Genomic DNA, 71,931 nt, shown 5'->3' with positions numbered 1-71,931 from the left:
GTGGTGTTCAGTTAACTACTTGGTTCAATTCTGCAAATGTGATGTTCAATTCTTCAGGGTGCAATATTTCCAAGTTGTTAAGCATGCTTGGTTTCGTTAACTGTCTGATCTTCTATTACGAGTATGTTATATTGTGCAATGTGGTGCTCAGTTAACGTTTGGTTCATTTATTGTGGTGTTTAGTTAACTGCTTGGTTCAATTCTGCAATGTGATGTTCAATTGTTGTGGCTGAATTTTGTTATTGTATACCATGTGAGAAATAAATCGAATTTGGCTGTACTAAATACATGAGAAACAAATACAATTGCTATATTTCCAAGTTGTTAAGCATGCTTGGTTTGGTTAACTGTCTGATCTTCTATTAGGCGTATGTTACATTGTGCAATGTGGTGCTCAGTTAACGTTTGGTTCGTTTGTTGTGGTGTTTAGCTAACTGCTTGGTTCAATTCTACACTGCGATGTCCAATTGTCATGGGTAGAATTTTGTATTGTTGTGCATGTGAGAAATAAATCGAATTTGGCTACACTTAATACATGAGAAACATATAGAAGTGCTATATTTCCTAGTTCTTAATCATGCTTGGTTTGGATAATTGGGTTTTCCATGTGGCTTGAATTAATCTGATGAATCTACAATGTGCTTATTTTTCATCAACATATTCTACTGATGGCATGCGAACCCTTACTTAACCTGATGACTAACTACCTTATATGTGTTGCAGTGAAACAATGGAAAGCACTGAGGTTTACAATCGAGGTTAGCACGTGCATGGTCCGTTGTCTAATAGCACATTATTGTGCAATAGCAGGAACCATTCTAATATTTCGGGTTTTAACAATTTGGTCTTGCACATGTAGGTCCTGCTATCAGAGGTTTTGACCCACTGTTCGACCCTTTTTGCATATGGGGAAATGAGTTGTCCATGAATATCAGTCAAGTCAAGAAACTCAGAAAGATTGTTAGGATAAAGAAATTAGCGACAAAAAACAACAAGATCTTTGTCTGCACAATGAAGAAGACATCAATTCACTATAGGATGGTACTAACTATTATACCTTGCCTTTTTTATTCCTTTGCCCCATTTCCAATATAGAGAAGATATTTATGCACATCCTTGTTTTCAGGCCTTTCCAAAGCAGATCACTGATGATTACCTCTCAAACCAGTTGTATGGAAAGGAGGCGAGGAAGTTATTCATACAACACACACGGTTCAATATTGAAGTGTTCCTGAAGAGGATGAAGGATGGATGGTCAATCATCCACAGGCACTGGCCTAAAGTTACAAAGACCTTCAACATCAATGAAGGCTCAATATCCACCTTCTGCTTCAGCAGTTTTCCAAATGAGATACATCTGTCGATGTACCGTCTATGATGCTAATTTCTAAAGGTTATAGATGTTGCATGTGAAACTTGGTCCTGGTGTAGTTGTGTAATGAGGTAGCTGAGTGCAGAAGCTATATGATGTTGTACTCTGATGTATTTCAATTATGAAAATGAAATATATTGTGTGCCTAATATGAAATGTCAATTAGATTAATAAATGGATTATGAATAATCGGATAATTAGCCTGCTAATGGCGAATTAGCCTGCTAATTAGGTTTTGCTATTGCAAACGGTTGTTGAAAAAATACCGTGGGCGATGACCTCAGGCAACGCACACAGTTTTTAGAAATAAACCGTGTTGGATCAATGAACAATCACACATGACTTTCTCTTGAAAATTGTTTGCGTTAGGCCACCTTGCGCAAATGTTTACCACATAAAACCTGTGTGTGATGGACAGCCTTTGCCACACAGTTTCTTCTACGGACCGTGTATGATACATTCAATAACGTAAATGATTTAACGGAAAAAATTGTGTGTGATGTACCTGCAAATGGAAACGTTTTCCTTGGAGCGACTGTGTGGGATGTACATACGAACGGAAACGTTTAGCGGGGACTGACTGTGTGGGATGTACTTGCGACCGGAAACAATTTCGTCGTATAATTGTATTTTTTTTAACTCTACTGTACGTATTTCCGTATTTGAGCGCTCGCCGGTCGCGCACGACCTCATTTTGCCGAACGTGTGTGCCAGGAGGGCATATCCTCGACGGTTTCTGGGTCGTGTGGGAAGGACCCCCCTATCGCCCACACCCACTTGACGACGGTTCCAAACGCCGTCGCGGAAAGGGGTTAAAAACCGTTTGTTTAGGAGCTCGCTGTACTAGTGTTGGCTCCAATATTATTCCATAAAAATTCCCCATAAAGTTTCAGCTCATTTGGAGTTGTGCAGAATAGGTAGCCTGACGTAGCTTTTTCACGTCCAGAATTCCAGCTGCTAGTATTCTCCCTCTTTGTGTATACCTTGCATATTATGAGAGGAAAGGCATTAGAAATACTCCAAAAAGCATTATTATACATAAAAAATATAAATAACAGTAGGTAAACATGATGAAAAATGGACGTATCAATTCTTCATCAATTTCGTCCATGTTTGTTCCCGCATGGTCATTGGGCAATGAGGAAGGGTTTGGGAGAGGATAATGTTCATCTCGAGCCCTTGGATGACCATGTCAACACAAGAGAAACTGAGAGGCCTTTATGTAAGCACCTCCAATCCTAGGCGTCTCGATCTCCATCATTCATCTACACATAGCCGTCATCCATCTCCATTGCTACTTGATAAGTCTCAAATGAATCTATAATTTTTTATTGTCTCATGCCATTATAGATGTCTCAAATGTATCTATAATTTTTTATTGTCTCAAATGTATCATATATACTTTCTATATTATTTTATATTATTTTTACGAACTAACCTATTAATTTAGTGTCAAAGGCCAGTTAATGTTTTCTGCTTGTTTTTGGTTCACGGGAAATTAATATCTACGGAGGTCAAAATATGTTGTCGATTCAAAACAGATTTTTTTTGGAGACAAGAAACACAAGAAGCTTCGAGAGAGATCGAGACAAGCCATGATGAGCCCACAAAGACAGGTGGCGCAGCCAGGGGTGGTCGCGCCCCTGAACTTGTGGGGGGCCCACTTACCACCTTGACCTGATTCCACCGCCATAATACCCTATAAATACCGAAACCTATTTTATTATCATTTGATCTTCTAGGGTTTCGAGGAGAGGGCGCCGATCTACACTTCTTCCACCAAGAGAAATTTAATTCCCCCCACTAATCCCTTGCAGATCTTGTTACTCCTGGGTGTTTGGGCACCCAAGACGGAAGAGGTCACCTCAGAGCCACATTCCATTGTGGTGAAGCTATGTAGTGGTGTTGGGAGCCTCCAATTAAGTTGGGGAGAGAGCCTCAATCTTGATTGTAAAGGTTTGGTTGCCGCCTTCAAGGGCACCCCTAGTGGATTCACGGCATCTTGCATTGTGCGAGGGTGTGAGGAGAATACGATGGCCCTAGTGGCTTCTTGGGGAGCATTGTGCATCCACACCACTCCAACGGAGATGTACCTCCCCCAAAAGGAAGGAACTTCGATAAAATATCCTCATCTTCATCGTCTCACTTGCGATTACTTCTTACATTTACTTTGTGCAAGCTTATATTGTGTTTGCATCTTATGCTTCCTTGTGAGATTATTGTTGTGCTTGTCATATAGGTCGTCCACCTAGTTGCTTATCTAGACAACCTATTTTATTGTCAAGACTAATTTGATTAAAAGATCTAAAAAATGGTAGTTTCCAATTTATCCCCCCCCATACTAGTCAACCATATCGATCATTTCGCTGGGTTATGCTCAGAGGAGCAGTGCCTATAGATTTTTAATTGTTAAATCCGAGGAACGTGATATGCATGTTGATAATAGTATAATGGAATCTCATGATGCAACATTTGTTGAGCATATGTTTCCTGTGGAAGATATGCATATCCTACTAGAATTTCTACTGAGATATTTCCTGAATCTAGTGCATATGTATAATATTTCAAAAAAGCACATGAGGAAGTCCTTGAGAAGGATAACAATGAAGCACCAGTGAAGGGTAAGAGACATAGGATTGCAAAATCTGTTGGTAGCGATTTCATTGTATACCTTGTGAACGACACTCCCAAGTCTATTGCAGAGGCATATGCATCTCGCGATGTAGATGATCGGAAAGAAGCTATTCATAATGAGATGGACTCAGTTCTTTCTAGTGGGATATTAGAGCTACCTGATCGACCCTATGGTTGTAAACCTGTAGGTTCTACTGAGTCTTAAAAAATAAGCTTCAGCCAGCTGGCACTATTGGAAAGTACAAGGCATGGCTTGTGGCCAAGGGTTGCACTCAGAAAGAAGGCGAAGACTACTTTGACACCTATTCACTAGTCGCTAGACTGACCGTTATTAGATTACAAATTTTCCTAGCTACCTCTTATGGTCTTATTGTTCATCAGATGGACGTGAAGACAACTTTCCTAAATGGAGAGTTAGAAAAGAAAATCTATATGGATCAGCTTGATGGGTTTGTGGTAAAGGGTGGAGAGAGAAATGCATGAAAGTTGTTAAAGTCTTCATATGGCTTGAAACAAGCATCTAAGCAATGCAAGAGAAGTTTGACATAACTCTAACTTCTACAAGCTTTGTCATCAATGATGTTGATAGGTGTGTTTATTATCGTCATGGCGGGGCAAAGGTGTTATATTATGTTTGTATGTGGATGATATACTGATTTTTTTAGTACAAACATTGATGTGACCAATGAGGTCAAGTATTCTCTATCATAAAGCTTTGATATGAAAGATTAGGGAGAAGTTGGTGTGATTCTAAGCATCAATCTGACTAAGAACGGGAGTGGGATTACTTTGACACAATCACACCATGTTGTGAAGGTCTTGAGAAGGTTTGGCTTTATCGACAGCAAAGCCTTCTACAACACCTTATGATCCCCTTGTGACACTTTGAAAGAGCATGAAAGAACTGACAAATCAATTAAGATACTCTCAAATTATCATGCGCGCATGTACTTAGCTAGCGCAACAAGATCAGGTATCACTTTTGTTTTGAGCAAGCTTAGCAGGTTCATGTCAAATCGGGTGATGCTCATTGGCATGCACTTGACAAGGTCTTGCACTATCTAAGTGGTACAATGAGTTATGGAATTCACTATTAAGGGCATACTGCTGTACTCAAATGATATAGTGATTCGAACTAGATTTTTAATGTTGATGTGCCCTATGGCACAAGTGGGTATGTTTTTACACATGAAAGTGTCGTGGTGTCATGAAGGTATTGTACGCAGAGCATTTTAATGAGGTCAACCATTGAAGCAAAACTTACTGCTTTAGTCACAACCACTATTCAGACTGGTTGTGTGAACTCTTCATGGACTTGCCTGGTCGAACAAGCGGTGCCGACTACTCTTATGAATTGTGAAAAATCAACAAATATCGTCAAAGTGAAGAATTCTAAGAATAATGTGAAGTTCTCAAGACACGTGAAGGGACGTTTGAAGTCTGTCGGGAAATTGAGCAACTTCGTGATAATAATTGTTACATATGTTAAAACGGCTAAAAACCTGGCGGACCCCTTTACAAAGAAACTATCACGAAATGTGAAAGATACTGCATCGAGGGAGATGAGTATGAGACACATATGTGTTACACCATAGTACTAACCCAACCTTTTTATTGAAGATACCGTGAATTAGGACTTGGGAAGAACAAGCCGTCGGTTAATATAAGAGAGTAACCTATAACTCTCTCAAGGTGAAGATGCAAAACATTCAAAACTATAATAAAACTGTAAGGCGGGATGACAACGTGCCTTAATGTTTTTCTGTTGACTACATGTAGCAAAGATGTTGCAAAGAAGTTGTTGTACAGAGCATTCTTGAAAGAACACACTTATATGAGACTTGATTGTTAAACGTCTCAGTCTATGAGACGGTGTTCTCTAGTAAGCTTACAAAGAGATAGAGAGTACGATAATAATTATTTGTTATATATGTGTTGAATGGTCTTGTAAATGCTACTCTCTTATGGAAGAGCAAGTGTGTACGACTCGTCAGCTCGCCGAGTTGTATACATCTATTTTACATCTGGCATCTGGCTGCTGTTGAATTTGACGCGGGGTTTGCCCATGCTGAAGTTGAGCACTCTGGACCTCATGTTGTACTTGATCTCCCCGTCATAGAGCAGCTTGCGGATGTAGTGCTCAAGATCAGAGCCGATGAGACGAAGCGTGTACTCTGACAGTGGAGCTCCCTGCAGTGTAACAGCAGCAGAATTGTACCCAGGTCAGCCTGACACTCCTACCAACGCGGCATGACTATGCATAGCCAGCATTTCTCGCTACTATGCTAGAGAATTCTGCTCTATGAAGCTGGTTTCTAAATTTTTGCTAAATGTAGCAGAATCAGATGAACATGAAAACTTTCAGTTCTGCCACGTGGCTAGTACTCACTATGATTTCTCACGGGAGCAGTGTGCACGAATGGGATGGCCAACTTACCTCGTAGTGGTCGACGAGGTCCTGGAACTCGTTGTAGACCATCTGGCATGTCTCGTCGGTCCAGACGAACTCCTCGGTGGGGTCGAGCATGAGCGTGAGCTTGTCCGTCTGCGTCTGGTCGAACGCGTTGGTCTCCGGGTCGATGTACGCGGCGTAGATGCGCACGTGCCGCGTCGTGCAGCTCAGCCACTGGCTGCCGTACTCCCGCCCCATGTTCTTGCTCTCCGCCAGCGGCTGCCGCGGCAGCGACTGCGCGGGGCCCTTCGCCGCCGCCGCCGCCGCCGTCGCCTGCTCCTCCTGCAGCGGCGGCACCGTCGCCGCGGGCTCCTCCTCTTTCACCTCCTGCTGGGCTCGCACCGGGGGGAAGCGGACGCTACGTGGTGCAGTTTTGGCGCTTGGGCACCGGCTCTGGAGCGCGAACTTTGCCGCCGGGGAGAGGAACGACGAGGCCGCCGCGGTCGCCATGCTCTGGTGGTCTCTGTTTCTTGCTTGGCTGGGTAGCGATCTTCTGGTTCCCGATGGCCGGCTGTGTATTTGCCGCTGCCGTGCCCGGGAGCCACAGGAGACAGGACCGTCGCGCTTGTGTGTGGATAAGGGGCTATTTTCGCCACTCGCTGCCGGCCGAGGAGCGAATTGCTTTCTAGGACTGCCTTTGGGCTAGGACAACGGGTCGTACGTTGGGCCTTCGGGGCTTACAAACATATTGAGTCGTGTATATATTTGTAGGATGCCCATTAGGCACGCGTTATCGTGTCATGGATGCTAATTGCCCGCGGCAGCTATATCTCGCATTAAGCGAGATAAAAGGATCTCTCGCACGCAAGAGTGTAGAGTAACGTGTCAGCCCATTAGCTCCCGTTGGAAAGAAATAGAAAAAAAGAGCGCGCATGTGGGGGTTTGATCTCGGGTCTGCTGGTTAATAGAAGGCGTTGTTAGCCACTAGGCTGGGGTCAAGTTCTAGTACAAGGGGGCGATCTACTTGAGACGCAATAAGCCGATTTATCACTGGTTTTCCAGGATTTTAGTTTTCGTTTTTCTCTTATGTTTTTTTAGTGGTTTTTCTTTGTTTTAAATTTTATTTTCCTTTTTATTTTTTATTTTTCTTTTCTTCATTTTACTTTTTCTTTACTTTAATTATTATGGTTTTATTTGTTCTTTCGGTTATAATTATATATATTTTGTATATGTCAACAAATTTTTCTAATACATTTTTACAGTGCAAATTAAACATTTTCTAATCCATTGACAACATTTTCTATATACACATTTTAATATTTTTCAAATACAAAATTAACATTTTTTGAATAGATGGTCAACATGTTTTCCCTATATACTCGCTGAAGGCAAGATATAGGGGTGCGGGAGCCCCTAGCTGACGCTCGCGTGAGTCAAGAAGACGAGCATGGGCCGGCCCGTTTCTTGGCGTTACAGCGAGCCAGTGCCAAAAATCCCAAAAAACAGCGCCGTACGTAGGAATCGAACTCCCAACCCAACGACAGAGAGTTAGCGTTCCTTACCACTCGAGCTCCTGCGTCATTGCAATCAAAATACTGCGTGACTACTTAAGAACTATATGTACTGACTGATCCAAAAATAAAAACTTGACCATTGAACATTTTTTGATATACGTTGAACATTTTCGTAATATACGATGAACATTTATCAAATATCCATTGAACCTTTTTTGTGATATATGCTGAACAATTTGAAAATACATATTTAACATTTTTATGATATAACCGGAACAATTTAAAAATACACATTGAACATTTTTCTTCAGAGGGCAATTTCGTACGATGAACATTTTTTAAAAAATGAATATACGCACTGAACAATTTTCGGATACGCACTGAGCATTTGTGTAATATACAGTGAACAAAATTAAGAAAAATAGTGAACATTTGCTGAAAAAACAAAACCAAAAGAGAAAAACCAAAACCAAAAGAAGAAAACATGACAAAAACCAAAACCCAGCAGGGAAACAGGAGAAAAACCAAACCAGAAGAAACATAAACAAAACTAGAAGAAGAAAACAGAAACAAAACCGGAAGAAAAAAACAAGAGAGAAAACCAAACGTGGAAGAAAAAAAAACTGACGAAAGAAACATCGGTGAACGAAAAAGAAGCACGCGAACCTTGTAGTGGGCCGGCCCAACATAGACGCGAACGAAACAGCTGCGAGCGTTTCCTCGGCAGCTTGCCGCCCGTGCGCGTCAAATAGGAATTGCCTAGGGGTGCCCACCAATGCCGGGCGAATCCTATTTGACACGCACGTGCGTCCAGGAGTCGCGGCTTCGCTGAAGCGCGGGAGCTGCTGCGCGCGACGGGCCGGCCCACTTCGCCAGTTAGAGCAGTGCCAGTCAAAACGGTTTGGGGAAAATTCTATAAGGTTCCCTAAACCGGTTTCTTTCTTTTTTTTCTTTTTGCCTTTTTTTATTTTTCCTGTTTCTTTTCTTCCTTTTTGTTCCTTTTTTTATTTTCTTTCTGTTTCTTTTTCTTTTTTATTCCATTTTTATTTTATCTTTTCTCGTTTTCAAAAAAGTTTGAAATTCCGTATTTCCTTCATTATTTCAGAAAAAAATCACGGTTTTTATTCACAATTCAAAAACAATTCAGCATACATTACAGAAATGTTCAACGTATATTTTCAATTTTGTTCGGCATACACCAAAAGTTTCAGTATGTATTTAAAATTGTTCAGCGTATAATAAAAATGTGTTCAGTATGTATTTAAAATTGTTCAGCGTATAAAAAAATGTGTTCAGTATGTATTTAAAATTGTTCAGAATATAATAAGAAAATGTTCAGTATGTATTTAAAATTGTTCAGCATATAATAAAAAAATGTTCAATGTATATTTCAAATATTGTTCATCTTTTTGGAATTTCAAAAATTTTGTCCAACTGTTCAATAATTGTTCATGTTTGAAAAGTTTGTTGGACTTTCAAAAATTGTTCGTGGTTTTAAAAAGGGTTTTCGTGTTTTTCAAATTTTGTTCTCGATTTTCATGAACTGTTCGAATTTTTTCAAAAGCTATCTGGTAATTTAAGCTCTCGCGCTGCTTGAAAACCAGTAGAACGTACTCCCTCCGTTCCAAATTACTCGTCGTGGTTTTAGTTCAAATTTTTACTAAAACCACGACGAGTAATTTGGAACGGAGGGAGTATCAGCTCGATTGGTTAGTTCTATACTCCCTGAGCGGGGACGTCGCAGGTTCGATCCCTCGCTGGCGCCGTGTAAATTTTGGCGATGTTTTTAACGCGCTCAAACTCCTGACTTCTAAATGGGCCGGCCCATCTGCACCTACCTTCAGCGAAGGCTCCACTTCTTGACGCTAACGAGCGTCAGACAGGAGCTCCCCAATTGCCGTCCGTGAGCGTCAAACTGTCGTGGCTTCGCTGAAGTGAAGCGATTGAGCGACGCGACACGCACCACCCCATTACGAAGCGAGCAAACGGTTTTACCAGCTTATTCCTGTTCTGTTTTCTTTTACCAGTTTTACGGTTCTCTTCATCTTTTTATTATTCGTTTTTATGATCCGTTCTTCTTTTATTTTATTTTTTATATTTTTCATAAATTCAGATTTCCAAAAAAATCAGAATTTCAAAATTTATTTCAATTTTCAAAAATGTTCTAAATTCCAAATTTTGGTCATGATTTCAAAAAATGTTCATGTTTTTTAAAATTTAGCTCATGTTTAAAAAAAATCACTGTATTCCAAAATATGTTCATCATACATTGAAAAAATGTTCACTGCATATACAAATATGTTCATCATGTATAGAAAAATTGTTTGGCATGCATTTCAAAAAAATTACCTTATTTTAGTAAAATCTGTGTGTATTTGAATAATGTTCACCATATACTAAGAAAATGTTCAGTTTGTATTTTAAATTCATTTTTCTGAAAATTGTTCACAGTTCAAAAAATTGTTCGGAATTAAAAAAACACAATTTCAAAAAATGTTCACATTTTTGGAACAATTTTTTCACGTCTTAAAAAATCGAGTTTGGAAAAAAAAATTCATGATTTCAATCATTATTCGCATTTTGAAATAAATGTTTACAAGTTTCCAATAATTTTTCCAGTTTTTCTAGATCTGCTGTTGCAGTTAGTTCTTAAATATTCGCGTGGCCTATTAATCGCTTACGCTCAGCAGCTCAAGTGGCAAGGAACACGTGACTCCAGCACGGGGTTGCGAGTTCGATTCCTAAAGGACTGCATTTGTTTGGGGTTTTAATAGCCACATAGGACATCTCGTTATGGCGCCACTGAATGGGCCGGCCAATTAGGATCGCGCCATGCGCAAAAGCATTGGCATTTGACACACGAAAGCACCAGCTATGGGCTCTTTTATCGTGTCACACGATTTACTCAAAAAAAGGTGTCATGCGGACTAGACCAACACTTGCTATCTAAAAAAGACTAACACTCTTATGACACAACTGGAAGGGCAATCTCGGAATATGCCTTTTCTTCCGCGAATAGGCCAAAGATCATATATCAAGTTGCACAAACTTCTACAAAAGCACATTTACAGAAAGTGAAATATACATCTGAATCTTCAGGGGTGCCGAAGTCTTCTTCCTCATGTATCCATTAATGACGAGCCGTGAGCAAAACTCGTTCACATTTTTGGGCATGTGTCTCAGTGGAGAAAACTTGTTTAAACCCAGGAATTTGTAAAATCGGCAGTTGGAATATCGTCGATGTAGCCCCCCCCCCCCCTTTCAAACACCATGTGAGCTAGTGATGTTAACTTCACATGTGGGGCATAAAATAACAAGTGCCCTTTTTAGCGCAGCAAAAAAAGCGAATACACAACAACTTATCCATTTGTGACGAACGTATCGCGTCACATGGAAGGCGGAGCAAAACTGTCGTTGGGCGTTAAGAGCATGTCCGGGCACATCCCCAGACAGCGCCGGATGGCTCCATGTTTGACCTCCCGGACAATCACACCCCTCATATTCAAACCCTCAAATCCATGCACATCCATCATATAGCACATATTCATGTAAAATTAACAACTCAACAATTTCAACAAAGCAAAATAAAGCACAATTCAACACATGCCAAAATAAATGCGACAACATAAATAGGCGATACAAGAATGAATCATTCGACCCTAGCATTGCGCGTGTTGATCTCCATCTTCTTTGCCTCAAGCCATTCTTTCCTTCCGGATCAAAGAGGGAAGCGTTGTCCAACACGATCCTCGAATCCTCCGTGTCCTGAGCTAGCTGCAACCTCTCTTTCTCAAGCTCAGTTGATCCAAAAGCCTTTGCCTTCTCGACCTCCCATCCTGCATACACATTGTGATTTCCAAGCAATCCTCTTCTTCCGAATCTGCAACTTGTTGTTCATCCTCTCCTTCTCGCAATCCATGCATCAAATATTTTGCTTGTTGTGGCATCATGCGCAACCTTGCCCTTCTCCCACCCTTTTTTCCATCACTTGTTGGTTCATCTTTGGAACGGTGGGTTGTCCCTTCCCCCTCCACCTTCCTCATCTTAATCATCCAATCCAATAGATTGTTGGGGAGCTTGAGCATCATTTCTCTTCAACTTCTTGTTGTAGTTCTTGAGGTCATCGATGTGTTGTTGCCACTTTGGTCTTTCCATTCAATTTCAACCAATAATGGCACATAGTTAATGCCCTCCCTCGGTGCCAACCCCATCTAGCAAACAAGAATCAATCATGAGAATGAAAAAAACAAAGCTAGCAATGCAAATGATAACAAAAGAAAGAAAGGCAACTTACATGACTCTTGATTCCAACACCACTTTGGTTCCAGCAACAATGGAAGAATAGTGTCCGCAAAGCTTGCTCACGCTCTATTGGATGATGGGCCATCTATGTTAGAGAGAGGCCTCACTACGAGTGTCACAGATAGGGTTTGGCTCCACATATATCTTATGCACGTGGTAATGATTGTGGATTTTTTTTCCCGATACTTGTTGTCCTTTTGCTCAGTTTCACACATAGGGTCAATGTTTGTGTCCAACCAAGCTTCACATAGCAAAACATCCTCCTTGGATGAGAATGTCGTACCTCTTGCCTTGGGTATCTTCTTCTTTTTTTGGTAATGAGTGGTTGTTGTTTGCACAACATCATACATAGGGGAGTTGATATCCCCCAAGTCTTAATGCATAGCTCTTGACAATCACTGATCATGTAAGTCATGATAGACTCCTAAAATGATCATGATCACTAATGATGTAAGCAACAAAAAGATCCAATGATGCATCGCTAAATCGATTCATGGCATATGTATTGCTAAATTGATTCAATGTCATACGGAACAAATGCATCCCTAAATTGATTCAATGGCATATGGAACAAACGGACTAGTAAATACAAAGAGGGCAAAAATTGTACCGTGTCCTGCTTTACCATTTCATCGAACAAGACCTGGGCAGACCTGGAGCCAATGGTTCCCGGAGCTGTCCATGCCCGTTGGAGTTGTGGCTGAAGGAAATATGCCCTAGAAGCAATAATAAAGTTGTTATTTATATTTCCATATATGATGATAAATGTTTATTATTCATGCTAGAATTGTATCAACCAGAAACTTGATACATGTGTGGATACATAGACAAAACATAGTGTCCCTAGTAAGCCTCTACTAGACTAGCTCGTTAATCAAAGATGGTTAAGTTTACTAACCATAGACATGAGTTGTCATTTGATGAACGGGATCACATCATTAGGAGAATGATGTGATGGGCAAGACCCATCTGTTAGCTTAGCATAATGATCGTTAAGTTTTATTGCTATTGCTTTCTTCATGTCATATACATATTCATTTGACTATGAGATTATGCAACTCCCGAATACCGGAGGAATACCTTGTGTGCTATCAAACGTCACAACGTAACTGGGTGATTATAAAGATGCTCTACAGGTATCTCCAAAGGTGTTTGTTGGGTTGGCATAGATCGAGATTAGGATTTGTCACTCCGAGTATCGGAGAGGTATCTCTGGGCCCTCTCGGTAATGCACATCATAATAAGCCTTGCAAGCAATGTGACTAATGAGTTAGTTACGGGATGATGCATTACGGAATGAGTAAAGAGACTTGCCAGTAACGAGATTGAACTAGGTATAAAGATACCGACGATCGAATCTCGGGCAAGTAACATACCGATGACAAAGGGAATAACGTATGTTGTCATTACGGTACGACCGATAAAGATCTTTGTAGAATATGTGGGAACCAATATGAGCATCCAGGTTCCGCTGTTGGTTATTGACCGGAGAGGTGTCTCGAGCATCTCTACATAGTTCTCGAACCCGTAGGGTCTGCACGCTTAACGTTCGATGACGATTTTGTATCATATGAGTTATGTGATTTGGTGACCGGATGTTGTTTGGAGTCCCGGATGAGATCACGGACATGACGAGGAGTCTCGAAATGGTCGAGAGGTAAAGATTCATGTATAGGATGATAGTATTTGGACACCGGAAGTGTTCCGGGGGTACCAGGTACGTATCGGGTCACCGGAAGGGGTTCCGGGCTACCAACGGCAAACTATATGGGCCTATTGGGCCAAGAGGGGAAACGCGGCAGCCAGCATGGGCTGTTGTGCCCCCTTGTTTGCCGAATAGGAAGGGGAAAGGAAAAGGGGAAGAGAGAAGGAAGGGGAGGCAATTCGGCCTCCCTCTTCCTTCCCTCCTCTCTCCCCTTTCCTTCCCTCTCCGGAAAAGATGGTAAGGGGGGCCGAATTGGACAAGGCCCCCAAGTAGGATTCCTCCTACTTGGGGCGCCCCATGGCTGTCCTCCTCCCCCTCCCACCTATATATATGTGGGGAGGGGCGCCTAGAACACACAACAAACATTGTTAGCCATGTGCGGCGCCTCCTCCACAGTTTACGCCTCCGGTCATATTCACGTAGTGCTTTGGCGAAGCCCTGCGCGAATCACTTCACCATCACCGTCACCACGCCGTCGTGCTGACGGAACTCTCCCTTGACACTTTGCTGGATCAAGAGTTCGAGGGACGTCATTGAGCTGAACGTGTGCAGAACTTGGAGATGTCGTACGTCCGGTGCTTGATCGGAACGAGAAGAAGTTCGACTACATCAACCGCGTTGTCAAACGCTTCCGCTTTCGGTCTACGAGGGTACGTGGACACACTCTCCCCCTCTCGTTGCTATGCATCTCCTAGATAGATCTTGCGTGAGCGTAGGAATATTTTTGAAATTGCATGCTATGTTCCCCAACAGTGGTATCTGAGCCAGGTCTATGCGTAGATGATATGCACGAGTAGAACACAAAGAGTTGTGGGCGGTGATCATCATACTGCTTACCACCAATGTCTTATTTTGATTCGGCGATATTGTTGGATGAAGCGGCCCAAACCAACCTTACATGACCACGTTCATGAGACTGGTTCCACCGACAGACATGCAACTAGTTTAGCATAAAGGTGGATGGCGGGTGTCTGTTTCTTCAACTTGAGTTGAATCGAATTTGACTGCGGCTGGTCCTTGTTGAAGGTTAAAACAGCAAACTTGATAAATCACCGTTGTGGTTTTGATGCGTAGGTAAGAACGGTTCTTACTAGAAGTCCGTAGCAGCCACGTAAAACTTGCAACAACAAAGTAGAGGACGTCTAACTTGTTTTTGCAGGGCATGTTGTGATGTGATATGGTTAAGACATGATGTTATATACGTTGTTGTATGAGATGATCATATTTTGTAAAAGTTATCGGCAACTGGTAGGAGCCTTATGGTTGTCGCTTTATTGTATGAAATGCAAACGGCGTGTAATTGCTTTACTTTATCACTATGCGTTAGCGATAGTTGTAGAAGCAATAGTTGGCGAGACGACCACGACGCTATGATGGAGATCAAGGTGTCAAGCCGGTGACCATGGAGATCATGACGGTGCTTTGGAGATGGAGATCAAAGGCACAAGATGATGATGGCCATATCATGTCACATATTTTGATTTTGCATGTGATGTTTATCTTTTATGCATCTTATTTTGCTTAGTACGGCGGTAGCATTATAATATGATCCTTTAACTAAATTTCAAGGTATAAGTGTTCTCCCTGAGTATGCACCATTGCGAAAGTTCTTCGTGCTGAGACACCACGTGATGATCGGGTATGATAGGCTCTAAGTTCACATACAATGGGTGCAAGACAGTTTTGCACATGCGGAATAGTCGGGTTAAACTTGACGAGCCTAGCATGTACAAATATGGCCTCAGAACACTGGAGACCGAAAGGTCGAACGTGAATCATATAGTAGGTATGATCAACATAGAGATGTTCACCATTGAAGATTACTCCATCTCACGTGATGATCGGACATGGTTTAGTTGATATGGATCACGTGATCATTTAGATGACTCGAGGGATGTCTATCTAAGGGGGAGTTCTTAAGTAATATGATTAATTGAACTTAATTTATCACGAACTTAGTCCTGATAGTATTTGCAAATTACGTTGTAGATCAATAGCTCGCGATGTAGTTCCCCGTTTATTTTTTGAAATGTTCCTAGAGAAAAATAAGTTGAAAGATGATAGTAGCAATGATGCGGACTGGGTCCGTGATCTGAGGATTATCCTCATTGCTGCACAGAAGAATTATGTCCTTGATGCACCGCTAGGTGACAGACCTATTGCAGGAGCACATGCAGACGTTATGAACATTTGACAAGCTCGGTATGATGACTACTTGATAGTTTAGTGCACCATGCTTTACGGCTTAGAACCGGGACTTCAAAAGAGTTTTGAATGGCATGGAGCATATGAGATGTTCCAAGAGCTGAAATTGGTATTTCAGACTCATGCCAATGTCGTGAGGTGTGAGACCTTTGACAAATAATTTGGCTACAAGATGGAGGAGAATAGCTCACCTAATGAGCATGTGCTCAGAATATCTGGGTACTACAATCACTTGAATCAAGTGGGAGTTAATCTTATAGATAGATAGTGATTGACAGAGTTCTCTAGTCACTATCACCAAGCTACTAGAATTTCGTGATAAACTTAATATGCAATGGATGACGAAAACGATTCCCGGGCTCTTCGCGATGCTGAAATCGGCGAAGGTAGAAATCAAGAAAGAGCATCAAGTGTTGATGGTTGACAAGACCACTAGTTTCAAGTAAAAGGGCAAGGGAAAGAAAGGGAACTTCAAGAAGAATGGCAAGAAAGTTTCCACTCCCATGAAGAAGCCCAAAGCTAGACCCAAGCCTGAAACTGAGTGCTTCTACTGCAAAGGAAATGGTCACTGGAAGCGGAACTGCCCCAAATACTTGGCGGATAAGAAGGATGGCAAAGTGAACAAAGGTATATATCATATACATGTTATTGATGTGTACTTTACTAGTGTTCATAGTAGCCCCTGGGTATTTGATACCGGTTCAGTTGCTAAGATTAGTAACTCGAAACAAGAGTTACAAAATGAAGAGAGACAAGTTGAGGGCGAGGTGATGATGTGTGTTGGAAGTGATTCCAAGGTTGATAAGATCACCATCGCATACTCCCTCTACCTTCGGGATTAGTATTGGACCTAAATAAGTGTTATTTGGTGTTTGCGTTGAGCATGAATATGATTGGATCATGTTTATTGTGATACGGTTATTCATTTAAGTCAGAGAATAATTGTTGTTCTGTTTACATGAATAAAACCTTCTATGGTCTTACATCCAATGTAAATGGTTTACTGAATCTCGATCGCAGTGATACACATATTCATAATATTGATGCCAAAAGATGCAAAGTTAATAATGATAGTGCAACATGTTTGCGGCAGTGCCGTTTAGGTCATATTGGTGTAAAGCGCATGAAGAAGCTCCATTGAGATGGACTTTTGGAATCACTTGATTATGAATCATTTGATACTTGCGAACCATGCCACATGGGCAAGATGACTAAAACTCCGTTCTCCGGAACAATGGAGCGAGCCAATGACTTATTGGAAATAATACATACCGATGTATGCAGTCCAATGAGTGTTGAGGCTCGCGGCGGGTATCGTTATTTTCTGACCTTCACAGATGATTTGAGCAGATATGAGTATATCTACTTAATGAAACAAAAGTCTGAAATGTTTGAAAAGTTCAAAGAATTTCAGAATGAAGTGAAGAATCATCATAACAAAAAAATAAAGTTTCTACGATCTGATCGCGGAGACGAATATTTGAATTACGAGTTTGGCCTTCATCTAAAACAATGTGGAGTAGTTTCACAACTCACGCCACCTGGAACACCACAGCGTAATGGTGTGTCAGAATGTCGTAACCGTACTTTATTAGATATGGTGCGATCTATGATGTCTCTTACTGATTTACCACTATTGTTTTGGGGTTATGCATTAGAGACAGCTACATTCACGTTAAATAGGGCACCATCTAAATCCGTTCAGACGACACCGTATGAACTGTGGTTTGGCAAGAAACCTAAGCTGTCGTTTCTTAAAGTTTGGAGTTGCGATACTTATGTGAAAAAACTTCATCCTGATAAGCTCGAACCCAAATCGGAGAAGTGCGTCTTCATAGGATATCCAAAAGAAACTGTTGGGTACACCTTCTATCACAGATCCGAAGGCAAGATCTTTGTTGCTAAGAATGGATCCTTTCTAGAGAAGGAGTTTCTCTCGAAAGAATTGACAGGGAATAAAGTAGAACTTGATGAGGTAATTGTACCTTCTCTCGGATTGGAAAGTAGCACATCAGTGAAAACCGTTCCTGTGATGCCTACACCAACTAGAGAGGAAGCTAATGATAATGATCATGAAACTTCAGATCAAGTTACTACCAAACCTCATAGGTCAACCAGAGCACATTCCGCACCAGAGTGGTACGGTAATCCTGTCTTGGAAGTCATGTTACTAGACCATGACGAACCTACGAACTATGAGGAAGCGATGACGAGTCCATATTCCGCAAAATGGCTTGAGGCCACGAAATCTGAGATGGGATCCTTGTATGAGAACAATGTTGGGGAATGTAGTAATTTCAAAAAAAATCCTACGCACACACAGGATCATGGTGATGCATAGCAACGAGAGGGGAGAGTGTGTCCACGTACCCTCGTAGACCGAAAGCGGAAGCGTTAGCACAACGCGGTTGATGTAGTCGTACGTCTTCACGATCCGACCAGTCCAAGTACCGAACGTACGGCACCTCCGAGTTCAGCACACATTCAGCTCGATGACGTCCCGCGAACTCCGATCCAGCAGAGCTTCACGGGAGAGTTCCGTCAGCATGACAGCGTGATGACGGTGATGATGTTGCTACCGACGCAGGGCTTCGCCTACACCGCTACGATATGACCGAGGTGGAATATGGTGGAAGGGAGCACCGCACACGGCTGGAATAGATCGATAGATCAACTTGTGTGTCTAGAGGTGCCCCCTGCCCCCGTATATAAAGGAGCAAGGGGGGAGGGTTGGCCGGCCCTCTATGGCGCGCCAGGAGGAGGAGTCCTCCTCCTAGTAGGAGTAGGACTGCCCTCTTTCCTACTCCTACTAGGAGGGGGAAAGGAAGGGGGAGAGGGAGAAGGAAAGGGGGGCGCGCCCCCCCTCTCCTAGTCCAATTCGGACCAGAGGGGGAGGGGCGCGCGTCCTGCCCTAGGCCAGCCCTCTCTCTCTCCACTAAGGCCCATAAGGCCCATTATTTCTCCCGGGGGGTTCCGGTAACCCTCCGGCACTCCGGTTTTCTCCGAAACCACTCGGAACACTTCCGATGTCTGAATATAGTCGTCCAATATATCGATCTTTACGTCTCAAACATTTAGAGACTCCTCGTCATGTCCGTGATCATATCCGAGACTCCGAACTACCTTCGGTACATCAAAACACAAAAACTCATAATACCGATCGTCACCAAACTTTAAGCGTGCGGACCCTACGGGTTCGAGAACTATGTAGACATGACCGAGACATGTCTCCAGTCAATAACCAATAGCGGAACCTGGATGCTCATATTGGCTCCTACATATTCTACGAAGATCTTTATCGGTCAAACCGCATAACAACATACGTTGTTCCCTTTGTCATCGGTATGTTACTTGCCCGAGATTCGATCGTCGGTATCTCAATACCTAGTTCAATCTCATTACCGGCAAGTCTCTTTACTCGTTCTGTAATGCATCATCCCACAACTAACTCATTAATCACATTGCTTGCAAGGCTTATAGTGATGTGCATTACCGAGAGGGCCCAGAGATACCTCTCCGACAATCGGAGTGACAAATCCTAATCTTGAAATACGCCAACTCAACAAGTACCTTCGGAGACACCTGTAGAGCACCTTTATAATCACCCAGTTACATTGTGACGTTTGGTAGCACACAAAGTGTTCCTCCGGTAAACGGGAGTTGCATAATCTCATAGTCATAGGAACATGTATAAGTCATGAAGAAAGCAATAGCAACATACTAAACGATCAAGTGCTAAGCTAACGGAATGGGTCAAGTCAATCACATCATTCTCCTAATGATGTGATCCCGTTAATCAAATGACAACTTATGTCCATGGCTAGGAAACTCAACCATCTTCGATTAACGAGCTAGTCAAGTAGAGGCATACTAGTTACACTATCTTTTATCTATGTATTCACACATGTATTATGTTTCCGGTTAATACAATCCTAGCATGAATAGTAAACATTTATCATGAAATAATGAAATAAATAATAACTTTATTATTGCCTCTAGGGCATATTTCCTTCAGTCTCCCACTTGCACTAGAGTCAATAATCTAGTTCACATCGCCATGTGATTTAACATCAATAGTTCACATCTTTATGTGGTTAACACCCATAGTTCACATCGACATGTGACCAACACCCAAAGGGTTTACTAGAGTCAGTAATCTAGTTCACATCGCTATGTGATTAACACCCAAAGAGTACTAAGGTGTGATCATGTTTTGCTTGTGAGATAATTTTAGTCAACGGGTCTGTCACATTTAGATCCGTAAGTATTTTGCAAATTTCTATGTCTACAATGCTCTACACGGAGCTACTCTAGCTAATAGCTCCCACTTTCAATATGTATCTAGATCGATACTTAGAGTCATCCAGATCGATGTCAAAGCTTGCATCAACGTAACACTTTACGACAAACTCTTTATCACCTTCATAACCAAGAAATATTTCCTTATTCCACTAAGGATAATTTTGACCGCTGTCCAGTGATCTACTCCTAGATCACTACTGTACCCTCTTGCCAAACTCTTGGTGAGGTACACAATAGGTCTGGTACATAGCATAGCATACTTATAGAACCTATGACTGAGGCATAGGGAATGACTTTTCATTCTCTTTATATTTTCTGATGTGGTCGGGTTTTGAGTCTTTACTCAACTTCACACCTTTGTAACACAGGCAAGAACTCCTTCTTTGACTGTTCCATCTTGAACTAATTCAAAATCTTGTCAAGGTACATACTCATTGAAAATCTTCTCAAGCGTCTTGATCTATCTCTATAGATCTTGATGCTCAATACGTAAGCAGCTTCACCGAGATCTTTCTTTGAAGAACTCCTTTCAAATACTCCTTTATGCTTTCCAGAAAATTCTACATCATTTCTGATCAACAATATGTCATTTACATATACTTATCAGAAAGGCTGTAGTGCTCCCACTCACTTTCTTGTAAATACAGGCTTCACCGCAAGTCTGTATAAAACTATATGTTTTAATCAACTCATCAAAGCGTATATTCCAACTCCGAGATGCTTGCACCAGTCCACAGATGGATCGCTGGAGCTTGCACATTTTGTTAGCACCTTTAGGATTGACAAAACCTTCTGGTTGCATCATATACAACTCTTCTTTAATAAATCCATTAAGGATTGCAGTTTTGTTATCCATTTGCCAGATTTCATAAAATGCCGCAATTGCTAACATGATTCGGACAGACTTTAAGCATCGATACGAGTGAGAAAATCTCATCGTAGTCAACACCTTAAACTTTGTCAAAAACCTTTTTCGACAAGTCTAGCTTTGTAGATAGTAACACTACTATCAGCGTCCGTCTTCCTCTTGAAGATCCATTTATTTTCTATGGCTTGCCGATCATCGGGCAAGTCAACCAAAGTCCACACTTTGTTCTCATACATGGATCCCATCTCAGATTTCATGGCCTCAAGCCATTTTGCAGAATCTGGGCTCATCATCGCTTCCTCATAGTTCGTAGGTTCGTCATGGTCAAGTAACGTGACCTCCAGAACAGGATTACCGTACCACTCTGGTGCGGATCTCACTCTGGTTGACCTATGAGGTTGGGTAGTAACTTGATCTGAAGTTACATGATCATCATCATTAGCTTCCTCACTAATTGGTGTAGGAGTCACAGGAACATATTTTTGTGATGAACTACTTTCCAATAAGGGAGCAGGTACAGTTACCTCATCAAGTTCTACTTTCCTCCCACTCACTTCTTTCGAGAGAAACTCCTTCTCTAGAAAGGATCCATTCTTAGCAACGAATGTCTTGCCTTCGGATCTGTGATAGAAGGTGTACCCATCTGTCTCCTTTGGGTATCCTATGAAGATACATTTCTCCGATTTGGGTTTGAGCTTATCAGGATGAAACTTTTTCACATAAGCATCGCAGCCCCAAATTTTAAGAAACGACAACTTTGGTTTCTTGCCAAACCACAGTTCATATGGTGTCGTCTCAACGGATTTAGATGGTGCCCTTTTTAACGTGAATGCAGCTATCTCTAATGCATAACCCCAAAACGATAGTGGTAAATCAGTAAGAGACATCATAGATTGCACTATATCCAATAAAGTATGGTTATGACGTTCGGACACACCATTATGCTGTGGTGTTCCAGGTGGCATGAGTTTGTGAAACTATTCCACATTGTTTTAATTGAAGGCCAAAATCGCAACTCAAATATTTGCCTCTACGATCAGATCGTAGAAACTTTATTTTCTTGTTACGATGATTCTCTCCTTCACTCTGAAAATCTTTGAACTTTTCAAGTGTTTCAGACTTGTGTTTCATCAAGTAGATATACACATATCTGCTCAAATCATCCGTGAAGGTCAGAAAACAATGATACCCGCCGTGAGCCTCAACACTCGTTGGACCGCATACATCGGTATGTATTATTTCCAACAAGTCTGTTGCTCGCTCCATTGTTCCGGAGAATGGAGTCTTAGTCATCTTTCCCATGAGGCATGGTTCGCAAGCATCAACTGATTCATAATCAAGTGATTCCAAAAGCCCATCAGCATGGATTTTCTTCATGCGCTTTACACCAATATGACCTAAACGACAATGCCACAAATAAGTTGCACTATCATTATTAACTTTGCATCTTTTGGCTTCAATATTATGAATATGTGTATCACTACGATCGAGATTCAATAAACCATTCACCTTGGGTGTATGACCATTGAAGGTTTTATTCATGAAAACAAAACAACAATTATTCTCTGACTTAAATGAATAGCCGTATCGCAATAAACATGATCCAATCATATTCATGCTCAACGCAAACACCAAATAACATTTATTTAGGTCCAATACTAATCCCGAAGGTAGAGGGAGTATGCGATGGTGATCTTATCAACCTTGGAATCACTTCCAACACACATCGTCACCTCGCCCTCAACTTGTCTCTCTTCATTTTGTAACTCATGTTTCGAGTTACTAATCTTAGCAACTGAACCGGTATCAAATACCCAGGGGCTACTATGAACACTAGTAAATTACACATCAATAACATGTATATGATATATACGTTTGTTCACTTTGCCATCCTTCTTATCCGCCAAGTATTTGGGGCAGTTCCGCTTCCAGTGACCATTTCCTTTGCAGTAGAAGCACTCAGTTTCAGGCTTGGGTCTAGCTTTGGGCTTCTTCATGGGAGTGGCAACTTTCTTGCCATTCTTCTTGAAGTTCCCTTTCTTTCCCTTGCCCTTTTACTTGAAACTAGTGGTCTTATCGACCATCAACACTTGATGCTCTTTCTTGATTTGTACCTTCGCCGATTTCAGCATCGCGAAGAGCTCGGGAATCGTTTTCGTCATCCATTGCATATTAAGTTTATCACAAAATTCTAGTAGCTTGGTGATAGTGACTAGAGAACTCTGTCAATCACTATCTATCTGGAAGATTAACTCCCACTTGATTCAAGTGATTGTAGTACCCAGATATTCTGAGCACATGCTCATTAGGTGAGCTATTCTCCTCCATCTTGTAGGCAAATTATTTGTCAAATGTCTCATACCTCACGACACGGGCATGAGTCTGAAATACCAATTTCAGCTCTTGGAACATCTCATATGCTCCGTGCCATTCAAAACCCTTTTGAAGTCCCGGTTCTAAGCCGTAAAGCATGGTGCACTAAACTATCAAGTAGTCATCATACCGAGCTTGTCAAATGTTCATAATGTCTGCATGTGCTCCTGCAATAGGTCTGTCACCTAGCGGTGCATCAAGGACATAATTCTTCTGTGCAGCAATGAGGATAATCCTCAGATCACGGACCCAGTCCACCCTTATTTTTCTCTAGGAACATATCAAAAAATAAACGGGGAACTACATCGCGAGCTATTGATCTACAACGTAATTTGCAAATACTATCAGGACTAAGTTCATGATAAATTAAGTTCAATTAATCATATTACTTAAGAACTCCCCCTTAGATAGACATCCCTCGAGTCATCTAAATGATCACGTGATCCATATCAACTAAACCATGTCCGATCATCACGTGAGATGGAGTAATCTTCAATGGTGAACATCTCTATGTTGATCATATCTACAATATGATTCACGTTCGACCTTTCGGTCTCCAGTGTTCTGAGGCCATATCTGTACATGCTAGGCTCGTCAAGTTTAACCCGACTATTCCGCATGTGCAAAACTGTCTTGTCAACCATCAACACTTGATGCTTTTCTTGATTTCTACCTTCGTTGATTTCAGCATCACGAAGAGCTTGGGAATCGTTTCCGTTATCCCTTGCATATTATAGTTCATCATGAAATTCTAGTAACTTGGTGATAGTGACTAGAGAACTCTGTCAATCACTATCTTATCTGGAAGATTAACTCCCACTTGATTCAAGTGATTGTAGTACTCAGACATTCTGAGCACATGCTTACTAGCTGAGCAATTCTCCTCCATCTTGTAGGCAAAGTGCTTGTCAAAGGTCTCAAACCTTTCGACATGGGCATGAGTCTGAAATACCAATTTCAACTCTCGGAACATCTCATATGCTCTGTGGCGTTCAAAACGTCTTTGAAGCCCCGATTCTAAGCCGTAAAGCATGGTGCACTAAACTATCAAGTAGTCATCATATCGAGCTTGTCAAACGTTCATAACGTCTGCATCTGCTCCTGCAATCGGTCTGTCACCTAGTGGTGCATCAAGGACATAATTCTTCTGTGCAGCAATGAGGATAATCCTCAGATCACGGATCCAATCCGCATCATTGCTACTAACATCTTTCAACTTAGTTTTCTCTAGGAACATATCAAAAATAAAACAGGGGAGCTAAACGCGAGCTATTGATCTACAACATAGATATATGCTAATACTACCAGGACTAAGTTCATGATAAATTTAAGTTCAATTAATCATATTACTTAAGAACTCCCACTTAGGTAGACATCCCTCTAATCATCTAAGTGATCAAGTGATCCAAATCAACTAAACCATGTCCGATCATCACGTGAGATGGAGTAGTTTTCAATGGTGAACATCACTATGTTGATCATATCTACTATATGATTCACGCTCGACCTTTCGGTCTCAGTGTTCCGAGGCCATATCTGCATATGCTAGGCTCGTCAAGTTTAACCTGAGTATTCTGCGTGTGCAAAACTGGCTTGCACCCGTTGTAGATGAATGTAGAGCTTATCACACCCGATCATCACGTGGTTTCTCGGCACGACGAACTTTGGCAACGGTGCATACTCAGGGAGAACACCTTTATCTTGAAATTTAGTGAGAGATCATCTTATAATGCTACCGTCAATCAAAGCAAAATAAGATGCATAAAAGATAAACATCACATGCAATCAATATAAGTGATATGATATGGCCATCATCATCTTGTGCTAGTGATCTCCATCTCCGAAGCACAGTCATGACCACCATCGTCACCGGCGCGACACCTTGATCTACATCGTAGCATCGTTGTCGTCTCGCCAACTATTGCTTCTATGACTATCGCTACCGCTTAGTGATAAAGTAAAGCAATTACAGGGCGATTGCATTGCATACAATAAAGCGACAACCATATGGCTCCTGCCAGTTGCCGATAACTCGGTTACAAAACATGATCATCTCATACAATAAAATATAGCATCATGCCTTGACCATATCACATCACAACATGCCCTGCAAAAACAAGTTAGATGTCCTCTACTTTGTTGTTGCAAGTTTTACGTGGCTGCTATGGGCTGAGCAAGAACCGTTCTTACCTACGCATCAAAACCACAACGATAGTTCGTCAGTTAGTGTTGTTTTAACCTTCTCAAGGACCGGGCGTAGCCACACTCGGTTCAACTAAAGTTGGAGAAACTGACACCCGCCAGCCACCTATGTGCAAAGCACGTCGGTAGAACCAGTCTCGCGTAAGCGTACGCGTAATGTCGGTCCGGGACGCTTCATCCAACAATACCGCCGAACCAAAGTATGACATGCTGGTAAGCAGTATGACTTGTATCGCCCACAACTCACTTGTGTTCTACTAGTGCATATAACATCTACGCATAAAACCAGGCTCGGATGCCACTGTTGGGGAACGTAGTAATTTCAAAAAAATTCCTACGCACACACAGGATCATGGTGATGCATAGCAACGAGAGGGGAGAGTGTGTCCACGTACCCTCGTAGACCGAAAGCGGAAGCGTTAGCACAACGCGGTTGATGTAGTCGTACGTCTTCACAATCCGATCAGTCCAAGTACCAAACGTACGGCACCTCCGAGTTCAGCACAAGTTCAGCTCGATGACGTGCCGCGAACTCCGATCCAGCAGAGCTTCATGGGAGAGTTTCGTCAGCATGACGGCATGATGACGGTGATGATGTTGCTACTGACGCAGGGCTTCGCCTAAGCACCACGACGATATGACCGAGGTGGAATATGGTGGAGGGGAGCACCTCACACGGCTGGAATAGATCGATAGATCAACTTGTGTGTCTAGAGGTGCCCCCTGCCCCCGTATATAAAGGAGCAAGGGGGGAGGGCCGGCCGGCCCTCTATGGCCCGCCAGGAGGAGGAGTCCTCCTCCTAGTAGGAGTAGGACTCCCCTCTTTCCTACTCCTACTAGGAGGGGGAAAGGAAGGGGGAGAGGGAGAAGGAAAGGGGGCGCCGCCCCCCCCCCCCCTCTCCTAGTCCAATTCGGACCAGAGGTGGAGGGGCACGCGGCCTGCCCTAGGCCAGCCCTATCTCTCTCTCTCCACTAAGGCCCATAAGGCCCATTATTTCTCCCGGGGGGTTCCGGTAACCCTCCAGCACTCTGGTTTTCTCCGAACCCACTCGGAACACTTCCGGTGTCTGAATATAGTCGTCCAATATATCGATCTTTACGTCTCGACCATTTCGAGACTCCTCGTCATGTCCGTGATCATATCCAGGACTCTGAACTACCTTCGGTACATCAAAACACAAAAACTCATAATACTGATCGTCACCAAACTTTAAGCGTGCGGACCCTACGGGTTCGAGAACTATGTAGACATGACCGAGACACGTCTTCGGTCAATAACCAATAGCGGAACCTGGATGCTCATATTGGCTCCTACATATTCTACGAAGATCTTTATCGGTCAAACCGCATAACAACATACGTTGTTCCCTTTGTCGTCGGTATGTTACTTGCCCGAGATTCGATCGTCGGTATCTCAATACCTAGTTCAATCTCGTTACCGGCAAGTCTCTTTACTCGTTCTGTAATGCATCATCCCGCAACTAACTCATTAGTCACATTGCTTGCAAGGCTTATAGTGATGTGCATTACCGAGAGGGCCCAGAGATACCTCTGCGACAATCGGAGTGACAAATCCTAATCTTGAAATACGCCAACTCAACAAGTACCTTTGGAGACACCTGTAGAGCACCTTTATAATCACCCAGTTATGTTGTGACGTTTGGTAGCACACAAAGTGTTCCTCCGGTAAACGGGAGTTGCATAATCTCATAGTCATAGGAACATGTATAAGTCATGAAGAAAGCAATAGCAACATACTAAACGATCAAGTGCTAAGCTTGCGGAATGGGTCAAGTCAATCACATCATTCTCCTAATGATGTGATCCCATTAATCAAATGACAACTTATGTCCATGGCTAGGAAACTCAACCATGTTCGATTAACGAGCTAGTCAAGTAGAGGCATACTAGTGACACTATCTTTTGTCTATGTATTCACACATGTATTATGTTTCTGGTTAATACAATTCTAGCATGAATAATAAACATTTATCATGAAATAAAGAAATAAATAATAACTTTATTATTGCCTCTAGGGCATATTTCCTTCAAACAAAGTATGGGCTTTGGTTGACTTGCCCAATGATTGGTAAGCCATAGAGAATAAATGGATCTTCAAGAGGAAGATGGACGCTGATAGTAGTGTTACTATCTACAAAGCTCGACTTGTTGAAAAAGGTTTTCGACAAGTTCAAGGAGTTGACTACGATGAGACTTTCTCACCCATAGCGATGCTTAAGTCTGTCCGAATCATGTTAGCAATTGCCGCATTTTATGATTATGAAATCTGGCAAATGGATGTCAAAACTACATTCCTTAATGGATTTCTTAAAGAAGAGTTGTATATGATGCAACCAGAAGGTTTTGTCGATCCTAAAGGTGCTAACAAAGTGTGCAAGCTCCAGCGATCCATTTATGGACTGGTGCAAGCATCTCGAAGTTGGAATATACGCTTTGATGAGTTGATCAAAGCATATAGTTTTATACAGACTTGCGGTGAAGCCTGTATTTACAAGTAAGTGAGTGGGAGCACTACAGCCTTTCTGATAAGTATATGTGAATGACATATTGCTGATCGAAAATGATGTAGAATTTTCGGGAAAACATAAAGGAGTGTTTGAAAGGAGATTTTTCAAAGAAAGACCTCGGTGAAGCTGCTTACATATTGGGCATCAAGATCTATAGAGATAGATCAAGATGCTTGATAAGACTTTCGATGAGTACATACCTTGATAAGATTTTGAAGGAGTTCAAAATAGGTCAGTCAAAGAAGGTGTTCTTGCCTGAGTTGTAAGGTATGAAGTTGAGTAAGACTCAAAACCCGACCACGGCAGAAGATAAAGAGAGAATGAAAGTCATTCCCTATGCCTCAGCCATAGGTTCTATAAAGTATGCCATTGTGTATACTAGACCTATTACGTACCTTGCCATAAGTTTGGCAAAGGGGTACAATAGTGATCCAGGAGTAGATCACTGGACATCGGTCAAAATTATCCTTAGGTACCTAAAGAGGACTAAGGAAATGTTTCTCGGTTATGGAGGTGACAAAGAGTTCATCGTAAAGGGTTACGTCGATGCAAGCTTTGACACTGATCCAGATGACTCTGAATCTCAATCTGGATACATATTGAAAGTGGGAGCAATTAGCTAAAGTAGCTCCGTACAGAGCATTGTAGACATAGAAATTTGCAAAATACATACGGATCTGAATGTGGCAGACCCATTGACTAAACTTCTCTCACAAGCAAAACATGATCACACCTTAGTACTCTTTGGGTGTTAATCACATGGCGATGTGAACTAGATTATTGACTCTACACTACTAGGGAAAACCCTAGTAGAAGCGCGGGTTTAATGCCCACTAGTAGCGCGGGCTGCCGCGCTACTAATAAGGCGCTACAGCTATTACTTAGCAGTAGCGCGTGCGATGCGCGCTGCTGCTAAGACACATAGCCGCAGCGCTTGTTCTCTCCCGCGCTACTGCTAATCTAGCTAGTAGCAGCGTGTTTACTATCCATCGCTGCTAGTATTCTTTTTTTCATTTTTTTTATTTTTAGTGTATTTATATGCCGTTATACAAATTTTGGTACAATACCAATTATGTTTATATCATTATGTCCATAACAGTGTGTCAAATGAAGGTGGATTAGGTTCAAGTGGAGGCAATATGTGGTGCATGTCAAAAGTATACTACTAATCCAAACTTGATCTAGTTTGGACTAGTAGTACTTTCGATGTGCACCACATGTTGCCTCCACTTGAATCTAATCCGCCAGCACAAGCTATTTAATCATCATCATAGTCATTACCACCAACAGTATTTATTAATCACCATAGTCATAGTGTAGCACATCATCATCTTCAAACTCATTCTAGCTAGCTAATCACCACCAACACTAGCTGCGGTAGCTATCTAATCACCACCAACACTAGCTAATAATAATCATCATAGTCATTACCACCAACACTAGCTATTTAATCATCATAGTCATAGTGTAGCACATCATCATCTTCAAACTCATTTCTAGCTAGCTAATCACTCCTGCTGCTCTCTCTCAGGTAAAATAATATAAAACATGTGTAGCACTCCTCCTTCATCAAGTTGGAGCATGCAGATGAACCTGTCTCCTAATCATGGGCTGCGCTTCTGATTGCTGCCCCCTAGTACTTCTCTCCACTCCCCTTCACAATTTTGCTCCAGTCTTTCACTATTAAGCATTCCTCGCTATTAGAAATCATGAATGCACTAAAGTGCATTGTAGGATATCTTGGCCATAAGCTAACAATACTCATGGTACCTTTAGTCTCGATCCCATGAGGCAGAACATTCATCTGGAGTCCCTGTTGAAGAACATCGCATAGTAACATACTTAGCAATGAAGTTTAGCTTAAAAAATAATGTATGCAAAAGATGCACTGAGGACAAATAGCAAAAATCTTACCATCTTTCCTAATAGATGTGACCGTAGTTCAGTACGAACACTATTGGTCGCACGTTTTGAGTACTAACATTTCTAAGTGCAGGAAGAAAATTTGTCTTGACAGTATGAAGATCCTCAAGCCATGAAACATAATGACTTATCTCCTCGCAATTTAGTTCAGCCCCGGGACAGTAGTAGGTCCTGTCTACCAAGAGCTGGAGATGTTTGCTTGAACAGAAATAAGCTGACAATAGAAATTAGTTGTTAACTATTTTTGAATAAACAATATCAAAGACATAAATATGGTTGAGAAACTCACATACTGGTATAACTGGAGGCGTCTGCACATCGACCCAGATGTCGATATTACCTTCAATATCATCTTCCGGACGAATATCAAAGGTGATAACCATATCAGGCTCAAATGCATAAGTCTTGCATAGTGCTCGCCAAGTTTTGCATCCAAAATAGGTGTAGTCGTCTGCGTCGTATAATTTTGCATGGAAAATACAACCATGCTCGGTCTTCAAGTAAACTTTCTTTACCTCCATAGTACGACTGAAACCTATCTTATCCAAGACAAAAACTCTTGCATGGCAGGGATACGCTAGTAGAATAGTAAAAAATTTAAATTATAAGTTGAAGCAAATGAAGCAGATGTCATGCTTAATTACGAAAAAAGACTTGTCGTTGTGACTTACTGTATCCACTTCGAAGTTCTCGTCCAGCTTGATGCTGAAGCGCCTATCATCATCTAGGAAGATTCCGTCGCACAGGCCGCGCTCGTCTTCGCAGTATTTGCAAATACTGAAATCCTTTTCGTCGTCAAACATTTTCTATGTTCATAGTTGAAACATTAATTGAAAATCGATCGAAGACAACTACCAGGATACTCAACACAAATCCAAATCGTAAAATAAATAAGTATTCAAATTAGCATGCATTCAATAAAGCAAAAGTAAATCATCTCATGCGTCCGTACATCGTCGAATATTATCACTAATACATCCCGAATAGTATCATACATATAACATCACTAATAGAACTATAACCCTAGCGCACGACGGGTATCCGCGCGGGCGGTGGACACCCAAAGAGAAGGAACCATCACAGGATCATATCTCCGGTCAGCTGCCCAAAGAACCTGCCAGGTATTGGAGAACTCGTGCTCCAACTCAAACAAGTAGCGACGGACGTGCGCGTTCTCCTCCCTGACACGGTGACGTACCACCTCCGCAGGGTCCTCGAGCCTCTGGACCGTCACTGGCCCACGCGACCGCCACCAAAGAAGGTTCGGGTCAAGGACGGGCTGACTCCTCACCAACTTGCGCCCCCCGGTAGGTAGCGCCTCCCAGTACCAGCCCGGCGGAGCCCAGTCCCGGACATGGCCCATCTGGTCAAGCAAGTGTCCTCCGCCGAGTCGACGACGACGAGGATGCGGGATAGGCATCGTCGACGTCGATGCGGGAATAATTGCTTTAACTAAAAAAATAACAACAAATGTGACATATTCAACTAGTTCTATTAATTCAACTAGTTCTTACGATTAAATCTAGTCAATTAATTCTATACCTAATAAAATGAATAATGACATAAAAAAGTCCTATGCTTTGCAGGAATGTTGACTCCTTCCCGGTGCGGCAAATCCCGGGCACTCGATATGTCCTAGTTTGTAGCACAAGTCATGCCGAAATTCACGGAAAATTTCGGCATGACTTTTGCTAAAAAGTGTACAAATCGAGAACCTAAAATTTGCCGGAACAGAAATGAATCAACATTCCGGCAAAACATAGGCCACTCGGCTTCATTCCCTGGAAACAACAAAGCCACTTGGGCACAATCGAACCACTTCAATAATGGAATATGCAAATGAACATCAATGGCATATATCATATAACAACAATTTTGTTTTTTGTTTTTTGAATGAAATTACTGTTTAGGCATTTTCATAAAAATTTACCCTAGCTAATTTCCTAAAAAAATTGCTAATCATTTTTCCTAAATGCTAAAAAATGCCTACTGCGCTAAACAAATCTAGGGTTCACATGAACACCTAGGGTTCATATGAACATCAACACAACATCAACACATATATATGCTAAAAAAATTGATGCAACTAAAATTTGAAGAACCCTAGACAGAGGTAGGGGAGGGGGAGGAGCAGGCGTGCTCACCTCGGGTGCCTACGGCGAGGGAGGGGCAGGCGGCGGCGAGGTCGGCATCGGGGCTCGGGCGCGCGGTGAAGGGCGGCGTCGAGGTCGTGGTCGGGGGCGGCGTCGAGGGTGTGCAGCGAGCGGCGGCGGTGCTGAGGTTGAGGGTGGTGGCGGGCGGCAGTGGTGAGGTCGAGAGCGGCAGGGCGACGTCGGCGATGGAGCAGTTGGGGGAGAGGGGGAAGTGGAGGGGAAGGACTTAGCGAAATTTTGAGCCCGCGCGGCCGGGGGTTAAGTCAAACTAGCAGCAGCGCGTCCAGAGATACGCGCTACAACTACTCCTTTCTGTTTTATAATATCAGTAGCGCTTTGCCCTAAAAAACGCTACTGCTACGTCTAAGCATGTAAAAACTTCAAAAATATACATTGGTCATCATTGATCTTTTTGTGTAGAATCTAAATAGTCAACATGAATCCTCGCAGTACCTGTATAGGCACTGGTGAAGATTCATATTGCAACCACAAATCCTACACATATAGTTCAATGAAGACCAAGTGCTCGAGATAGTTTGAGAAGTAACATATTTAAGGTGGTAAACACCTTGTTCACTTAGTAGTATGGGACTAAACTTAATTAGGTGCAATACTTAGCAGCAGCGTCTTTTGAAGAAAAACGTTGCTACTAAGTACTTTAGCAGTAGTGCGTCCTTGGAAGGGCGCTACTATTATATCTAGCCTGGAGGCAATGTCGTGGCAATTATAGTAGTAGCGCTTGTTTCACCTAGATCGCTACTGCTACCGTTCTATTAGTAGCGCGCTTTCCTGAAGCTCGCTGCTGCTAATTAGCAGTAGCGCCTATTTTTAAACCGCGTTGCTGCTAATATTCTGTGTATAAGGTTTTCCCTAGTAGTGCTAGTAAACCCTTTGGGTGTTGGTCACATGGCGATGTGAACTATGGGTGTTAATCACATGATGATGTGATCTATTGGTGTTAAATCACATGGCGATGTGAACTAGATTATTGACTCTAGTGCAAGTGGGAGACTGAAGGAAATATGCCCTAGAGGCAATAATAAAGTTGTTATTTATATTTCCTTATATCATGATAAATGTTTATTATTCATTCTAGAATTGTATTAACCGGAAACTTGATACATGTGTGGATACATAGGCAAAACATAGTGTCCCTAGTAAGCCTCTACTAGACTAGCTCGTTAATCAAAGATGGTTAAGTTTCCTAACCATAGACATGAGTTGTCATTTGATGAACGGGATCACATCATTAGGAGAATTATGTGATGGGCAAGACCCATCCGTTAGCTTAGCATAATGATCGTTAAATTTTATTGCTATTGCTTTCTTCATGTCATATACATATTCCTTTGACTATGAGATTATGCAACTCCCGAATACCGGAGGAATATCTTGTGTGCTATCAGACGTCACAACGTAACTGGGTGATTATAAAGATGCTCTACAGGTATCTCCGAAGGTGTTTGTTGGGTTGGCATAGATCGAGATTAGGATTTGTCACTCCGAGTATCGGAGAGGTATCTCTGGGCCCTCTTGGTAATGCACATCATAATAAGCCTTGCAAGCAATGTGACTAATGAGTTAGTTACGGGATGATGCATTACGGAACGAGTAAAGAGACTTGCCGGTAACGAGATTGAACTAGGTATGAAGATACCGACGATCGAATCTCGCGCAAGTAACATATCGATGACAAAGGGAATAACGTATGTTGTTATTACAGTACGACCAATAAAGATGTTTGTAGAATATGTGGGAACCAATATGAGCATCCAGGTTCCGCTGTTGGTTATTGACCGGAGAGGTGTCTCGGTCATGTCTACATAGTTCTCGAACCCGTAGGGTCCGCACGCTTAACGCTCGATGATGATTTTGTATTATATGAGTTATGTGATTTGGTGACCGAATGTTGTTCGGAGTCCCGGATGAGATCACGGACATGACGAGGAGTCCCGAAATGGTCGAGAGGTAAGGATTCATATATAGGATGATAGTATTTGGACACCGGAAGTGTTCCGGGGGTACCGGGTACGTATCGGGTCACCGGAAGGGGTTTCGGGCTACCCCCGGCAAACTATATGGGCCTATTGGGCCAAGAGGGGAAACGCAGCAGCCTGCATGGGCTGTTGTGCCCCCCTTGCTAGCCGAATAGGAAGGGGAAAGGAAAAGGGGAAGAGAGAAGGAAGGGGAGGCAATTCGGCCTCCCCCTTCCTTCCCTCCTCTCTCCCCTTTCCTTCCCTCTGCGGAAAAGATGGTAAGGGGGCCGAATTGGACAAGGCCCCCAAGTAGGATTCCTCCTACTTGGGGCGCCACATGGTTGTCCCCCTCCCCCTCCCACCTATATATATGTGGGGAGGGGGCGCCTAGAACACACAACAAACATTGTTAGCCATGTGTGGCGCCTCCTCCACAGTTTACGCCTCCGGTCATATTCACGTAGTGCTTAGGCGAAGCCCTGCGCGAATCACTTCACCATCACCGTCACCACGCCGTCGTGCTGACGGAACTCTCCCTCGACACTTTGCTGGATCAAGAGTTCGAGGGACGTCATTGAGCTAAACGTGTGCAGAACTCGGAGATGTCGTACGTCCGGTGCTTGATCGGTCGGAACGAGAAGAAGTTCGACTACATCAACCGCGTTGTCAAACGCTTCCGCTTTCGGTCTACGAGGGTACATGGACACACTCTCCCCCTCTCGTTGCTATGCATCTCCTAGATAGATCTTGCATTGAGCATAGGAATATTTTTTAAATTGCATGCTACGTTCCCCAACAGCGGTGAGTCATACACCATCTCTAGCGCCTTCTATTGCATCCAGCCATTCGGAATCCCCGACCAATCGTCACGCTGAACGGAGTCGGTCACGATCGAGACAAATGCCACCTTCTTTCTTGGCGGCGTGAAGGATACATACCCGGTCGCCACTGGAGCAGACGTGTCCATGTCGACGTCGACCACTTTCTTGTCAACAACATCCTTCGTCGTAACTTCCCGCTCGTGCTAATTCATTCACCGCTCCCTGCAGGTGACATTCTCCGCCTTGCAACTCACCCCCACGGACGGGGTCCCCATGGACTCTATGTCTGTGAGAGGGGATGGGATATGTCGGCGATGACATCTACGACTCGAAGGCGGACAGCAGCGCGAACGGCCAGCAAGGGTGGACAAGGGCAAAGGCTCCGACGAGGGAGGATGGCAGCCATTTTTTATGGACTTGGTCAATTTGGAGGGATTTGTTGTGGGTCTGGTCTATCAGATCCGAGGTGGCTGGGTCGCATTTTCGTGATAGACAACTGAACCGGGTCGTATAGGGGGATTTGAGGGGTGCGGCTGTAGATGCTCTAACCTTCTCAACAGGGTAACACGACTTCATATCCAGTGCCCCCGTCTCTCAAATGCTCCCATGCTACCATCTTCCAAAAAAACACATTTTGGCGTTTCAAAACAATTGTGCATGTTCATAAGACATGTGTTTACATTCCTAAAAAGTATAAATCTAAATTCCAAGTACAAATGGATAGATAAAAAAGAGAAATCTGGTTGTGAATAGTATCATTTTTTGCTTTTGTCCTTTTGTGACACTATTCATGCAGATTTGTCTTTTTCCTTCTCCTCTGTATTTCGATTTGCATTTGAAATTTTTAGGGATTGTTGACAAATGTCTTGTGAACATTCTATTCAAATTTAGTTCCAAGGAGTTTGGAGTATGAGAGTATTTAAGGTGTGGGAGCACGGGATATTTTCCCAGGGTAAGGCATGTTCAAGAAGACGTGCACACCGGAAGGAAACATAGAGCATCTATAGCCGGACTTGACAAATCCGTCCCCTCAAACGCCCGCAGACGTGTCCGGAAGCGTCCGCGGACACTGACCGGTCAAGCATCACACCTCAAATTCATACAAACTCATGCAACTATGTTCATGCATTACACACATCGTCCGGCTACTACATCACTAAACATGCCATCGAACTATCAAAATTTGGCATGTTTGACTATGGCGGAGAAGATCATCCACGGCTACCCTTGCCCTTCCCAGCGCTCTTGCCGTCCTTATCGCGGAAGTATTGGTCGAAGACGCAATAGGGATCGAGCTGGAGCTGTCCTCGCCGTTGTTGTCCTCCTTCTCCTCCTTAGGTAGCAGTCCAGCCATGGCACAGACCGCCCGATTCTGCTCTCGGGCGAGGGCGTGCGTGTTCGTCTGTTGCCGCTTCTTCGCAATGCGTGCGCGGATGACTTCCTCCTTTGCAGCCACCCGCGCTGCCGCATCAACCCCAGAGGATTCAATTGCCCGTTAAGCCGACGCTATGGAGTCGCGTTGGATAGATCCTGCCGTCGGCCGGACGCTGTCCTCCCGGGAGCGGCGGAGTGCAATGCGGACGACCGTTGCCTCCTCCAACCCGCATGGGATGACACCCCAGTCGCGGATCCGGACTGGTGGGAGTCAGATCCGTTGCCCGCCATGTCGGAGACGACCGAAGATCGCCGGAGGTGGCCTTGGGTGACGGAGGGGAGTGGCTAAGGTTTGGTCCGGCGAGCAGATGAGGGGAATATATGTGGGGTCGGGTGAGCCAGTGTGGGCCGGATTCGACATAGCGGACGCCCTCATATTTAGGCTGAATATAAGGGATGCCGGTCAGCCCGGACGTTTGAGGCCTGTTTGAGGCGCCCGTCTAGATCGAAATTTTGTAACCGGTCAATGACCGGATCATCTGCCGGACGTTTCAGATAAGTTTGAGCCGTCCTGCTGTAGATGCTCTTAAGCACTTCCCAGGCAACAATTAATGTGCAAATCAGGGTTATCACGTACATTCTCATTTTCTTTGCTATACGTCATACAATTGAAATGAATCAAATCATATTTGTCTATAACAACAATTTCCTCATTTTTTAGAAAGATTATCCTTAGGAAATACTCCCTCCGTTTTATATTACTTGTCGTTGATTTAGTATAATTTTGTATTAAATCAGGGACGAGTAATATGGAACGGCGGGAGTATACTACTAGCCCGAGAACTAGAGATGCACGTTCATCTGCACCGTCTGCTTGGCAAGGCAAGCAGGCGGAGCAAGGGGCACCACGGGAAGGTCTTCGCAGTTGCAGATCTCGATCACGTTCCCGTCGGGGTCGTGGAAGAAGAGCTGCTCCACCGTCGTCTCGCCGTCCCACACCCTCGTGGTGACCACCTCCAGGTTCATGCCGCGCAGCCTCGCCTTCGTCAGCGCCATGTCCAAGCTCTGCCATTTCCAAACCGCTCACGACGGGTCAGAGATTAATCAACGACGAGGGTGCCACCAACTCCCTCCGTGCTTGATCTGCACTGACCTGAAACGATATGTGGTTGCCCTTGGGGTTGATCGCCGGCGACCTCGGAGGCGCGTCGCTGCCGGCGCTCCGCTGCAGCAAATGTATGCCCATGCCGTCTCTATGCATCCTGCGACGAGCAACATTTCACATCACCAAATGCATTTGTGCGACGCGGCAAGAAGCATTTGAATTTGTGCGTCCTCACCATGCTCCCCCGAAGTCCAGGGACGCCGGGCGCTGGATCAGCTGGAAGCCGAGCACGCGTCGGTAGAAGTCGATGGAGTCCTCGACGGACGTGCACGAGAAGGCGACGTGGTTCAGGCGGACGAGCGGCAGGGCGGGCTCAGGCTCACGCTGCTGCTCCTGGGCAGGGAGGCCCATGTAGGAGCTGGGACGAATGTATTTGGATGGTGTACTGATGAACAATTTCAGTGAATTCGATTGCGGTCCTGGTCAATAGACAGGAGATGATCATCGCTCCGTATTTATACACATAGTACATGCCACATTTTGTTTCGGGATGTACACGCATACATGAGAAAGTGTGTGTCTTAACGCAAACGCGGATTCAGGATATCAGGATCCCTTTGGGGAGGAGACTTGACCGCCAGGAGGGATCGATCTCAATCTCCTTACTCGGTATCCATCCACCTGTTGCCGTGCTGGGCATCTTACAGGCAGGCACGTCACCTTCTCGTGCCACGAAATTGACCAAATCAATACTCAGCTACTCGACGCTGCTGGTATACAGGTAGGCACGGGGAGCGGATTTTCATATACTCACCCACAAATAGGGATGGCACCCGCAGGGTATGAACATGGATGGAGCTATCCCGTAACTTTATCCATTCCATTTAAACTTACCCATCACAAGTATCCATACCCGTTAGTGGGTACGCTTTTTTTTCATACCTGTCACCCTACAGGGTAAACGGGTACCACGGATAAAAATACCCATGTCTGAATAACATTAATTTGAGCATCGCATTATTACGTACAACAACATACAATCATATTTTATAAAGGACAACACATAATGACATCAATACATACTTATAAACAACAACACATCCTAAACAACAATACATTCTATAAAATCAACACTTCCTTGTAAAGAACGACACATCAAAACATCAACACATAGTCATAAATAGTAGCGCATAGTCATAAATTTTAAGTTAACAAACTCATGACAAAATATAGAGGTAATTTGTCTATATTTGTTACATTTTATAAGGATACATGGGTATGCGAGTATGGGTTATGTGATCCCATGCCCGTACCCTTTCTACCCGATGGGTTTGAGATTCTCCTATTTATATACCCATGGGTAACATTTTGTCTCATACCTTTACCCTAATAGGGTTTTTACCGCAGGGTACATAGGTAATGGGTACTCATTGCCATCCCTACCCACAAACAAGAGTTTGCACGAAAAGAAGGCTACTATCTCCGTCTCAGAATATAAGATGTTTTATAGAAAAATGTCCCGACGGCGGTAGTATATCCCTGGCCTCTACCCAATGCCCACAACCATCTTTACTGAAATAATGTAGTACTTCTCACACCTCTTCCGCGTGTTGGGTGGCCGCCGCCTTTTCTCCTCCGGCAAATAATGACTGAGGTTGTCCTTTTCAGGGAGCGCCGCTTCCTAAGGTGGCCAGCGATCCACGGTTGTGGTCGTCTTTTCAGGGAGTGAAGCTTTCTACGGATTTAGCGGCTCTAGCCGACCACGGGGAGCGTGGTGATGATTTTCTAGGGCGACACATGGTTGTTCTTGGCGGCCATCTCCACCTTCTGGAGGTCTAGTGGCTTCAAGTTCAGATCTATTGCCGGCTATCTCCAGTGAGGACGGAGCGGGGTTGCCAGATGGCCCCTATTGGGCTTTGGCAGCACCGACGGTGTCACGTTTGTGTTCTTTTTCTTGCACAATAGCGACGTCCTCTTCATTGGTGGTGGCCCTTATCGCTTCTTGGTAGCTCGCTCATGTGATCATGGATATCACGCGGTAATGTTCACGTTAATGTTGTGTGAGTGATTGGATGTCTCCGGAGGCATACCTTCTCATCTCGGAGAAACTTGGCCACAACAGCTTTCTTGATGTTAGGAGCTATGAAAGTGCCGACTCGAAAAAAGGACGCACCAATAAATATTGATTTTAGTTTGGTGGTACACTTCGAGTACCGGGTCTCGAAAGTCTGAGCTGAAACCCTAGGTGTGACATTAATTGGTTGTATACCTGACAATGTTATTTTTCACATTCTCCTTGTTGAAGAATTTGGCTGGAGGCTGTTTGGATCTGCTCTTCAGGGTGAAAACCCTTCATCTTCCTTCAGTGGTTATATTAGGCAATGGGGGAGCCTGCGAGTCATACCTTTACTCGAAGTTTCGATATTGGAGAACCTTTTTATCGCGGTCTATGTGTTGTCAAGGGTGTTGCTAGGGGACGTTGCCCGTTGTTCTGTGCCGTTGATAACTCGAGCATGACTTTTTTGGGGTCATGCCCTTTTGGGGTTTTCTTTTTTTAGTCGTGTGCATCCTCGATATCTAGACTTATTTCTTATATTGTGTTGTCGTAGAAGATGGGAATAACCGACATCTTCTTAATATTAATATTTTTTCCTTTATCAAAAAACAACCCGAAATGCATCACAACTGACTGGTGACAAGATTAGATGTGCTCGTCCCGTGTCGTATAACTTAGATCATCTAACTTCCCAGCCGGTCACCCATCCTCTCACTACTCCAGCCTGAGCACACTTAACTTCCGGGTTCTATTCCCCCTCGTTTTCAAGTCTGACTTGTTGTTTTCCTGACAATAGTAAGATGTCAATCCTATTAACCCTCAGGAGTTTAGCTTGAGCATTAAGTCACGCGTTTCACTGTTTGAGTTTGAAACTATTATTCTAAAAAACAATAATTATTTAGTAACACTAATATTTCTTGAATAAGTAGTTTGACCATAGTTTGACAAGATTTGACCAAAATTCAAAAAAGACTGAAATAATTATTTAGTAACACTAATATTCTTGAATAATTATTTAGTACCACTAATATTTCTTGAATAAGTAGTTTGACATAGTATGACCATAGTTTGACCAGATTTGACCAAAATTCAAAAAATTGAAATAATTATTTAGTAACACTAATATTCTGGAATAATTATTTAGTACCACTAATACTTCTTGAATAAGTAGTTTGTGTTAGGGAACGCAGTAATTTCAATAAAATTCCTACGCACACGCAAGATCATGGTGATGCATAGCAACGAGAGGGGAGAGTGTCGTCTACGTACCCTCGTAGACCGTAAGCGGAAGCGTTATAACAACGCGGTTGATGTAGTCATACGTCTTCACGATCGACCGATCCTCAACACCGAACGTACGACACCTCCGCGTTCAGCACACGTTCAGCTCGGTGACGTCCCGCGAACTCACGATCCAGTAGAGCTTCCGGGAAGAGCTTCGTCAGCACGACGGCGTGGTGACGGTGATGATGATGCTACCGACGCAGGGCTTCGCCTAAGCACCGCTACGATATGACTGAGGTGGATTATGGTGGAGGGGGGCACCGCACACGGCTAAGAGATCAACAGATCAATTGTTGTGTCTTTGGGGTGCCCTCCTGCCCCCGTATATAAAGGAGGGGAAGGAGGAGAGGGCCGGCCAAGGGAGAGGCGCGCCCAAGGGGGCAATCCTACTCCAAGTACGTTTGGCCCCCCTTTCCTATTCCAAGAAGGAGAAGGAGGAAGGAGGAGGTGGAGAGAAGGAAGGAGAGGGGGCCCGCCGCCCCTTCCCCTTGTCCAATTCGAACTGGGGCAAGGGGGCCGTGCGCCACCTCCTGGCTGCCCTCTCTCTTCTCCACTAATGCCCATAAGGCCCAGTAGCTTCCTCGGGGGGTTCCGGTAATCCCCCGGTACTCCGGTATATGTCTGAAACCTCCCGAAACACTTCGGTGTCCGAACATGGTCGTCCAATATATCGATCTTTACGTCTCGACCATTTCGAGACTCCTCGTCATGTCCGTGATTATATCCGGGACTCCGAACTACCTTCAGTACATCAAAACACAAAAACTCATAATACCGATCGTCACAGAACTTTAAGCGTGTGGACCCTACGGGTTCGAGAACTATGTAGACATGACCGAGACACATTTCCGGTCAATAACCAATAGCGGAACTTGGATGCTCATATTGGTTCCTACATACTCTACGAAGATCTTTATTGATCAAACCGCATAACAACATACGTTGTTCCCTTTGTCATCGGTATGTTACTTGCCCGAGATTCGATCGTCGGTATCATCATACCTAGTTCAATCTCGTTACCGGCAAGTCTCTTTACTCGTTCTGCAATACATCATCCCGCAACTAACTCATTAGTCACATTGCTTGCAAGGCTTATAGTGATGTGCATTACCAAGAGGGCCCAGAGATACCTCTCCGACAATCGGAGTGACAAATCCTAATCTCGATCTATGCCAACTCAACAAGTACCATCGGAGACACATGTAGAGCACCTTTATAATCACCCAGTTACGTTGTGACGTTTGGTAGCACACAAAGTGTTCTTCCGGTATTCGGGAGTTGCATAATCTCATAGTCATAGGAACATGTATAAGTTATGAAGAAAGCAATAGCAACATACTAAAACGATCAAGTGCTAAGCTAACGGAATGGGTCAAGTCAATCACATTATTCTCCTAATGATGTGATCCGTTTATCAAATGACAACTCATGTCTATGGTTAGGAAACTTAACCATCTTTGATCAACGAGCTAGTCAAGTAGAGGCATACTAGTGACACTCTTTTTGTCTATGTATTCACACATGTATTATGTTTCCAGTTAATACAATTCTAGCATGAATAATAAACATCTATCATGAAATAAGGAAATAAATAATAACTTTATTATTGCCTTTAGGGCATATTTCCTTCAGTCTCCCACTTACACTAGATTCAATAATCTAGATCACATCGCCATGTGATTTAACATCAATAGTTCACATCACCATGTGATTAACACCCATAGTTCACATCGTCATGTGACCAACACCCAAAGTGTTTACCAGAGTCAATAATCTAGTTCACATCACTATGTGATTAACACCCAAAGAGTACTAAGGTGTGATCATGTTTTGCTTGTGAGAGAAATTTAGTCAACGGGTCTGCCACATCCAGATCCGTATGTACAATGCTCTGCACGGAGCTACTCTAGCTAACTGCTCCCACTTTCAATATGTATCCAGATTGAGACTTAGAGTCATGTGGATCAGTGTCAAAACTTGCATTGACGTAGCCCTTTATGACGAACCTTTTGTCACCTCCATAATCGAGAAACATATCCTTACTCCACTAAGGATAATTTTGACCGCTGTCCAGTGATCTACTCCTAGATCACTATTGTACTTACCTTGCCAAACTCAATGTAGGGTATACAATAGATCTGGTACATAGCATGGCATACTTTATAGAACCTATGGCTGAGGCATAGGGAATGACTTTCATTCTCTTTCTATCTTCTGCCGTGGTCGGGCTTTGAGTCTTACTCAATTTCACACCTTGTACAGGCAAGAACTCTTTCTTTGACTATTCCATTTTGAACTACTTCAAAATCTTTGTCAAGGTATGTACTCATTGAAAAGAAAAAAAACTTATCAAGCGTCTTGATCTATCTCTATAGATCTTGATGCTCAATATGTAAGCAGCTTCACCGAGGTCTTTCTTTGAAAAACTCCTTTCAAATACTCCTTTATGCTTTCCAGAAAATTCTACATTATTTTCGATCAACAATATGTCATTCACATATATTTATCAGAAATGTTGTAGTGCTCCCACTCACTTTCTTGTAAATACAGGCTTCACCGTAAGTCTGTATAAAACTATATGCTTTGATCAACTCATCAAAGCGTATATTCCAACTCCGAGATGTTTGCACCAGTCCATAGATGGATCGCTGGAGCTTGCACATTTTGTTAGCACCTTTAGGATCGACAAAACCTTCTGGTTGCATCATATACAACTCTTCTTTAAGAAATCCATTAAGGAATGTAGTTTTGACATCCATTTGCCAGATTTCATAAAATGTGGCAATTTGCTAACATGATTCGGACAGACTTAAGCATCGCTACGAGTGAGAAAATCTCATCGTAGTCAACACCTTGAACTTTGTCAAAACCTTTTTCGACAAGTCTAGCTTTGTTGATAGTAACACTACCATTAGCGTCTGTCTTCCTCTTGAAGATCCATTTATTCTTAATGGCTCACTGATCATCGGGCAAGTCAATCAAAGTCCACACTTTGTTCTCATACATGGATCCCATCTCAGATTTCATGGCCTCAAGCCATTTCGTGGAATCTGGGCTCATCATCGCACTTCCTCATAGTTCGTAGGTTCGTCATGGTCTAGTAACATGACCTCCAGAACAGGATTACCATATCACTCTGGTGTGGATCTCACTCTGGTTGACCTACGAGGTTCGGTAGTAACTTGATCTGAAGTTTCATGATCATCATCATTAGCTTCCTCACTAATTGGTGTAGGTGTCACAGGAACCGGTTTCTGTGATGAACTACTTTCCAATAAGGGAGCAGGTACAGTTACCTCATCAAGTTCTACTTTCCTCCCACTCACTTCTTTCGAGAGAAACTCCTTCTCTAGAAAGAATCCATTTTAGCAACAAATGTCTTGCCTTCGGACCTGTGATAGAAGATGTACCCTACAGTTTCCTTTGGGTATCCTATGAATACACATTTCTCCGATTTGGGTTCGAGCTTATCAGGTTGAAGCTTTTTCACATAAGCATCGCAGCCCCAAACTTTAAGAAACGACAACTTTGGTTTCTTACCAAACCACAGTTCATAAGGCGTCGTCTCAACAGATTTCGATGGTGCCCTATTTTACGTGAATGCAGCTGTCTCTAATGCATAACCCCAAAACGATAGTGGTAAATCGGTAAGAGACATCATAGATTGCACCATATCTAATAAAGTACGGTTACGATGTTCGGACACACCATTACGCTGTGATGTTCCAGGTGGCGTGAGTTGCGAAACTATTCCGCATTGTTTCAAATGAAGACCAAACTCGTAACTCAAATATTCTCCTCCACGATCAGATCGTAGAAACTTTATTTTCTTGTTATGATGATTTTCCACTCCACTCTGAAATTCTTTGAACCTTTCACATATTTCAGACTTATGTTTCATCAAGTAGATATACCCATATCTGCTCAAATCATCTGTGAAGGTCAGAAAATAACGATACCCGCCGCGAGCCTCAATATTCATCAGACCACATACATCAGTATGTATGATTTCCAACAAATATCTTGCTCGCTCCATTGTTCCGGAGAACGGCATTTTAGTCATCTTGCCCAAGAGGCATGGTTCGCAAGTATCAAGTGATTCATAATCAAGTGATTCCAAAAGCCCATCAGCATGGAGTTTCTTCATGCACTTTACACCAATATGACCTAAACGGCAATGCCACAAATAAGTTGCACTATCATTATTAACTTTGCATCTTTTGGCTTCAATATTATAAATATGTGTATCACTACGATCGAGATCCAACGAACCATTTTCATTGGGTGTATAACCATAGAAGGTTTTATTCATGTAAACAGAACAACAATTATTCTCTAACTTAAATGAATAACCGTATTGCAATAAACATGATCAAATCATATTCATGCTCAACGCAAACACCAAATAACACTTATTTAGGTTCAACACTAATCCCGAAAGTATAGGGAGTGTGCGATGATGATCATATCAATCTTGGAACCACTTCCAACTCACATCATCACTTCACCCTTAACTAGTCTCTGTTCATTCTGCAATTCCTGTTTCGAGTTACTACTCTTAGTAACTGAACCAGTATCAAATACCGAGGGGTTGCTATAAACACTAGTAAAGTACACATCAATAACATGTATATCAAATATAGCTTTGTTCACTTTGCCATCCTTCTTATCCGCCAAATACTTGGGGCAGTACCGCTTCCAGTGACCAGTCCCTTTGCAGTAGAAGCACTTAGTCTCAGGCTTAGGTCTAGCTTTGGGCTTCTTCACGGGAGCAGCAACTTGCTTGCCGTTCTTTTGAAGTTCCCCTTCTTCCCTTTGCCCTTTTCTTGAAACTAGTGGTCTTGTCAACCATCAACACTTGATGCTTTTCTTGATTTCTACCTTCGCTGATTTCAGCATCGCGAAGAGCTTGGGAATCGTTTCCGTCATCCCTTGCATATTATAGTTCATCACGAAGTTCTAGTAACTTGGTGATAGTGACTAGAGAATTCTGTCAATCACTATCTTATCTGGAAGATTAACTCCCACTTGATTCAAGTGATTGTAGTACCCAGACAATCTGAGCACATGCTCACTGGTTGAGCTATTCTCCTCCATCTTGTAGGCAAAGTACTGTCAGAGGTCTCATACCTCTTGACACGGGCATGAGTATGAAATACCAATTTCAACTCTTGGAACATCTTATATGCTCCGTGGCGTTTCAAAACATTTTTGAAGTCCCGGTTCTAAGCCGTAAAGCATGGTGCACTAAAATATCGAGTAGACATCATACCGAGCTTGCCAAACGCTCATAACGTCTGCATCTGCTCCTGCAATAGTTTTGTCACCTAGCGGTGCATCAAGGACATAATACTTCTGTGCAGCAATGAGGATCATCCTCAGATCACGGATCCAATCCGCATCATTGCTACTAACATCTTTCAACTTAATTTTTCTCTAGGAACATATCAAAAATAAAACAGGGGTGCTAAACGCGAGCTATTGATCTACAACATAGATATGCTAATACTATCAGGACTAAGTTCATGATAAATTAAAGTTCAATTAATCATATTACTTAAGAACTCCCACTTAGATAGACATCCCTCTAATCATCTAAGTGATCACGTGATCCAAATCAACTAAACCATAACCGATCATCACGTGAGATGGAGTAGTTTTCAATGGTGAACATCACTATGTTGATCATATCTACTATATGATTCACGCTCGACCTTTCGGTCTCAGTGTTCCGAGACCATATCTGTATATGCTAGGCTCGTCAAGTTTAACCCGAGTATTCTGCGTGTGTAAAACTGTCTTACACCCGTTGTAGATGAACGTTGAGCTTATCACACCCGATCATCACGTGGTTTCTCGGCACGACGAACTTTGGCAACGGTGCATACTCAGGGAGAACACTTTTACCTTGAAATTTAGTGAGAGATCATCTTATAATGCTACCGTCAAACAAACCAGAATAAGATGCATAAAGGATAAACATCACATGCAATCAATATAAGTGATATGATATGGCCATCATCATCTTGTGCCTTTGATCTTCATCTTCAAAGCACCGTCATGATCACCATCGTCACCGGCGCGACACCTTAATCTCCATCGTAGCATCGTTGTCGTCTCGCCAACTATTGCTTCTACGACTATCGCTACCGCTTAGTGATAAAGTAAAGCAATTACAGGGCGATTGCATTTCATACAATAAAGCGACAACCATATGGCTCCTGCCAGTTGCCGATAACTCCGTTACAAAACATGATCATCTCATACAATAAATATAGCATCATGCCTTGACCATATCACATCACAACATGCCCTGCAAAAACAAGTTAGACGTCCTCTACTTTGTTGTTGCAAGTTTTACGTGGCTGCTACGGGCTGAGCAAGAACCGTTCTTACCTACGCATCAAAACCACAACGATATTTCATCAAGTTAGTGATGTTTTAACTTTTAGAAGGACCGGGCGTAGCCACACTCGATTCAACTAAAGTTGGAGAAACTGACACCCGCCAGTCACCTGTGTGCGAAGCACGTCGGTAGAACCAGTCTCGCGTAAGCGTACGCGTAATGTCGGTCCGGGCCGCTTCATCCAACAATACCGCCGAACCAAAGTATGACATGATGGTAAGCAGTATGACTTGTATCGCCCACAACTCACTTGTGTTCTACTCGTGCATATAACATCTACGCATAAACCTGGCTCGGATGCACTGTTAGGGAACGCAGTAATTTCAAAAAAAAATCCTACGCACACGCAAGATCATGGTGATGCATAGCAACGAGAGGGGAGAGTGTTGTCTACGTACCCTCGTAGACCGTAAGCGGAAGCGTTATAACAACGCGGTTGATGTAGTCGTACGTCTTCACGATCGACCGATCCTCAGCACCGAACGTACGGCACCTCCGCGTTCAGCACACGTTCAGCTGGTGACGTCCCGTGAACTCACGATCCAGTAGAGCTTCCGGGAAGAGCTTCGTCAGCTCGACGGCATGGTGACGGTGATGATGATGCTACCGACGCAGGGCTTCGCCTAAGCACCGCTACGATATGACCGAGGTGGATTATGGTGGAGGGGGGCACCGCACACGGCTAAGAGATCAACAGATCAATTGTTGTGTCTTTGGGGTGCCCCCTGCCCCCGTGTATAAAGGAGGGGAAGGAGGAGAGGGTCGGCCAAGGGAGAGGCGCGCCCAAGTAGGGCAATCCTACTCCAAGTACGTTTGCCCCCCCTTTCCTATTCCAAGAAGGAGAAGGAGGAAGGAGGAGGTGGAGAGAAGGAAGGAGAGGGGGGCCGCCGCCCCTTCCCCTTGTCCAATTCGGACTGGGGCAAGGGGGGCCGCGCGCCACCTCCTGGCTGCCCTCTCTCTTCTCCACTAAGGCCCATAAGGCCCAATAGCTTCCTCGGGGGGTTCCGGTAATCCCCCGGTACTCCGGTATATGTCCGAAACCTCCCGAAACACTTCCGGTGTCCGAACATAGTCGTCTAATATATCGATCTTTACGTCTCGACCATTTCAAGACTCCTCGTCATGTCCGTGATCATATCCGGGACTCCAAACTACCTTCGGTACATCAAAACACAAAAACTCATAATACCGATCGTCACAGAACTTTAAGCGTGCGGACCCTATGGGTTCGAGAACTATGTAGACATGACCGAGACACGTTTCCGGTTAATAACCAATAGTGGAACCTGGATGCTCATATTGGTTCCTACATATTCTACGAAGATCTTTATCGGTCAAACCGCATAACAACATACGTTGTTCCCTTTGTCATCGGTATGTTACTTGATCGAGATTCGATCGTCGGTATCATCATACCTAGTTCAATCTCGTTACCGGCAAGTCTCTTTACTCGTTCTGTAATACATCATCCCGCAACTTACTCATTAGTCACATTGCTTGCAAGGCTTATAGTGATGTGTGATGTCTACTACGCAACCTTCTTGTAGACGTTGTTGGGCCTCCAAGTGCAGAGGTTTGTAGGACAGTAGCAAATTTCCCTCAAGTGGATGACCTAAGGTTTATGAATCCGTGGGAGGCGCAGGTTGAAGATGGTCTCTCTCAAACAACCCTGCAACCAAATAACAAAGAGTCTCTTGTGTCCCCAACACACCCGATACAATGGTAAATTGTATAGGTGCACTAGTTCGGCGAAGAGATGGTGATACAAGTGCAGTATGGATGGTAGATATAGGTTTTTGTAATCTAAAAATATAAAAACAGCAAGGTAACTACTGATAAAAGTGAGCGCAAACGGTATTGCAATGCGGTGAAACAAGGCCTAGGGTTCATACTTTCACTAGTGAAAGTTCTCTCAACAATAATAACATAATTGGATCATATAACTATCCCTCAACATGCAACAAAGAGTCACTCCAAAGTCACTAATAGAGGAGAACAAACGAAGAGATTATGGTAGGGTACGAAACCACCTCAAAGTTATTCTTTCCGTTCGATCTATCATAGAGTTCATACTAGAATAACACCTTAAGACACAAATCAACCAAAACCCTAATGTCACCTAGATACTCCAATGTCACCTCAAGTATCAGTGGGTATGATTATACGATATGCATCACACAATCTCAGATTCATCTATTCAATCAACACAAAGAACTTCAAAGAGTGCCCCAAAGTTTCTACCGGAGAGTCAAGAAGAAAACGTGTGCCAACCTCTATGCATAAGTTCACAAACGGAACCCACAAGTTGATCACCAAAACATACATCAAGTAGATCACGTGATATCCCATTGTCACCACAGATATGCACATGCAAGACATACATAAAGTGTTCTCAAATCCTTAAAGACTCAATCCGATAAGATAACTTCAGAGGGAAAACTCAATCCATTACAAGAGAGTAGAGGGGGAGAAACATCATAAGATCCAACTATAATAGCAAAGCTCGCGGTACATCAAGATCGTGCCAAATCAAGAACACGAGAGAGAGAGATCAAACACATAGCTACTGGTACATACCCTCAGCCCCGAGGGTGAACTACTCCCTCCTCGTCATGGAGAGCGCCGGGATGATGAAGATGGCCACCGATGAGGGATCCCCCCTCCGGCAGGGTGCCGGAACAGGGTCCCGATTGGTTTTTGGTGGCTACAGAGGCTTGCGGCGGCGGAACTCCCGATCTATTCTGTTCCCCGATGTTTTAGGGTATATGGACATATATAGGCGGAAGAAATACGTCAGGGGAGCCATGAGGGGCCCACGAGGGTGGAGGGCGCGCCCAGGGGGGGTGGGCGCACCCCCCTGCCTCGTGCCTTCCTCGTTGCTTCCCTTACGTACACCCCAAGTCTTCTGGATTGCTTTCGTTCCAAAAATAACTCTCCCGAAGGTTTCATTCCGTTTGGACTCCGTTTGATATTCCTTTTCTGCGAAACACTGAAACAAGGGAAAAACAAAAACTGGCACTGGGCTCTGGGTTAATAGGTTAGTCCCAAAAATAATATAAAAGTGTACAATAAAGCCCATAAACATCCAAAACAGAATATATAATAGCATGGAACAATCAAAAATTATAGATACATTGGAGACATATCAATGTGCATTACCGAGAGGGCCCAGAGATACCTCTCCGACAATCGGAGTGACAAATCCTAATCTCGATCTATGCCAACTCAACAAGTACCATCGGAGACACCTGTAGAGCACCTTTATAATCACCCAGTTATGTTGTGACGTTTGGTAGCACACAAAGTTTTCCTCCGGTATTCGGGAGTTGCATAATCTCATAGTCATAGGAACATGTATAAGTTATGAAGAAAGCAATAGCAACATACTAAAACGATCAAGTGCTAAGCTAACGGAATGGGTCAAGTCAATCACATTATTCTCCTAATGATGTGATCCCGTTTATCAAATGACAACTCATGTCTATGGCTAGGAAACTTAACCATCTTTGATCAACGAGCTAGTCAAGTAGAGGCATACTAGTGACACTCTTTTTGTCTATGTATTCACACATGTATTATGTTTCCAGTTAATACAATTCTAGCATGAATAATAAACATCTATCATGAAATAAGGAAATAAATAATAACTTTATTATTGCCGCTAGGGCATATTTCCTTCTGTTTGACCATAGTTTGACCAGATTTAACCAAAATTCAAAAAAACTGAAATTTGAGCATAACTTTTTTTCCTTTTAGAATTTGAGGATTCTAAAAAATTGCAAGCAGGCCTACGGCGGTCAAAATCGGATGCGGATTTTGGTGCTAAACATTTTGATATATTATACGTTTTTTTCCGACATCGTATGCAAAAGTTATAGCCGTTTTACTTTTTCATAACACTTTTTTGCAAAACATGTCCAAATTTAAGTTTTTAAATTTTCCTAACTAGTAGATGTAGTAATATAACTACATCTTGAAGGATTTTATTTTTTGAAGTTTTTATCATTTTCTTTTGTTCTTTTTAAATTGAAATGGCGATACACAGGGGGGTAGAGTTTGAGACACGAACCCCTTTAGTCCCTGTTTGAGACACGAACCGGGACTAAAGGGCATTGCACTTTAGTCCCGGTTCGTGTCTCAAATCGGGACCAAAGGCCTCACTTGAACCGGGACTAATGCCTTTAGCCGCTCGGGATTAATGTGTATATTGAGCTGTGACCAAAGCCCTGTTTTCTACTAGTGTTGGTTGGGGAGATGTCTTTCTTATAGATGCAAGCTTATTTTGCTTACTAGTTGCATTGCCAGCATCCCTGCCTATCTTATGTCCATTATGAAACTCCCTAAATGGGCTATTGAGGCTATTACCTCTCAAATGTCACACTTCTTCTGGGCAATGTAGGTGATGAGCATAAATATCATCTGGCCAACTGAGGGCTTATTTCTAGGAAGAAAGAGTTGGGGGCATGGGGGTCCCTAACCTTAGGGATTTCAATGTAGCTCTGCTTGCTTCACAGAGTAAAAGATTGTATGATGATAGGAATAGTGATTGGAAAAAATTGCTTTGTTTTAAATATGTTGTTGATAAACCTAACATTCTTTGGGCTAAACCTGGGATGGGCTCACCTTTTTGGAAGAGTATTTCTTGGGCTTTTTGCGGCTGCTAAGAATTTCTATAAGTGGATACCTGGTAATGGACAAAATGTGGCTTTCTAGCATGATGTTTGGATTGGGGATCGATCGCTTACGACCTTGTTTTGGGACCTGTTTGAAATTTGCCAACAACAAGATCGTACAGTTGCACATGTTTGGGAGGTGTGTCAATGAATCAACTATGAATAGGTGGCTCCACCTGATTGATTTTGTTAAAAAGTTTGTTCCATCTGCTGGTAGTGATCACCATGTCTGGATGTTGGAGCCTTCTGGCAAGTTCACTGTTAAGTCCTTTTTATAAAATGATTAACTTTGGAGGTGTGCCTTCTGATATTAGGGATTCCATTTGGAAAATTAAAGTTCCCCCGAATATACATGTATTCCTTTGGCTCATTTTTAATAACAAAAGTTTGACTAGAGATAATTTGGCCAAAAGAAGGCATGTAGATGATGCTTCTTGTGTGTTCTGCACTGAGCTTGAAACTACTCAACATTTATTCTTTGATTGCACTGTGGCAAGAGAGATCTGGTCTATTGTTGCTGACTGCTTTTGCATTCCAGTTCCTTGGTGGGCTTGGAACTACAAAACCTTTGTGGAATCATAAAAAAGAAAATGAAGCTGTTAACTTGGTTATTTTAGCCACCTTGTGGGGCTTATGGTTGATGCGAAACGACTTTGTTTTCCAGGGGCGAAAACGGCGAAGTATGTGTTGTATCCTGGACTTGGTGGGCTCGCTAATAAGGCAATGGAAAATTCTCTGTTCGGGCGTGCAGGGTGCTCTGCTTCTTCGGTGCTTAAGGCCACTCGATCATCGGCGAGGGAAGTTGCTTAGAATCATTTAGGTCTAGATGGTCCAAAGTACACGGGGCCTTTGTCTGCTTATTTTGTGTTCTATCTGTGATCATCTTATCAAGTGTATCCCTATGTGCATGTATCCTGTAGATGAAACTTGTAAGCCTGTTAGAGCATCTCCAATAGATGGTCCAAAATTTGGCGGTCCAAAACTGGAGATGTAAAATTTGGACCGTCAAAAAGTGCGTTTTGGAGCTCCGAAAAAAGCTCAACTCCAACAGATGGTCCAAATTGATGGTCCAAAAGAGCAACTCCAATAGATGGTCCAAAATGAAGATGTAAATTTCTTAAAACGACAAACTACTAGTCCATTCAACATAGTTCAAACATCAAATTCAACATAGTTTCATACATGAACTTCAACTACTACTTATTCAAACTACTAGATAAACTACTTCTCATCGTCGGAGCTGCGGAACTGCGCCCAGAACTCCTCCTTCTCCGGTTCGTCGCACCCCTCCTCCTCCGAGAAGTCTGCCCAGTCCTCCTCGGAAGAGGACTCGATGGGGATCACCGTCGAGGGACCGGCCTCGTCCTCCTTCTTCGCCCCCTTCTTATTCTGCTCCACCTCACGCTTCCAGTAGTACTCCAGCTCGGCCTGGACGTACTCCGGATGCTCCCGAGCAAACCTCGCCATCGCCTCCTCGTCGGTCTTGCCGGCAGTGACGACAACCGACGGCTTCTTCGTTGTCTTCTTCTTCGTCGGGATCTCCTTCATCTTGATGCCCTGCGGCACAAGCATCTCCGCTTTCGCCCGACTCTCGATCTCTGGGAAGTCGAGGTGCTCCCGAGGCCTCTCGGCACGCCACACCGCCATGTCATAGGCACACGCGGCCTCGTGGGCGGAGGGGTACGTGCCGATCCACCAACGCCTCCCGGCGTCGGGGAACTCCACTCCGAAGTTACCGAAGGGCTTCTGCCTCACGCCGAAGAAGCCTGACTTACCCTTCGGCGTCTTCTTCGGCGCCATCGGAGAGCGGTGAGAGCTATTGAGTGGCGGCGGCGTGCGGCCGGGGCGGTGGCGGACGGAGCCGGGCGGGGGCGGAGCTGAGGGGCGGTGGCGGACGGAGCCGGGCGGGGCGGAGCTGCGGGGTGGCGGCGGCGTGCGGGGCGGCGGCGGACGGAGCCGGTGCGGGTCGGAGCCGGGGCCGGGCGGAGCTGCGGCGGACGGGGCGGGGCGGACGGGGCGGCGGCACACGGGTCGGCGGCGTGCGCTGAGCCGCGGCCGGATCCGCGGCGGGCGGGCGGCGGGGCGGCGTGGAAACAACGGCGGGGGCGGGGCGGGGCCGGATCTGATGCCGGCGGCGTGCGGCGGCAGACGGGTGGGAGGTCGCGGGCGGGAAAGGAAAGGAACTGGCGGTTGGGCGTTTGCAAGCGGCGGCTGGTTTTGGACCAGATGCACCTCGTGATGTAAATTTGCACCGCGAGGTGTTGTATTTTACATCACGAGAAGGCCACGGTCCAAACTTTTTTTTACATATGGACCGTCTGTTCAAGCTGCGTTTTTGCCTCAAACGGTCCAAAAGTTAGTTATTTTTACATTTGGATCATCTATTGGAGATGCTCTTGTTCAGCTGCTTTTGGCTTGCACCGAGAACTTCTAAATTTTATGGATGCGTCGCCTTGGTTTTAATAAAAGTTGGGGTAGGGGAAAACCCCTTCCATTTAAAAAAAGAAAGAAAGGAAGAAAAAACACTACACTTTCAACCTATTTTTTTAAAAATAAAGATAAAAATGCCTTGAGCCTGTGATCCCGATTCTCGAGGGCACCGTATGTTTTTAAATTTCAAATTTCAAATGTCGTTCGTCAGTGCCAAGTGGGGCACTCCACAAGTGCAAAGGCAAGCAATTTTAGCGGTGGAGTCGAACTACCCCCATTCCTCCTCCCCCTACCCCAAAACCCAATCACCGCTCCCCGAAGCCTCTCCCTCCGGTCCGACCAACCCCCTCGCCGCCATGCGCCTCTTCGCCGGCGTCCGCTTCGCCCTCCTCGGGTTCGATCCCGTCTCCGACGCGCAGGTTCCGCCACCTCCCTCCCCGATTCGTTTCGATTCCGTCTCGGTTCGATCGATTTGGCTTGGCCCCGTCTCCTTCTCGTCACGCGCGCTTGGATGCTGGCTCGGCAGTACCGGTCGGAGATGGTACGGCACGGCGGCGCCGACGCGGGGGCCGCGCAGGAGGGATGCACCCACCTGGTCGTCAGCGGACTCGTCTACGTGAGTTGTGCTGGACTTGGAATTCGAATCCCTTCCTCCGTGCTTCACTGTTTCGTGTTTAAACCAAGCCCGATCCTAAATGCAGGATGACCCGGTGTGCGTGGCGGCGCGGGAGCACGGGACGAAGGTCGTGACTGGGCTGTGGGTGGACGACTGCTTGGATCTCGGAGCCATGGCTGATGCCGAACATGTCGGTTCTCGTTTACCAGTTTCTGTCCTATTTTCAGCAAGCTTAGCGAGTCATGCTTTTCCCACTCTGTACAGGGACTCCTGTACTGATTAGCTTGGCGAGTTTTTCGATCTACAGGTACTGTACAGGCCAGTGAGAGATCTGGAAGGCATACCGGGTGCTGAATCGCTCTGCATTTGCTTGACGGGCTACCAAAGACAGAACGGGCGTGAAGCCATAGTGGTAATACTCACTATCAGTTCAGTTATCAGGCTTCCTAGTGTAGAGGTCCAAGACTGACTGTTGCTAGATGCTGCCATATGATGCACTAAACAGTGAATATGAACAAGGCTTGCTATGATTGGGTCATTTGCTGTGACTGTTTTTGGTTGACAGTGGAACGGTATTACTTTTTAGGTGTGCTGAAGTTCTTTCCCCTTGTTTGGAGAGCTTGTAGCTATGATTTCATCACTTGTCCACTTCTTTCGCTGTGTGATTAGTTGTACTGCTAAATCATATTAACACAAAGCATTTCCAAGTTAATGTTTCTGCTGGTGGCATAGACTCAGTCAGTAAGATATGCAAGTTGATCCACATGCAGCAGTTGTTTAATACATTTTGAATCCTTTGCTGTACAAAGATAGTTCATCTTCATCTCATAATCAATCTGAAGACTTCATTTTATTTTGTCCTCAACTTCTCATCACAAATCTCTTCACTGCTCATTTCACTGTCAAATGTAGAAAATGGTTAATATGATGGGAGCGCGGTTCTCAAGCCTTTGACAGCAAAAAGGGTCACCCATCTCATCTGCTACCAATTCGAAGGCATGTTCTTTCCTTAACAGTGTTGCATACAAGTACTTAATAGTTTACATTGCACTGACTGAACTTGTGGTATTGTTAGTGTTCATCTTTTTGTTAACGTTGCATTAGCATGCATTCCATTTTGATAACTTTTTTACTTGATCTTTTTGTTTCTGTTACAGAAATTTGAATTGCTGTATAAGTTGGAATATTAGCAGCTATCTCCATTTCTGTATAGAGGGGTCAACATAGTGATTTTTCTGAGATATTGATAGTTAAATGCACACAGTTCAGGATTTTGATTTCCCTTTGTCTTTAGTTTGGGTTAGTCTTGTGCCTGTCTCAGATATGAGTTCAATAATGCATATCATATCATATCATGCCTCTGACCAGTCTCTTGAAAATTAGGATCCTGTTTTTTTTTTCTGCTCGTGCATTCAGTTTGTTCCACTACTCTTTCATACCTTCAATGTCATTCGCTACTTTTTCCAAACTGTGCCAGGTGAGAAGTACGAGCTTGCTAAAATGGTGAAGATTAATATTATTAATCACCAGTGGTTGGAAGATTGGTATGTATTTAATCATTGTACATTTGTACCTAAAAGGCTATTGCATCTTCTCATTATTGTATTTGCCGAAATGTTGCATATGTTTTTGCTACAGCTTAAAGGCATGGGACATTCTTCCTGTTGATAATTATACTGCAGAAGGTACAATTATCTACCACTTGCATTTGATATTACCTTTTAGCTTTTGGATGTATAGTTCTAATCGCTCAACCTCACTACCCTTTTCTCGAGTGAGTCAACCCCAGTATCATGTTCACGATGCCTGGTTGATTGTTCATTACAGTTTATGTAAATACATAATAATCTGGTTGGTTGATTGCTCATTACAGTTTATGTAAATATGTGATATGTAATGCATCAAATCTGATTTTGTGTATTCATACATTCAGTGGTTGGGAATTGGAGATAATGGAGGCAGAAGCTAAAGATTCCGAAGACGAATCACAAAGTGCTGATAGAGGCTCGTCCGATAGCAGAGGCATTGCCAGAAGCATCCTTGCTACGGAGATTGCAACGCCCATTCATGGTCCTTCTGTCTTCTCTGGCAATGCAGAGGTTCCTGCAGGAACACACGTGGGTGCTTCGCAACAGATTAGGGAAGTGAAAGATGCAAGTGAATGGTCAGTTGATGTGATGGCTGACACACTGAGCACTCCAAACACAAATGCTGTGACAATTTCTGCTGATTCTGATGCCCATGCCCATGCACCACAAGTTGATAAAGTTAAAGTTGTAGCTGCAGAATCAGAACATGACAAGTTGGTTTCTCATAAAACCTTTGAAGCAGGCCCTAAGGAGATCCCAAGTACTGCAGTCCCTGGTGAATTTGGAGTATTTCCCCAGGACGTATCAACTTCGCAACAGATTAAGGAAGTGGAAGATGCAAGTGAAAGGTCACTTGACGTCATGGCTGACATACTGAGCACTCCTAACACAAATTCTGTGACAATTTCTGCTGATCCTGATGCCCATGCACCCATCCACAGTCCTACTGTCTTCACTGGCAATGCAGATGCAGTGGTTCCTACAGGACGACGCTTGGAGACTTCACAGCAGATTAGGGAAGTCGAAGATGTAAGTAAAAGGCCACTTGATGCCAGAGCTGACAGACTAAGCACTCCAAACACAAATGTTGTGACAATTTCTGCTGATCCTGATGCCCATGCACATGCATCACAAGCTGATAGAGTCGAAGTTGTAGCTGCAGACTCAGAACATCACAAATTGGTTTCTCGTGCAACCTTCCAAGCAGGCCCTAAGGAGATCCCAATTACTGCAGTCCCTGGTGAATATGGAGTATTTCCCCAGAAAGTATCAACTTCTAGTGTGAGAAATCCTGCTGCCAAGAGGTCACGGAGTCCTGAGGATGAAACGGCTGCTGTATCTGTACATAGTAGCTGTGACTTTGCTGCTTCCAAGTCCAGGCATGGTAAAGTTCTTTCCAATGGCAGTGTCGAAGCAGATCTTGAAAAGACCTGTAGCCTGAGTGCTGCTGAAAGCACAACATTCGTGCCTGAAGAAATCTTGAGCAGAGCAAGGAACGCAGTTGCTAAGAGCCCACTCAGTTCCAACAGTGAGATGAATGATGCGATAGTAGTTTGCAAGACGAAGCCTGCTAATATGAATATGGAGGAAAACCCTACAACCGGCGCATGCCCAACTGCTGGTAAAACCAAAAGAGTATCTTTCGACTTGAGTTTTCGTGAGGCGGTGAACACAGAAAGTTCCACTTCAAAGGTTTCAAGCAGTGCAAGTGCAGGCAACCCTGAAACATGTAGCCCCATTCCTCTTAGTGTCCTGAAGCCCCGGCGCAAGGTAGTTGCCAAGAGGAGGGGAGCATCTTCTTTCCAGAAAGGGAGATCTGGCAGTGAGGCTTGCAGAACAGTTAGTGTCTTATCTAAAGCATCAAAGTTGCCTGCAGAGAGTTCCACAAATGCTGGCATGGTGACAGTGTACAAGGGTCTCCATAATGCTGATGAAGCCTGGGAAGATAGACCAGAAGATTTGCAAAGCTCTAAACCTAGGAGCAGAAAGAGACAGAAAACTGACCATAACAAGGAAAACATACCAGCCAATACTCGTCTTGCTCCTAAATCAAAACGTGGAAAAAAGCGTGTGAGTTCTGAATGTGTCAAAATAGCAGTAGAGAACAACGAATATGTGATCGATGATCGCAGTATGACAGGGGGAAATCATGATGGATTCTCGGCCGTGTGGGAACCTGAACCTACATGGTTCATTTTAAGTGGGCATCGCCTATTGAGGAAGCAGTGCAGGTCGATACTTCTGCGCCTGAAGGGAAGAGTTTGCAGTCATTCACACCATTGGTTTTTCCAAGCGACACATTTTATCACCCCTGAGCTCCGCAGAACTGAAAAATTCTTTGCAGCTGCTGCAGCGGGGAGGTAAATCTTTCATGCACTCCAGTAGTAGACTAGTAGTAATATTTACCATCCGGAATTAGTTAGCATTGTTGTTTCTACACATGGAACGAACCTGAATGAATGTTTGTTGGTTTTCGGAAAATGAAAAACAGGTGGATACTGAAGCCTGAGTACTTGTTTGCTTGCGATGAGGCTGACAAGCTAGTGGACGCAGAATCATTTGAGTGGCACGGTGATGGCCTTAACGACAACCAGACAATAAGCCTGGACGCTCCGAGGAAATGGCGGCACCTGAAACAGCGCACCGGCCATGGCGCCTTCCACGGGATGCGGATCATCATATATGGAGACTGCATTTCTCCATCACGGGTAAACAACAAGACCATATGATAATATTTTCTCCACGTATTTGTGCAACACTGTCTGTAACTGTAAGCCGTGCGCTCCCCTTGTCTTAACCAACATACAGGACACCCTGAGGCGCGCGGTGCGAGCGGGCGACGGCACGGTCCTGGCCACCGCCCCGCCCTACACACGGTTCCTGAAGCTGGGCGCGATCAGCTTCGCGGTCGTGGCCGCGGGCACGCCGAGCAACAACGCGTGGGTGCAGGAGTTCAAGAGCCACGGCATCCCGTGCGTGAGCCCGAGCTATCTGGTGGACTACGTGTGCAAGCCGGGCCACCTGGAGCAGCACAAGCACGTCCTCTTCGGCATGGAGGACCTGGCCGACGAGTCCCTGCGGAAGCTGCTGTCGTCGGCCCAGGAGCAGGAGGGAGGCGACACCGAGCTGAGCTGCGGTTCCGGCGCGATGGTGGTGGTGCACGAGTCAGAAGGCCCGATTTCGTACGTGGTCGGAGATGCAGCGGAGATCGCCTCGACCTCCTGACTGCTCACGGTACTTGGGGGTGCATAATTATGCGACTGATGATTTTTATTTTGACGGGATAATTATGCGACTGATGTAGCGTCAAATGGTAGACACCTCGGGTGCTGTCAGAGTGAAGCCGAATGGGGAGGAGGTTTTGTGAGAGTCATTGACCGTTTCGTGTTAGGAATGTTTTGGAATTTATATTTAATGTCACGCAGCATTGCTACTCAGTGGTCTCACTGTCACACAGGCCGCCTAAGCCTAAGGAAGCAGTTTTCTGTACGCGGAGCAGATACGTAGTACACTAGTTAGAGAATGGCATTATCAGTTTTTCTTCTTCAGAAACTAAAAGTTGTCAGAATGTCAGTGGTGCCAACTGTTACCTAGCGCTACTAGTACAGCACGACGACCGGGTCTCGGCCTCTAGGGACAGGACCTCATCGGAAAAGGGATTTGGCCAGCGGTGAGTGCAACTTTATACGGCGCAGTGACTGACACGCCAGAAGGTGGACGCAACCACTCAACGTATCACTCATTTTGCTACCCCAAGGAAACAGACACACGGAAATATCCTCTGAAACAACCAGGGGCAAAATGATTCACAGCAGTGGATTTGATACCGTGGTTCACCGGAGCTGCATTACTGTGAGTGCAAAAGGCTAGGCCGGCAAGACAAGAGGTCATCTGAATGAGTGAAGCAGACACAAGTGATTGCATTGCATGGCTAAACAAGTGACACTCACTCACTCCCCTATCGACCGATCGATCGAGTAGAAGTTAAGTAAGCTTTGGGAAAAGCCCCGACAATCAATAGGATCGACGTCTGCTTGCTTTGGCACCAAGGCATTGTAGTAGCTCCCTGCCCCGTCGCATCAAGATGAATCTTCACCCTTTTCTCCAGAGTCTAGTAACAGTCGTGCATCCTATGCCATTATTATAAAAAAGGTTATTAAGTTACCTAATCTAATCCGGTAGCAGTGCTTTTCAAGGCTGTAAGGCTGCGCAAAGAGCCAAAGAGGAGGAGGGCCTTCGCGCAAAAATGGAGGCACAGAGAAAGTAAAAAAGTAAAGTAAAATTAAATAAAAAGAAAAAGGCAGCCAAAAGGGGGTGGGGACAAAGGAAGGAATCGGCGGCCTCCCCCTGGCGGGTCGAGTCGATTCCCGTGTGTAAAAAAAAGAATAAAAAAAAGGGAGGCAAAAAGGAAAGCAACCGTCGTCTACGATAACCCCCCAAAACGGCCAGCCAGTCCAGATCGTGGTGAAGGTGGAGTGGAGGTGGTGCCGTGCTGCCGTTCCGTTCCGCTCCGCGGTGGCCGCCAGTCCAGTTCGCTGCCGCTGCTCTCGCGAGTCGCGAAACCACCTCGCTCCTCTCGTGGCCTCCGATTCTGCCTCGCAACACAGGCGAACTCCCCAGCGCAGCCACTGCCACCACGCCAGCCCATGGGGGCCGCCGAGGCGGAGGCCGGACCCTGCTCCGTGCCGGCGGACGCCGCAGGCCCTTCGGCGGCGAGCGCCTGCCTGTAGTCCTGGTAAATCCCCCGCCATTATTTACTTCCTTCCCTGTCCCTGTCCCTGTCGCCTGAGCATTACATATTCACGTACAGACGCGTATAGGCCGGCAGGTCGCCGCTAGTTATTTCCTTCCGTCAGCGGCGCGATCTCGCATTCTCGCTTAACTAGGCCCCGGGTAGTTGAGCCAAATCGCCATGTGATCCCGGCGCGGCGTGGGTATCTCCGTCGGTGGGGCGATAGAATATGTCTGCAGGAGCGTCCTAGGGAAGCAGCTAGCAGGGCGGTCAACATCGGCGCGAGTAGCTGCGCTGCCAGTCGGTGCTAGATTTGGCCTGACTATTAGTGCGGTTTCACTGTGCTAGGCGACGCCCTAACCACCATCCACCCGTCCGAATCACCCGCGACGACGCCCGCCGGGGACCCGCGGCCGGGGAGGAATGCTTGCATTCTCCTCCACCTACTGGGCCAACCACTCAATGCTCCTGCCCGGCTGCTCCCCGCCACAATTCGCAGGAGCAGGACAGGTTCCTTGATGGGTTCCCCCTCTGCTGCTTCCAATTATTCCGCATTCATGTGCTCCGGCTCATTTGTTTTCTCTTGGCCAGCGTGATAATTAATGGTGTTATGGACTTATGGTTGCAGATGGTGTAGGGCAGGGGAGAGGGGGAGCAGGGACAGAGAGTGAGTGGTGAGATGGGGGCGATTGGGGGCGACGAGATGGCGCAGTGGGATAATGTGGACGGAGGCGAGGTGGTCAATGGCACCGCCGGGAAGCTGGAGAAGATACTGGTTTCGGTGAGGCTCAGGCCGCTGAGCGACAAGGAGGTTGCGCGCGGGGATCCGTCCGAGTGGGAGTGCATCAGCGACACCACCGTCATCGCCCGGAGCGCCTTCCCGGACCGGCCAACGGCTCCGACTGCCTACTCCTTTGGTTGGTGCATCGTGCCCCTCATCTTTTTTGCTGACATCAAAGCTGTGCTGTGCATGTTTTTCTTTGTCTTTAGTTCATTACTTCTGCTGTTTCTGTTATCATAGGCCCCATAATTATTACTATACTGTATCTCACTAGCGTTTTAGAGACTGTGTATTTGTGTATTGGTTTAAACTGATTAGGATGTCAAATACTACATGTCTGGAGTACCAATTACAGATCATGGGTAAATTTTCACTGTAGATGGGATATATTTTTGTTACTGGCAACCAAAACACCTCGATCAAGCTGATTACTGCTCATGTTCTGACAGGAACATCTTGGAGAATGATTCTTTAGGTTAAAGAGAGCTACTTATCATTTATGAAAACTCACATGGAACTGAAATGTTCAGATTTTGTACAAATCAAACCTATTAATTTTAGTTTGTGATGAGTTTCATCATATAATCACTGGGACTTTAGCTCGTTTCTTCCACAATAAGGCTCTGCACAAAGTTGACTCACTTTCAGTTGTGATATTATGTGTATCTGCTTTGAGACTTTGACAAAACTCTATCCAATTACAGACAGGGTATTCCGTTCTGACTGCGATACCAAAGAAGTGTACGAGCAAGGGGCCAAGGAGGTTGCCCTCTCTGTAGTTAGTGGCATCAACTGTTAAGTGCAGACATTCTGCCTATTTTTCTCCTATCTGCTTAAATCAAAGCGGCCGGCTCACTGAATAATTTTCTTTTGTCTGCAACAGCCAGTATCTTTGCATATGGTCAAACAAGTAGTGGGAAGACATACACCATGACTGGAATAACGGAATGTACAGTATCAGATATTTATGCTTACATTGGCCGGGTAATTAAACACCTTCTTTCATCTGGTCACAGCTTTGGTCCGAATCTGTAACCACTGGTCTGAAATATGCTGACATCTTTTGCAGCACGAGGAGAGAGCATTTGTGTTGAAATTCTCTGCAATAGAAATATATAACGAAGTTGTAAGGGATCTTCTTAGTTCAGAAAGCACTTCTCTTAGACTTTGGGATGACGCAGAGGTCAGAACACTCCTACTTGTTTTTTTCTCTAAATCCTCTTGTTCCCCTGAATTACTAATGGCCTGGTACTGTATATTCTACAGAAGGGGACTTATGTAGAGAACCTTAAAGAGGTGATACTGAGGGACTGGAACCACCTCAAGGAACTTATTTCTGTGTGTGAAGGTGGGATGTTGTTTGTATTAGTTTACCAATATATATGTGGTGATTATCCTCATCTTATTTGTTTGATGTGTTCTTGTACCAGCTCAAAGGAGAACTGGAGAGACATACTTAAACGAAAACAGCTCCAGATCGCATCAAATCCTTAAATTGGTTTGTCCACTACTTTGTTGCATGTAAAAAGGAAGGCTTCAGTATATTTTGTGTTACATAAGATCACTATTCCTGATTTGTTTATCGATTGTTTCAGACTATCGAAAGTTCTGCTCGTGAATTCTTGGGTAAGGACAAGTCAACGACACTTGCGGCCAGTGTGGTAAGAACTAAGAACAAAGATTTACTTTTTGGTAATATTTATTTTTTACATACGAAGAAGTGACAGCATCTTCTGTTGTCATGTGCAGAACTTTGTTGATTTGGCAGGAAGTGAACGTGCATCTCAGGCACTGTCAGCTGGTGCTAGGCTGAAGGAAGGTTGTCATATTAATAGAAGTTTACTTACCCTAGGAACTGTCATTCGTAAGCTAAGGTTACATCCCTAATTCAATATTTTCTGCAGTGTTGAATTTCAATGGAAAATTTCTCTTGGTTAAAAAGTCTTGTTCTAGCTTCCATTTATATTATTTACTTGGTTTCACCTATGCAGCAAGGTAAGAAATGGACACATACCATATCGGGATTCAAAGCTCACACGCATATTACAACCTTCTCTGGGAGGTAATGCAAGGACTGCAATTATTTGCACAATGAGCCCAGCCCGAAGCTACATGGAGCAATCAAGAAATACCCTGCTATTTGCAAGCTGTGCAAAGGAAGTAGTTACAAATGCGCAGGTTAATGTAGTCATGTCTGATAAAGCCCTAGTTAAGCATTTACAAAGAGAACTTGCCAGGTTAGAGAGTGAACTGCGATGTCCAGCTACCTATTCAAGTCTTGAAGCATTGGTTAAGGAAAAAGATAATCACATCCGAAAGGTAAATGCTACTTCTGCCATTTATGTGGGTGTCTTCTTTTTGTACATTATAGGAAACAGATCCATAGTTTTAAACACAAGTCACAGAGCTTACTGTTTTTCCATGAAAATTATAACACATATAGAAAAGATGAACATGGACATTTGAAGTTTTTCAAAATATTTTGACATTTTAGTTTTTTTTCTTCACTTAACATGTGCTCCTGGGTACAAAACCTTGAATTAGATATCCTAGTAAACCACTGTTTCTATGTATGTTCCATGCATCTTTTACCATGCCAGTTACCTTAAAGTGTCCAAATACACCTTCTCTTCTTGTGATGGTGTAGAAGTTCAATAGACCCTTCCTTGCAGATGGAGAAAGAAATTAAGGAATTGAAGGTACAGCGTGATCTGGCTCAATCTAGGCTACAGGATTTGCTCCAGGTTGTTGGAGATAACCATGTTTCAAAGCGTCCCCTGGTATACACACTTTCTTAGTTCCTAGTTAACTAGTCTTTCTGGTTGTGTCATAACCATTTAAGTTTTTGCTTTCTCTCTTATGTACATGTAGGCTTCTGGGAGGAACTTCACCTTTGATGTGCCCCAGCCATGTGAAGATCAGATATCAACAACCGAATCATCAGAAGTAGTTGACAATGTACAAAACTTCAGGTTCCAAGGACGCCGCGCAGCACAAAGGGAAGTTGGGTCTCAACAGTCTGAAAATAATGTGCAGTTTGCTACCCCATTGAGTTATTCAGTCAGCAGTCCTCCATTCAGTGGGATGCCCCCAACCACCAGCAGAGATGACGTTTATCAGATATCAAATGAGGATTCAGACGATGTTTGCAAAGAAGTACGGTGCATAGAGACCAATGAAACAGAAGGAAAAAATGGTCTGGACTCGTCAGCTATTGGGAGCAATATCTTGCAAGATTCTAATGTGGGTGCTAGCACACATGGAAATGATGACTCTAGACACGGCGATGTATCTACTGTTACCCTGGAGCAACATCTAGAGACTGTCAGAAAACCTTTTGCCAATCTTGTCGAAGATCTAGGGTCTTCAACACGAAACCCATCTAGATCTAGAGGAATTGTGAGAAGTAGGAGCTGTAGGTCTCTGATGGGCTCTACTCTGTTTGAAAACCTGGAGAAGGATGATTGCACACCACCGAGCCGAAGATTCATGGACTTCCCTGGGAGACCCGAAGGGGGTCAAAGAAGGGGCTCTGCGCTGAACTTTGATGCAGAGAGTGAAACTCTGTCACGGGCAGGGTCAATGCTTTCTGAAATTACTACTACGAGGGGTGGACCCAAGGCAAACGGTTCTATTGCAGGCGACACAGAATTTACCGGCATAGGTGAATTTGTTGCTGAACTGAAAGAAATGGCTCAGTATCAGAAGCAACTCGGGGGTCAGGTGTGGAACTATTTACTTGTCTTTGCAATGTTATTATTATTCTATCAGCACAGCACATTGGGGTAATATGATGTGCAAATTTTGAATACCATTTAAAAAAAATGTTTTTCAGTATGTTAACGGAGAAATAGCAGAAGGAACTGTCAGGAGCGTTGGACTAGATCCAATCATGGATGCCTTGCAATCACCTTCGCGATGGCCACTGGAATTTGAGAGGAAACAGCAAGAGATCATTGACCTTTGGCATGCATGCTATGCTTCATTGGTTCACAGAACCTACTTTTTCTTGTTGTTTAAAGGAGATCCAGCCGACTCCATCTACATGGAAGTGGAGATAAGGAGGCTATCTTTCCTTAAAGACACCTATGGCAATGGTGGCATGGAAAGCAAAGTCGTGGCTGGTAGCCCGAACACTTCTCTGGTTTCAAGGTAAGCCACATTTCTCACTTCTCTGCATTACAACACTCTGAATTCCTCCTGACGGAAACTACTCCGATATGTAGTGCCAGGAAGTTGCAACGTGAGAGGGAGATGCTCTGCAGGCAAATGCAGAAGCGGCTCTCGATCGAGGAAAGAGAGAGCATGTACACCAAATGGGGAGTTTCGCTGTCCTCCAAGAGGAGAAGGCTTCAGGTGGCACGTCGCCTTTGGACCGAAACCAAAAACCTCGAGCATGTCAGGGAGAGCGCTTCCCTTGTCGCCCGATTGATCGGCCTCCTGGAGCCAGGAAAGGCGCTGAGGGAGATGTTTGGGCTAAGCTTCGCGCCGCAGCAGTTCAGCCGACGATCCCACAATAGCTGGAGATATGGCCGTTCTTCTCTGGACTGATTACGACATGCAAATGAACACAGGAGGTTCCCTTGTCCTCCCCCACCCCCACCTCACCTCGCCTTGGTGGGTATAGAATTATAGGAGCATTGTTAGTTATAGCCTGTAGGCCCTTTGATGTGTGTATGATACTGTAATGCGTTCAGAAGCTCTGTCTACTGCTCTGGGTGATCAAACATGTAAGATTCTGTAAGTTTGATAGTACGAGGTGTGTTCGTCTGTTTCCAAAGAGATAGTACAAGTTTACATACGTGCAATTTCTGAAAGAAACATTAAACATATATTGATGCTATCAATCTTTACACTTCGTTGCAGACATACTTACACTTTTCTCTGAGCAATACATCTCTAGAGGGGGTGTTGGATCAAAGTTAGAAGAAAAGTGAGGCAAAAGATCCAATTTCTCATCTCTAGAGTCCATCAACTACAGCCCTCGACAAGATGTCGAGCAAACGATAACGAGGGCTACTGCCTAAATTGGAGGTGCATCAACGTGACCGAGCTGACAACCAGCCGAGGATGGGACATCTCGGCGTGGAATCAAACGGCGCTCGGGTCGCCGTCTTCACCATGGCGAGGAGGAAGTCCTCGAGCCCGCACGGGATGGCGACCACCTTCCCCTCGACGCCGTCCTCCTTCTTGGCCTTGGCCATCAGCGACGCGAAGTGCTTGCTGCGTAGGTGCGATGTCGGCAGCTCGAACTCGTGGTGGCTGTACCCGGGCGGCTCCACCCGCACCTTCACGCGCCGCTCCGGCTTCTGTGTCGTCGTCTGCTTCGTCTTGCCGCTGAAGAACCCCATGGCGTCGATCGGCCGCGGGCGGGCGCGCGCACGCACCAAGGGAACGCCGATCGGGAACGCTCGGCGGCGGCGTGCGGGCTCCGGCTAAACGGATCTAAGGTCTCGAATCAGAAAATCTCACAAAGTGGTTGTGGACTTGCGGTGACGCGATCGGTGCTGTATATTATGGTACCTCGGCACGCCGGCACGGTATCGGTTTGGCGGGATCCGGAGTGGTCGACGAGAGTCTGAAACTCTGAATACGATTAAAACTAGTAGTTGCAAGTCAAAAAAGAAAAGAAAAGAAAAACTAGTGGTTGCGGTGCCTTACGAGGGGCGCGCCTATGTCTCGTTTGACGCGAGATGTAGGGCAGCCTCGCCCGAGGAGCACGAGACTGGGCTGGCCCATTTTGAGGGGAGCCACAGCCTCGTTTTTTTTTTACGTTTTTTGCTTTTGTACTTTTCTTTATACCCTCAAATATAAAGGACACACACACACACACACACACACACACACACACACACACACACACACACACCAGTGGAAGTTACAACAAACACTCTACATAAAACATTTGAAAACTGTTAATCTAGAATTTAAAAAATGTTTAATGTGTATAGAAAAATGTTTCTCATGTATACGAAAAAGTGTATACAATGTGTATGAAAAAAGTCGATCGGGCATTTAAAAAATGTTAATCAATTATTTGAACAAACTGTTAATCAAGTATTTGAAAAATGTTAATAAAGCAATTGAAAACTATTAAATGTGTACATAAAAAGGTTTGTCATATATACACAAAACAAATACAATGTGTATGAAACATGTTCATCAAGTATTTTAAAAAGGCATTAAAAACCACAGCCCACAACATAGCAACTAAGTCTCCTCTGTACGAGATCATTTTTCTCTCCTGGCGGCAGGAACCCTAGCCGCCGCCAGGAGAGGCCATATTTCAGCGCCGTCCTCCGGCGACTCCCCTCCGCCAGCGACCTTGGTCGTCGGTGGTGAGGGGGTCGCCAGATCCACGCGCGTGGATCGTTTTTACTCCCTTGTAGTCTAGGTTTTTTAGGTTGTTCATCGTCTTGGCTTCGACGGCGATGATGACGGTGCTGAATAAAGATTCTTCGGATCCTTCCCTGACGAGGCCATCGGTCCTATGGTTGGGGATCGATTTGGAAACACATCTGTTCAAGCAAGGATGGTGTGGCGGCGGCGGCATCTGTCATGGGAACAGATCTGACAGTAGAGATAGGGGGTACGTAGGAGGAGGTAGTGCCTAGCTACAGCGAGGTTGTACACTCAGTTTTACGAGTTCAGGCCCCTCTCGGAGGAGGTAACAACCCTACGTCTCGGTGCTGCGGAGGCTTGTTGATTGGAGTGTTGAGTTACAGGGGGTGCGAACCCTTGTGCCAGAGGGGATGGGTGGCTTATATAGAGTGCGCCGACCCCTCGCAGTCCTCAGTTACTCAAGGGTTCAATGAGAGTATAATGTCACGTACGTTACTGGTAACACCCGTATTAAATGATCTTTATGACGACGGAGTGAATGTCTGACCGTTGCCATCTAGGGGTGGCTCTAGGTCTTCTGTCCTCCGAGTAGATTCTTGTCTTCCGAGTGAATAACGATGGTCAAGTGGAATTGGGATATCCGAGTGAGATCTTCTGTCGAGTGGATTGCACTGATAACCCACAAGTATAGGGGATCAATTGTAGCCTCTTTCGATAAGTAAGAGTGTCGAACCCAACGAGGAGCTAAAGGTAGAACAAATATTCCCTCAAGTTCTATCGACCACCGATACAACTCTACGCACATTTGACATTCGCTTTACTGTAAACAAGTATGAAACTAGAAGTACTTTGTAGGTGTTTTTGGATAGGTTTGCAAGATAATAAAGAGAGCGTAAATAAAAGCTAGGGGCTGTTTAGATAAAGACACAACTAAATTAGTTTTAGTAGAGAGCTTTTTGTTATGAGAAAGTTATTTGTCCCTAGGCAATTGATAACTAGACCGGTAATCATTATTGCAATTTTATTTGAGGGAGAGGCATAAGCTAACATACTTTCTCTACTTGGATCATATGCACTTATGATTGGAACTCTAGCAAGCATACGCAACTACTAAAGATCATTAAGGTAAAACCCAACCATAGCATTAAAGTATTAAGTCCCCTTTATCCCATACGCAAACAACCTACTTAATCGGGTCTGTGCTTCTGTCACTCACGCCACCCACCATAAGCAAATCATGAACATATTGCAAACCCTACAGCGGGAATCCCTCACGCTTGCGCGACACGAAGAGCACCATAGCACCAATAATAAAACATGCAACTCAAACCAATCTTGATCATCAAATAACCCATAGGACAAAACGGATCTACTCAAACATCATAGGATAGCCATACATCATTGGGAAATAATATATAGCGTTGAGCACCATGTTTAAGTAGAGATTACAGCGGGTAAGAGAGAGGTTACACCGCTGCATAGAGGGGGGAAGAGTTGGTGATGATGGCAGTGAAGTTGTTGGTGAAGATTGCGGTGATGATGATGGCCACGGCGGCGTTCCGGCGCCACCGGAAGAGAAGGGGAGAGGGGGCCCCTTCGTCTTCTTCTTCCTTGACCTCCTCCCCAGATGGGAGAAGGGTTTCCCCTCTGGTCCTTGGCCTCCATGGCGTGGGAGGGGCGAGAGCCCCTCCGATATTGGATCTATCTCTCTGTCTCTCTCTGTTTCTGCGTTCTCTTCTGCTGCCCTTTCACCGTTTCGTATATATATATGGAGATCCGTAACTCCGATTGGACTGAAACCTTCGCCGTGATTTTTTTAACCAAAAAATAGCTTTCTTGCGGCCGAAGAAGGGTATCAACCGCCTTACGGGTGGCCCACGAGGGTCAGGGTGCCCCCCTGCCTCGTGCCCACCTCGGACACCGTTTCGCGTTGATCTTTCTCCCAGATTTACAAATATTCCAAAAATAAGCTCCGTCCGTTTTTATCCCATTTGGATTCCGTTTGATATGGATATTCTGTGAAACATAAAACATGCAACAGACAGGAACTGGCACTGGGCACTGGATCAATATGTTTGTCCCAAAAATAGTGTAAAAAGTTGCCAAAAAGTATATGAAAGTTGCATAATATTGGCATGGAACAATCAAAAATTATAGATACGACGGAGACGTATCAGCATCCCCAAGCTTAATTCCTGCTCGTCCTCGAGTAGGTAAATGATAAAAAAATGTTTTGATGTGGAATGCTACCTAGCATAATCTTGATCATGTATCTAATCATGGCATGAATATTAAGACACGAGTGATTCAAAGCAACAGTCTATCATTTGACATAAAAAACAATGATACTTCAAGCCTACTAATAAAGCAATCATGTCTCTTCAAAATAACAAGGCCAAAGAAAGTTATCCCTACAAAATCATATAGTCTGGCTATGCTCCATCTTCACCACACAAAATACTCACAGCATGCACAACCCCGATGACAAGCCAAGCAATTGTTTCATACTTTTGATGTTCTCAAACCTTTTCAAGTTTCACGCAATACATGAGCGTGAGCCATGGATGTAGCACTATAGGTGGAATAGAATATGATGGTGGGGGTTATGTGGACAAGACAAAAAGGAGAAAGTCTCACATCAACTAGGCGTATCAACGGGCTATGGAGATGCCCATTAATAGATATCAATGTGAGGAGTAGGGATTGCCATGCAACGGATGCACTAGAGCTATAAGTATATGAAAGCTCAAACTGAAACTAAGTGGGTGTGCATCCAACTTGCTTGCTCATGAAGACCTAGGGCATTTGAGGAAGCCCATCGTTGGAATATACAAGCCAAGTTCTATAATGAAAATTCCCACTAGTATATGAAAGTGATAACTCAAGAGACTCTCTATATGAAGAACATGGTGCTACTTTGAAGCACAAGTGTGGTAAAAGGATAGTAACATTGCCCCTTCTCTCTTTTTCTCTCATTTTTTCCTTTTTTTATTTTTTTGTTGGGCTTCTTTGGCCTCTTTTATTTTTCATAAAGTCCGGAGTCTCATCACAACTTGTGGGGGAATCATAGTCTCCATCATCCTTTCCTCACTGGGGAAATGCTCTAATAATGATGATCATCACACTTTTATTTACTTACAACTCAATATTACAACTCGATATCTAGAACAAAGATATGACTCTATATGAATGCCTCCGGCGGTGTACCGGGATGTGCAATGATCTAGCGTAGCAATGACATAAAAAAACGGACAAGCCATGAAAACATCATGC

The 71,931-nt window shown here is 44.1% G+C and overlaps 4 protein-coding genes and 1 pseudogene across 5 annotated transcripts; 2 read left to right on the top strand and 3 right to left on the bottom strand.

The window, feature by feature from the left end:
* Positions 1 to 5,753: 5,753 nt before the first annotated feature.
* On the bottom strand, positions 5,754 to 7,130 carry LOC109753282 (NAD(P)H-quinone oxidoreductase subunit M, chloroplastic). Its single transcript, XM_020312194.4, has 2 exons — positions 6,444 to 7,130; positions 5,754 to 6,196 (listed from the first exon to the last, which is right to left on the bottom strand). Exons 1-2 carry the CDS (start codon positions 6,906 to 6,908, stop codon positions 6,020 to 6,022), a joined length of 642 nt encoding a protein of 213 aa, XP_020167783.1. The 5' UTR covers positions 6,909 to 7,130; the 3' UTR covers positions 5,754 to 6,019.
* Positions 7,131 to 37,258: 30,128 nt separating this feature from the next.
* LOC109753283 (glyoxylase I 4-like) lies at positions 37,259 to 38,308 on the bottom strand. Its single transcript, XM_020312195.4, has 3 exons — positions 37,985 to 38,308; positions 37,798 to 37,906; positions 37,259 to 37,709 (listed from the first exon to the last, which is right to left on the bottom strand). Exons 1-3 carry the CDS (start codon positions 38,158 to 38,160, stop codon positions 37,488 to 37,490), a joined length of 507 nt encoding a protein of 168 aa, XP_020167784.1. The 5' UTR covers positions 38,161 to 38,308; the 3' UTR covers positions 37,259 to 37,487.
* A 15,081-nt stretch (positions 38,309 to 53,389) lies between these two features.
* LOC120974130 (uncharacterized) lies at positions 53,390 to 53,968 on the bottom strand. Its single transcript, XM_040400515.1, has one exon. The coding sequence runs from the start codon at positions 53,966 to 53,968 to the stop codon at positions 53,390 to 53,392; it is 579 nt and encodes a 192-aa protein (XP_040256449.1).
* Positions 53,969 to 54,861: 893 nt separating this feature from the next.
* Positions 54,862 to 60,176, top strand: LOC109753273 (BRCT domain-containing protein At4g02110-like; annotated as a pseudogene).
* Positions 60,177 to 61,248: 1,072 nt separating this feature from the next.
* On the top strand, positions 61,249 to 67,159 carry LOC109753274 (kinesin-like protein KIN-7F). Of its 2 annotated transcripts, none has more exons than XM_020312186.4 (14): positions 61,249 to 61,538; positions 62,164 to 62,452; positions 63,021 to 63,110; positions 63,200 to 63,300; positions 63,386 to 63,499; positions 63,583 to 63,664; positions 63,747 to 63,814; positions 63,912 to 63,977; positions 64,066 to 64,190; positions 64,308 to 64,635; positions 64,989 to 65,096; positions 65,188 to 66,039; positions 66,152 to 66,468; positions 66,543 to 67,159. In XM_020312186.4, the coding sequence occupies exons 2-14, from the start codon at positions 62,215 to 62,217 to the stop codon at positions 66,865 to 66,867; spliced, it is 2,814 nt and encodes a 937-aa protein (XP_020167775.1). In that variant the 5' UTR covers positions 61,249 to 61,538; positions 62,164 to 62,214; the 3' UTR covers positions 66,868 to 67,159. The 2 variants fall into 2 exon arrangements, with proteins under 2 accessions (XP_020167775.1, XP_020167774.1); XM_020312185.4 differs by lacking the exon at positions 61,249 to 61,538 and adding an exon at positions 61,761 to 62,045.
* Positions 67,160 to 71,931: the final 4,772 nt, after the last annotated feature.

This window comes from Aegilops tauschii, chromosome 2 (genome assembly GCF_002575655.3).
Source record: "Aegilops tauschii subsp. strangulata cultivar AL8/78 chromosome 2, Aet v6.0, whole genome shotgun sequence".
NCBI classification, from domain to species: Eukaryota; Viridiplantae; Streptophyta; class Magnoliopsida; order Poales; family Poaceae; genus Aegilops; species Aegilops tauschii.
Note: the sequence above shows the minus strand (reverse complement) of the source record. Positions and strands in the feature narration are given on the sequence as shown.

Excerpts from the sequence above, each read along its gene's own strand:
- LOC109753283 (XM_020312195.4), bottom strand. The coding sequence starts at position 38,160 with ATGGGCCTCCCTGCCCAGGAGCAGCAGCGTGAGCCTGAGCCCGCCCTG. Across the intron at positions 37,907-37,984 it reads CTGGACTTCGGGGGAGCATG|GATGCATAGAGACGGCATGG; the intron begins GTGAGGACGCAC and ends TGCTCGTCGCAG. Across the intron at positions 37,710-37,797 it reads GCAACCACATATCGTTTCAG|AGCTTGGACATGGCGCTGAC; the intron begins GTCAGTGCAGAT and ends TGGAAATGGCAG.
- LOC120974130 (XM_040400515.1), bottom strand. The coding sequence starts at position 53,968 with ATGGCGCCGAAGAAGACGCCGAAGGGTAAGTCAGGCTTCTTCGGCGTG.
- LOC109753282 (XM_020312194.4), bottom strand. The coding sequence starts at position 6,908 with ATGGCGACCGCGGCGGCCTCGTCGTTCCTCTCCCCGGCGGCAAAGTTC. Across the intron at positions 6,197-6,443 it reads ACCTCGTCGACCACTACGAG|GGAGCTCCACTGTCAGAGTA; the intron begins GTAAGTTGGCCA and ends GTTACACTGCAG.
- LOC109753274 (XM_020312186.4), top strand. The coding sequence starts at position 62,215 with ATGGGGGCGATTGGGGGCGACGAGATGGCGCAGTGGGATAATGTGGAC. Across the intron at positions 63,665-63,746 it reads ACTTATTTCTGTGTGTGAAG|CTCAAAGGAGAACTGGAGAG; the intron begins GTGGGATGTTGT and ends TTCTTGTACCAG. Across the intron at positions 65,097-65,187 it reads ATGTTTCAAAGCGTCCCCTG|GCTTCTGGGAGGAACTTCAC; the intron begins GTATACACACTT and ends ATGTACATGTAG.